The 72,089-nt window shown below is 46.2% G+C and overlaps 1 protein-coding gene across 1 annotated transcript; it reads left to right on the plus strand.

Moving 5' to 3' along the window:
* Positions 1-26,242: 26,242 nt before the first annotated feature.
* MEX3C (mex-3 RNA binding family member C) lies at positions 26,243-39,443 on the plus strand. The gene is made up of 2 exons (XM_077462999.1): positions 26,243-26,606; positions 36,498-39,443. Exons 1-2 carry the CDS (start codon positions 26,393-26,395, stop codon positions 37,682-37,684), a joined length of 1,401 nt encoding a protein of 466 aa, XP_077319125.1. The 5' UTR covers positions 26,243-26,392; the 3' UTR covers positions 37,685-39,443.
* Positions 39,444-72,089: the final 32,646 nt, after the last annotated feature.

Consider the following 72,089-nt stretch of genomic DNA (forward strand, 5'->3'; position numbering starts at 1 on the left):
AATTACATGCCATTGTTGAACAGTGGTAGAAAAATTGACCTTTGGTGGTTGTGGTGCTGGTGCCACAACACTATAAGTCCTCACCGTTACTCTGGGTGGGCACAGGAAGGGGCCCTCCTGTGAAATATTATATCAAGAATTGTAATTACATGTCCCTGTTAAACAGGGGCAGAAAAATTTGGCCTTAGGCACTGGTGCTGGTGCCACCACACTGCAACCTCTGCCATATACTCTAGTTTTATTGCAGGAATTAGCCCTGCTGCAAAGCATTGCATCAAAAATTGTAATTAAACGCCCCTGTTAAACAGGGGCAGAAAAATTGGGCCTTAGGCACTGGTGGCACCACACTGCAACCTCTCCCATATACTCTTGTTTGATTGCAGGAATTAGCCCTGCTGCAAAGCATTGCATCAAAAATTGTAATTAAACGCCCCTGTTAAACAGGGGCAGAAAAATTGGGCCTCAGGCACTGGTGCTGGTGCCACCACACTGCAACCTCTCCCATATACTCTTGTTGGATTGCAGGAATTAGCCCTGCTGCAAAGCATTGCATCAAAAATTGTAATTAAACGCCCCTGTTAAACAGGGGCAGAAAAATTGGGCCTTAGGCACTGGTGCTGGTGTCACCACACTGCAACCTCTCCCATATACTCTTGTTTGATTGCAGGAATTAGCCCTGCTGCAAAGCATTGCATCAAAAATTGTACTTAAACGCCCCTGTTAAACAGGGGCAGAAAAATTGGGCTGATGGCATCAACCTGAACCAGAAATGTTCTTCCAACATATCAGCGGAGGAGGAAGAGGATAGACAATCAACATAACAGGACAGTCACTCAGCATCAGCATAGGCAGTCTTGAAGGGATGTGATATTTCAAAAAAAATTATTCTGTTACATCAGCTTCAGGTGCTTGGTAGCTGTGGGTGATCCAAGACTGATTCATCTTGATGAAGGTCAGTCGATCAACTGATTCGGTGGACAGGCGCACCCTGTGATCGGTAACAAAGCCACCAGCAGCACTGAAGGTGCGTTCCGAAAGAACGCTGGATGCAGGACAGGCCAGTAGCTCAATTGCATACTGTGCAAGCTCTGGCCAGTGATCCATCCTCAAGACCCAGTAAGCCAGAGGATTTTCGTTGGTAAAGGTGTCCAAGTCTGACCTTGCCCCTAGGTATTCCTGCACCATGTAAATCAGACGCTGGCGATGGGTGCTGGAACCGATCATACCTTGGGGCTGCGGACTAAAAAATTGTCTGAAAGCATCAGTCAGACGGCCACCTTCTCCACCGCTCCTTCTGACCGATACCTCAGCAACACGTTGTCCAGGACCAGGAGTTTGTAACCTCCCAGTCTCTGGGAACGCGTTGCACAGACCTTTCTGCAAGGCCTCCCGGAGATGTCTCATCCTCTGCTCCCTCTGCGATGGCAAGATAAGGTCGGCAACCTTACCCTTGTACCGTGGATCAAGGAGAGTGGCCAGCCAGTAATGGTCCCTCTCCTTGATCCGAAGAATACGAGGATCCTTCCGCAGGCTTTGCAGGATCAGGGAGGCCATGCAGCGTAGGTTAGCTGAGGCATTCGGTCCGGAGTCCTCTGGGTCACTAAGGACAACATGATCCGCAGCTACCTCCTCCCAGCCACGTACAAGTCCACGTGTTTCTTGGGACTGTAAATCATCCCTACAAGACTGCTGCTGCTGCTGCTGCTGCTGCTGATGCTGATGCTGAGTGCCAGCCTCCACCTCCATGCTGACACAATCATCCTCCTCCTCCTCTTCCTCCTCCTCATCCTCTTCCTGTGTGATGGGTGGCACAGCAGGAACACTGTCTGGATAAAGGGGGCCTTGAGAGGCAAGGAAGTCCTCCTCTTCCTGCCTCTGTTCTGCCTCAAGTGCCCTGTCCATTATTCCACGCAGCGTATGCTCCAAGAGGTACAGTGTCACTGATGCATGCACTGTCACTGCTCACCATCCTTGTGGCCTCCTCAAACGGTGACAGGACAGTGCATGCATCCCTGATCATGCCCCACTGGCGTGGTGAGAAAAAACCAAGCTCCCCTGACCCTGTCCTGGTGCCGTAGTCGCACAGGTACTCATTGATGGCCCTCTGCTGCGTGTGCAGCTGCTGCAGCATGGCCAATGTTGAGTTCCATCTGGTGGGCATGTCACATATAAGGCGGTTCTTGGGCAGGTTCAACTCCTTTTGGAGCTCAGCCAGCCGAGCACAGGCATTAAATGATCGTCGGAAATGCACACAGACTTTCCTGGCCTGCTTCAGGACATCCTGTAAGCCGGGGTACCTGCCCAAGAACCGCTGCACCACCAGGTTAAGGACGTGAGCTACACAGGGCACATGGGTTAGTTGTCCCTGTCGGAGGGAGGAGAGGAGGTTGGTGCCATTGTCGCAAACCACCATTCCTGTCTTAAGTTGGCGTGGCGTCAACCACCTCTCGGCCTGCCCCTGCAGAGCTGACAAAACATCCGCCCCAGTGTGGCTCCTGTCCCCCAAACAAACCAGCGCAAGCACGGCATGGCATCATTTTGCCTGCGTACTTGCGTAGCCCCTGGAACGCCTACGGAGCACCGCTGGTTCTGAGGACAGAGCACTGGAAGAGGCCATGGAGGAAGAAGAAGAGGAGGGGGTGGAGGAGAGAGGTGTGTCACAACCAATAGTAGCATTTTGGAGGCGTGGTGGCGGAACAACCTCCAACACTACTGCACCTTGTCCTGCATCCTTCCCAGCTGCCAGAAGAGTGACCCAATGGGCCGTGAAAGACAGGTAACGTCCCTGTCCATGCCTGCTGGACCATGAGTCAGCGGTAATATGCACCTTACCGCTGACCGCCCTGTCCAGCGAGGCAAGGACATTGCCTTCCATATGCCGGTAGAGAGCCGGAATCGCCTTCCCTGAGAAAAAGTGGCGTTTGGGGACCTGCCACTGAGGAACCGCACATTGTACAAACTCACATAAGGGGGCCGAGTCTACCAACTGAAAAGGCAGCAGTTGAAGTGCTAGCAATTTAGCCAAGTTAGCATTCAACCGCTGGGCATGTGAATGGCTGGGAGTGAACTTCTTTCGCCGGTCCAGCAGCTGGGGCAGGGACATTTGCCTGCTATAATCGGACGTGGGTGTACCGCTAGCAGAGTTCCCGGAAGCACTTGGCTGTGACACACCTAATTCTACACCTTCATTCCTCTCAGAGCAGGTTTCAGAGAGGACTGAAGGTCTAGTGGGGTTGGAGATGCCAGCTGATGAGGAGCAAGGAGAGGTCCGCTTTGTTCTTTGGTGTGGGTCTTTGAGGTACGCTTGCCATCGAGCTGCATGGCAGGTCAACATATGTCTGGTCAAGCATGTGGTGCCCAAGCGGCTGATGTTTTGGCCACGTGAGATACGCTTGAGACATATGTTGCAAATAGCAGCGGTGCGATCTGATGCACTCGTCTCAAAAAAGGCCCACACCAAAGAACTTTTAGAATAACGCGCAGAGGCAGCGCTCTGCACAGGCGGAGCTCTGCGGTGTGATTCAGTCGGTGTGCTGCCCCTAAGCTGGCCCCCGGAGGGCATCCTGCCTCGTTGGACATGTGCCTCCTCCTCCTCTCTCCTTCCAGGCACCCACGTGGAGTCAGTGCCCTCATCATCCCCTCCCTCTTCATCGCTGTAGCAAACCTGGCAGTATGCTGCAGCTTGTGGAACATGACTGCCAGATTGTTGTCCTTCTTGAGCATCCCCTCTCTCTGCGCTCACGCTACTGCCTTCCTCTAGCTGAGTGTCATCATCAGAGCCCACAAAACACTGGGCATCCTCCTGGAGCATGTACCCAACACTGTGCTGAAAGAGTTCAGGAGACTCCTCAGGAGGACGTGGTGGGTCTAGGGAAGGAGTCACTGATGATGACATTGAGAGGAGGGAAGACGATGCGTTGGCAGCTGCTTTGCTAGTACCCTGAGACTGGGTGAGAGAGGATGAGGAGGATGAAGAGGGCTTGGTCATCCACTCTACCAAGTCGTTGGCATGTTGCGGTTCAACATGTCCAGCTGCCGAAAAGAAGGACAAGCGTGTCCCATGGCCACGTGCTGATGACAATTCACCGCGTCCACGACCAGCACTGTTGTCTCTAGACACAGAGCCTGCTTGCCCTCTTTTATCGGCTCGCGCCTGTCTGCCTCTCCTTGCTGGCCTTCCAGACATGGTAATGGCCTGAAGGGAGTTGGGTAAAAAAGCAGTTGGGTAGTGTATATTGTGCTAGAGGCACACAACACCCACTAACTCCTGCAGATGCCTTTATTATAGAACACCAGAGATAAAGGGGTATATACAGATGTATACTGTGCTGTGCTGGAGGCACACATAACTTCCAATAACTCCTGCAGATGGCAAGTGGGCTCAAATAGAGAACAGCTATGTAGGTGGATATAGCGGTATGTACTGGGTACAGAGCACGCAGACAGCACACACTATCTCCTAACACTACTGACTGCAAGCTCTATTATAAAAGATAGATCACTAGCTATATAGGTGAGGTGAATATAGCGGTGTATACTGCGGTCAGGGCACGCAGACAATAACCACTACACAACAGCAAGATTGAAAATCGGCCGAAAACGATCGGTGTGTACTGTGTTGAAGGTACACAGAACATCCACTGCTTCAGACGCCAACACACTACACAAGGCCGCTGCGCTGGCGGCCTTATATAGTGTGGGGCGTGCACTACACAGCCTGAGCTATGATTGGCCACAGGCATCCTGCCTGTGGCCAATCATGGCTCTCCTCGCTGCTGGCGATGCGATTGGCCAAGCATGCGGGGTCACAGTGCATGCTTGGCCAATCATGAGCCAGCAATGCACTGCGCCATCGCAGTGCATTGTGGGCCGTGAGCGCCACACGAATTTGGTGCGAACGGACCAAAATGTTCGGACTTCGCTGAACGGACGAACAGCCGATGTTCCAGTCGAACGTATGTTCGACTCGAACACGAAGCTCATCCCTAACAGGGAGCAATACAAGCCATTGTGAAAAACGTTTACAAATTTTTTTTTTTTTCTAAATTATTTATTTATAACAGGGACAGGGCCCAATCGACCCGGCAGGTTACATGGTATCACATGAGGCAGACAACGAGAGAAAGGATGAACATACAAGAGAAAGGATAAAACGATATAAAACAAGAACCAGATATGACAAAGTAGGACAAGGGAGCAATATGTGTAAAAGTCCAACAAATCGCCTTATGACAAAACATACATAATTGTAGTCGTAGCCTTCCATCTACTTGTCATGAGGCAGACTCAAATATTCCTTGCTCCGCGCAACTCTTATCCTAGGTCTGGTGTTTGCATGTTCTGCTCGTTCTTCTTCCAACGTGTGTCTATACCCACGGGCGCACTCCCCTCACGGAGAGGGCGTCTGTACTCAAGTGTGCTGCATGGCATATCGACGGGGGCGTGTGCCCGGTCCCAACTTTTCATTTTATCTGCCCTCCCTACTACGTTTACAAATTTAAGTAAACTATTTTATATTAGTACTCAAATGATGTTAATTATGCTGTTCACTATATATAAAACCTCTATGGAAGTGATTTGCAGCTATTATCGGATTAGCATGGTTGTCATAGTAACGGCGAACGAAATAGAGGCTTGGTTGCGAGAGATGCGCGAGATTTAGACAGGGAAGGAAAGGAAGGGCTGAAAGGACACAAGAACCAGCAATCAATAGCTAAAGTGATTGTAAAGGATCATTTTTTTTTTTTAAATAACAAACATATCATACTTACCTCCACTGTGCAGCTCGTTTTGCACAGAGTGGCCCTGAACCTGCTCTTCTGGGGTTCTCCCGGCAGCTCTTATGGCTCCTCCCCACATCAGATAACCCCCTAGGAGAAGCGCTCTCTGGAGGGGGTTACCCTGCAGGCACGCTACAGAGTCCAGCATTTGCGTCCACAGACATGAATGCTGGACTCAGCCCCGCCCCACGGTGCCCGCGTCATTGGATTTGATTGACAGCAGCGACATACAATGGCTGCACTGCTGTCAATCTAGCCAATCAGGGCATGAGACACTGGCTAGAGCGGGTGTGCTCATCCCCGGCGCAAGAAAAAAAAGGGTTCAGGTAAGTAAAACTGGAGCACTGGGGGGGCTGCTGCATTGTAAGAGGTTTTTCACCTCAATGCATAGAATCCATTGAGGTGAAAAACCACAAAGGTTTACAACCCCAGAAGCATTTCCTTTCTTGGAGGGGTATACGATCACACCACTCCTCCAGTCGCGAAGAACATGCCATGTTTGCCAGCACTCATTGAATTTTCTAACAAGGGTCGTCAATTTTGCGGAAGAGGAGGGGATGGGGTAAGTCAATTATTCAGCTGTGCGTGTAATTTGACTTCACCAATTTAGCTCCGTAAAAATGTGGGTTTTTGGCAAAGCATTTAAAGCTCAACTTTTTTTTTTTTTTTTTTTTTAGTTTTAAAATGCAAAAGAGTTAGAAGATCTGTCAGATTTTTATTGATGGCTATATTCCGACTGGGAAGATTTCCTCTTCTTCCGCTGTATTATAATTGTAGGGATTCAATGACACTAGCACATGCTCTGCTAGTTAAAATCTTTATACCATGCAATCGCTCCAGCTCACTGAAAACCTCATAATAAACCCCTTCATCTATAAAAGAAGACATTACAAGCTTTTCAGACATTTGCGTTTTATAACTGTAATCTTGGCCTGTTCTCTAATTACTTTGTACTTTATATGATAAACAATATACAAATATGTTTTTTACTATGTGGCATAGCCTTCCTAAATAAAGTGAAGCATCTTCAGCTAATTGTGTACAGTGCCTTGAAAAAGTATTCATACCCCTTGACATTTTTCACATTTTGTCATGTTACAACCAAAAACGTAAATGTAGTTTATTGGGATTTTATGTGATAGACCAACACAAAGTGGCACATAATTGTGAAGTGGAAGGAAAATGATCAATGGTTTTCAAATTGTTTTACAAATAAATATGTGAAAAGCGTGGCATTCATTTGTATGGCGACCTCCTGAGTCAATACTTTGTAGAACCTCCTTTCACTGCAATTACAGCTGCAAGTCTTTTTGGGAATGTCTCTACCAGCTTTGCACATCTATTGAGTGACATTTTTGTCCATTACTCTTTGCAAAATAGCTCAAGCTCTGTCAAATTGGATGGAGAGTGTCTGTGAACAGCAAGTCTTGCCACAGATTCTCAATTAGATTTAGGTCTGGACTTTGACTGGGTCATTCTACCACATGAATATGCTTTGATCTAAACCAGGGGTCTCAAACTGGCAGCCCTCCAGCTGCAAAACTACAAGACCCATCATGCCTCTGCCTGTAGGAGTTGTACTTGTAACTGTCAGCCAATCAATGCCTCATCGTACTTATAATTTCGCAACAGCTGGAGGGCTGCTAGTTTGAGACCCCTGATCTAAACCATTCCATTGTAGTTCTGGCTGTATGTTTAGGGTCGTTGTTCTGCTGAAAGGTGAACCTCCGCCCCAGTCTCAAGTCTTTTGCAGACTCTAATAGGTTTTCTTCTAAGATTGCCCTGTGTTTGGCCTCATCTATCTTCCCATCAGCTGTGACCAGCTTCCCTGTCCCTGCTGAAGAAAATCATCCCACAACATGATGCTGCCACCACCATGTTTCCCGGTGGGGACGGTGTGTTCAGGGTGATGTGCAGTTTCAGTTTTCTGCCACACATAGTGTTTTGCTTTTAGACCAAAAAGTAAATTTGGGTCTCATCTGACCAGAGCACCTTCTTCCACATATTTTCTGTGTCACCCACATGGCTTCTCGCAAATGGCATTTCATATGGCTTTCTTTCAACAAAGGCTTTCTTCTTGTCACTCTTCCATGAAGAACAGATTTGTAGAGTGCAAGACTTAGCCCTTGTACACACGGTCGGACATTCCGATGGAAAATGTCCAATCGGATCGTGTTGTCGGATAATCCAACCATGTGTGGGCTCCATCGGACTGTTTCCATCGGAATATCCGACGGACAAAGTTTTAGAGCTGGGCTATAAAACTTTCCGACAACATGATCCGATTGGACTGTCCAATTGTGAATGAATGAATGAAATACTTGTATAGCGCACAATGCGAACTGAATCGCCTCTAGGCGCTGTGGCGAGCTTTGATCATCTGCTTGTGTGTAGAGAATTCCGATCGGACAAAGTGCCACACATGCTCAGATCAAATTCCTAGACCAAAGCTATTGGCTACGTAGTCCCGTCATAACCAAATAACGTCATCACGTTACGTGCGATCAGTTTTTCCGACAACTTTGTTCGACCGTGTGTATGCAACACAAGTTTCGGACAAAATCCGTCGGACAAAAACCTGACGGATTTTGTTGTCGGAATGTCCGACCGTGTGTACAAGGGCTAATAGTTGTCCCGTGGACAGATTCTCCCACCTGAGCTGTGGATCTCTGCAGCTCCTTCAGAGTTACCATGGACCTCTTGGCTACTTCTCTGATTAGTGCTCTCCTTGGCCGGCCTATCAGTTTAGGTGGACCGCCATGTCTTGGTAGGCTTGCAGTTGTGCCATGCTCTTTCCATTTTCAGATGATGAATTTAACAGTGCTCCGTAAAATGGTCAAAGCTTGGGATTTTTTTTTATAACCTAACCCTGCTTTAAACTTCTTCACAACTTTATCCCTGACCTGTCTGGTGTGTTCCTTGGCTTTCGTGATGCTGTTTGTTCACTAAGGTTCTCTGACAAACCTCTGAGGGCTTCACAGAAAAGCTGTATTTATACTGAGATTAAATTACACACAGGTGGACTCTATTTACTAATTAGGTGACTTCTGAAGGCAATTGTTCCACTAGATTTTAGTTAGGGGTATCAGAGTAAAGGGGGTTGAATATAAATGCACGCCACACTTTTCACATATTTATTTGTAAAATAAAAATTGAAAACCATTTATCATTTTCCTTCCACTTCACAATTATGTGCCACTTTGTGTTGGTCTATCACATAAAATCCCAATAAAATACATTTACGTTTTTGGTTGTAACATGACAAAATGTGGAAAATGTCAAAGGGTATGAATACTTGTTCAAGGCATATGAAAATTCCCCATATGTTCTTTACCCCCTGCCAGGGCAAAAACTAGTACTAAAGAGAAAGTATACTGTGCTTGTATATATTTTCATTAATTAGATTTTTTACGTTCAAGAGTAAAAAATGCAATTTTTGAAATCTTTGCTAATTTTATTTTCATATAATTATATATTATTGCAAATAAATATTTCAATGTTGCCTATCTGCACCCAGCAAGTGCAAGCCCAGTACTCTAGTGTTGCTGAGAATACAGAAAAGAATATCAGTTAACAGGTCACACACCCTGAATGACACTTCTCCATCTTCTTTCTCTAGAAGAGGCAGTTAATCAAGATCTTGCTTCAACAATAATAGTTGTGACAGAACGCACTGTCAGTGTGTGTTTTGGAGGAGGTGTGGGTTCTGTCACAATAGTCAGGGCCGCTGATAGGCCAGTACAACTGGCCCTGCTGTACCGGGCCTGACCAGCAGGGGGGGCCCGGGCAACCTGAACTGCAAAGTCAATTTTTTATGAAAAAAAAAATATTGTCCTCCACCGATCACCGTCCGCACCCCCCGCCATCAACACAGTGCTGACTCTGCTCACCGCTACATGGAGAGATAGCGGGTTGTTTACTGATTGATCGGAGCTCACTGATAGCTCCGGATCACAGCCAGGGACAGCTGCTCAGAGCCAGCGCTGACACTTCCATCCTCCCCTCACAAGCAGGAAAGGAGAGAGAGCTGCTAATGCTGCTGCTCCTCCTCCTTCCGCCCACTTCTCCTGTCTGCCCCGCTGACCCATCAGGGGATGGAGCCAGTGTCGGACCAAGTCCCGAACTTCCGGCACTGCGCTCCACTCAAGGAGGATTCTTAGCTAGGCCAGTCTGTTCCTCCGCTCGGTGCCTCTCTCCCCGCTCCACCTCTCAGCTCCGCCCCCCCATCTTCAGCTCTCACGGTACCTTATTCATGCCAGTAAGGCAATACAAATGATGTGGATCTTAAAGAGGGCAAGGGGTGCTGCTATAAGGGGGGTCTCTAGGGGGGGTACTCTGATGTAATGGGTATCTTTCTTTCCTTCCACTCCCCCTGTACCACTTATCCTCCCTCTGTGCTGTGCCCTCCAGCTCCCTCCTTTAACTTACTCTTTTGTCCTGTGCCCACTTACCCTCCCATGTACTGTACCCTCCTGCTGCTCGGTCCTGTGCCCACTTACCCTCCCCCTGTGCTGTGCCCTCATCCCCCCTGTACTGTGACCACTTACCCTCCCTCCTGTGCTGTGCCCACTCCCCCTCCCCCTGTACTGTACCCTCCTGCCCCCTGTACTGTGCCCACTTACCCTCCTCCTGTGCTGTGCCCTCCTCCCCCCTGTACTGTGCCCACTTACCCTCCCCCTGTGCTGTGCCCTCCTGCCCCCTGTACTGTGCCCACTTACCCTCCCCCTGTGCTGTGCCCTCCTGACCTCTGTACTGTGCCCACTTATCCTCCCCATCTTCTGTGCCCTCCTGCTCCCCTGGTACTGTACCCTCCTGCCCCCTGTATTGTCCACTTACCCTCCCCCTGTACTGTACCCTCCTACCCCCTGTACTGTGCCCACTTACCCTCCCCCTATGCTGTGCCCTCCTGCCCCCTGTACTGTGCCCACTTACCCTCCCCTCTGTGCTGCGCCTTCCTGCTCCCCCTGTACTGCCCCATCCTGCCCCTGTACTGTGCCCACTTACCCTCCCCTTGTGCTGTGCCCTACTACCCCCTGTACTGTGCCCACTTACCCTCCCTCCTGTGCTGTATCTTCCTGCTCCCCCTGTTCTGTACCCTCCTGCCCCCTGTACTGTTCCCACTTACCTCCCCTGTTCTGTGCCTTCCTGCTCCCCCTGTACTGTACCCTCCTGCCCCCTGTACTATGTCCACTTACCTTCCACTGTACTGTGCCCACTTACTCTCCCCCTGTGCTGTGCCCTCCTGCTCCCTCCTTTACTATACCCTCCTGCCCCCTGTACTGTGCCCACTTACCCTCCCCCTGTGCCGTGCCCTCCTGCTCCCCCTGTACTGTTCCCTCCTGCCCCCGTACTCTGTCCACTCCCCCCCCCCCTGTTCTGTGCCTTCCTGCTACCCCTGTACTGTACCCTCCTTCCCCCTGTACTATGCCCACTTACCTTCCACTGTACTGTGCCCACTTACCCTCCCTTTACTATACCCTCTTGCCCCCTGTACTGTGCCCACTTGCCCTCCCTCCCTATGCTGTACACTCCTGCCCCCTGTACTGTGCCTGCTTACCCTTCCCCTGTGCTGTGTCCTGCTCCCCCCTTTACTGTGTCCAATTACCCTCCTTATACAGTTATTTATCACTTGAATTATTTTTCCCATTGTGGGTGTGAGTGGGGCCTCATGCCTAAGTTTTGCCTAAGGCCCCACAAAGCCTAGAGCCGCCTCTGCCCTGCCAATACACCTGAAAACTATCTACAGTAAACTATCTTTAACGAGACCTGGCTTGTTGTTTTTTTTAACCTTTGTCATTTGTTTAATATCCCTAATTCAATTTCAAAATACCATTTTATTTATTCATTAATGGTTTGTATTACATATAGATATTAACGAGGTCTGTTCTCATCTGAAAACAGTATTTCTTTTGGATAATCAAACCTATAACTGGCTGGAGAAAAACAAATATTACTTGTAGACAAACCTACACTTTGTTTCAAGGCGGGGTCTGGGGAGGGGCAATGGGTGGGGCCAGGGGTGGGGCTGAAGGAGGGACCAGGGGCGGGGCCAGGGTGGAGCTGAAGGGGGCCCCATCAAGTAGGCTGTACGGGGCCCCATGATTTCTATCAGCGGCCCTGACAATAGTCAACATGTGCAAGGCTAGTGCTGGGCTTTCATTTTAGGAGCGTCATTCATTCCTTCTTCCCCTTTACCTGGTGATCCTCCCAATTTTCCAGTACTATGGTGATAACACTAGGATGGACATTCCCTGTGGATTCCAAGCTGTAGAGATGTGATGACACAAAGCATTCCAGAACGTACAACTGAGTTTTCAGGTCACACACAACTGAATGACACTTCCCTGCCCTCCTCTAGAAGAGACAGTTTATAGATCTTGGTTCACCAAGAATAGTCAAAATGTGCAAGCATGGGTGTCCGCAGGTAGGGGCAAGGGGGTCAAGTCAAGTGCCCCCCCCCCCCCCCGGAATCAGGGATCGGATCTTAAATTCAGCACAGTTGCGCCACTATCGGGGTGGGGGCAGCCCGCATCTGGGTGTCACCCGCCAGTGGGGTGACACCATCAAGGTGCTGTTAAGCCCCCCCATCAGTGTAGTGTGACTTCAGGCTCTTTTCCCTGCTCAATCCAGGAGAGAACTCAGCGGCACTGTGACAGGAGAAAGGTGAGCTGTGGGCTATCAGAGGTTTCTCCCCCTGTCAGGGAGAAGAGACAGTGGCTCTCATCAGGTTCCCCACCCAGCTTCCTGCCTGCTCCATTGCTTCCCTATTAGCCATAAATGAGGACCAATCAAAGGAGACTAGGAGAGGAGAGCATCACGGGACATGTGGTCCCAAAGATTGGCGGCTCCATTTTCAACAAGGAGGAGGCTACAGATCAATCAAGAGAGAGATTGAGAGACTGCAGCCTGGAAAAAAGCTGAGGGAGAGGGTGCTACAGGACAAAGAATGAGAGGTGTACTGGGTGGAAGCCAGAGAGAAAGCCACACTGCCAAGCACCACCAGAGAGAGCCACGCTGCCCAGCGCCACCAGAGAGAGCCACACTGCCAAGCGCCACCAGAGAGAGCCACACTGCCCAGCACCACCAGCAAGAGAAAGACTGAGCCACTACCAGGGTACAGACATGCTATGCTACTGACCAGATTCGCCCCCGGGGGACCCAGAGTGAGAGATCTTCCAGCCAGAGGGATCACTTCCGTAGTTTCGCTGGGTCTGGTAAGGGGGCTTGTTGGCCATTATATATTACTTATCCTAGGGACTGTACTACGCCTGCAGTCTCTGACCATGATAATGTGATAATGACATTGTCGAAAAGGGGCGGTGCATGAGTGACCCTAAAATTATGCCCCCACCCGTGTGTGCAAGGCTACTTGTGCTGGGTTTTCTTAATAGAAATTGAATAAAACTGTATTTTCCCCTCCTTTCATTTTAGGAATACTATTCTTCCCTTCTTCCTTTTTACCTGGTGATCCTCCCAGGTCCTCCTACCCTAGAAGAGGCAGCTCAGCTAGATCATCGGTCTCTGTGATTAGTGAAAGGTTAGTGCTGGGCTTTCTTAATAGACAGCCCAGCATGCAGTACAAAAAAGTATAAAAGCATCCTGTATTAAATGTTGTGACATTATGAAAGGCAAGGTGATTAATGAATGTTATTTTTCACCTTGCATGCATTCATTTGCAGAAAACTAAGGTGGAATCCAGTCCGATTTAGGAACCTGCAATGTTCAGTTAGTGACTGGATGGCAAGGATTTATTTCCTGTTTTTGTTTGTGTTATTTTCATGCAACCTTTTAAAATAAAATTGGCAACAAGTCAGATTTTAAGAAAACTGGCCATTTGGACTACCTTTTTCCTGGGGAAGGTGAACCCCTTTGAGCTAACCCCTGACAATTTTTAATTGCAAAATGCAAATTTTTTTTGAAAGCTATTAACTAAAAAGGTTAGAAACTTAAAACAATATAGAATAAAAACAAAAACCAACATAGTTATCAGTGGCTTATTATATAATGCCATATCTAATGCCTACAAAATACTTCCAAGAGAAACACCACAGAGAACAAAATAATTAATAATTAAAAATATTAATAATAATAATAATAATAATAATAATATTGAATGCATATTTTTTATTCGTGTCAGTTCAAATATATTGTTTTCACATACAAAACATGGACAATTACCACATAGTTATACAGCTAATTATAAGGACACTACATATTTATGCAATGGAAATAAAAAGTGGTGATACTGATTATAATTGGACAGGTAAAACACATGTCTAGGTGATATTCAAATGTATAATACAATATATGGTATATTGAGATAAATCTCTAATATAGATGTGTAGCACTGACCCCCGAAGGAGCTGCTGGTTTTATTGGGCTTACCGTTACCTTCTTGACCTCGTCTCTGTCTAGGGTCTCCCGTGGTAGATGGCCCAAAGAAATGCAGAAACTGACACTGCATCTTCTTTTGGGTTATTTATTTGAAATGGAAACAAGATCTCTCAGGTTAGGGTAGAGGTTTAGGAGGAAGTTCAGGTACTTTGGACTGTCAAAAATGGAAAGTCATTATAGAAGGAATCCAGAGAGTAACCATTTCACAGCTGGATTTTCACAACCCCCGGATAGACCTCCCCTCACTAGGCCTAGCAGCCGGTAGGGTGTTAAGTAAAGTAAAGTCTCTGCCACAGACTTGAGCGTAACTGAGGGACATAGACAAATTTATAGAGCTATCATATGGTACCAGTATCTCTCAGCCGGTCTGGCGATACCATATGAGTGTGAATCCATGAAGTTTCCTTCAACTGAGCCTCCAGGCTCCTTCAGAGAAGCCAGCCTTGTACATAGCCTTCTCCCAAAGAGTCCTCCCCTGGATGCTTCTCCAGTTGCTGGGCCTCTCCTTAGATAAGACGGCACCGAACCACCCTTGAATCACCAGGCCTTGACAGCCATTCAGGCCTGTCCCTGCAGTTGCTTTGCCTCGGGCTATGCAGCCCCGAGACTTGGAAATGCATGGAACTGCACCCCAGGCCAGGAGGGCCATGGGAGCTGGTCAGGAGGACCAGAACCAAACAGACAAAAAATCCTCTGGCACGGAACTCCTGTAGCACGTGATGTCAGCACCTTAAATACCACCTCCCAGAATGCACAGCAGGAGGACACTCCCACTGGGCTGGTTTTGAGAAAACGTGGCACTCAATACACCCAGCTAAACTGCGTTCTACCACTTGCCAGTGGTGACAGCAACACCTGCAGCCAAGGAGAACCCAATGCAACCCAGCTGGACTGGTACTGAAATCATAATTTAGTAAAATTAGCCCTAAAACCCAACTGTGGTTTCAGGAATATACATTTTCAAAAACATATAGTGCATGCATGATAAGTAACATGGCTTTTCTCAAAGATTCAGATTGTCATGCACCTATCCCCTGGGGTTAGGTCATTAAGTGAACCATGTTCCAAGACCATTCATCACCAGAGGGGAGAAGAGCAGGAGAAGGGCCCATTGCCTGCCCAAGAAGACCTGACAAAAAGAAGAGAGCTAAAAAAAGTTGTATATCCAAAAAATAAAATTGGAGTTGGCCCAATGAAGGAAAGCCAAAAGGATTGTGCACCACTTAAAATTGGGCTTTGATTATTAGAAAAAAAATATATGAGCCCCCACCCCCCCCCCCCCCCCCCAAAAAGAAAAAAAAGATAATCACTCTGGAATACACTGAGCTGTCACAGAAGGGCAATATAGAAAGTTTCTTAATATTTTTTTGGCATGGGAGTATTCTTGGTAAGTTTTTTCAAATTCTAGAAATTTAGTGGAACTAGAACAATTCGGGATTCACAATGGATCCTTCCTGGCCCACAAGGGATGTGTTTGTGCCACTTTTCTTTTTGTAAAGGGCATGCTTGTTGTACATTACGATATGAAAAATAATAGACAAACTTTTAAGGCACCCACTACAACTTACATTGCAATCAAATACACGCACTTAATTATATCATTTAAACAAATAATAGTGAACCCTTTTGCTGCCAGAGCATTTTTTTTTGGGGGGGGGGTTTGCACACAAACCACTTGTCAACCATATAACTTACATATACGGCAGCAAAGTGGCACTGCTGCACGGGATCAAGTACCTAGTGATCCTGCAATTCAGAGTCTGGGGCACACATGTGTGCTGCCAGCGGCCCGCTCCAGCTGTGATTATACACAGTGGGAGCTGATCGGTGAGTACTGCAGATTCGATATCCGCCGGCACCCGCTGGTCCTTTGGTACTGAGGGAGAATGGCGGTCTGCCTATGTATACAAGGCAGATTGCCATTCTGCCAGTGGGGAAGGCATAGATCCTGTGTCTCTGCAAAGCAGGGACAAGGATCCATGTCTCCCCTAGTGAAAGCCCCTCCCATAGTACATAGAAACACAGTCTAGGCACCCAATTAACCCTTTAATCACCCCTGATGTTAACCCCTATCCCAGATAGTGTCAGTACAGTGACAATGCATATTTTTTTAGCACTGATCACTGTATGAGTGTCACTGGTCCCCAAAAAGTGTCAGTTAGTGGCTGACTGTCCACTGCAATATTGCAGTCCCGCTATAAGTTGCTGACCGCCGCCATTAATAGTAAAAATACAAATATCCGCTATAACGTTTGCACAAACAATCAATATATGCTTATTGGGATTTTTTACCAAAAATATGTAGCAGAATACTTATTGGCCTAAATTGATGAAGAAAGATCTCTTTCCTTTTTTTATTGGCTGTGTTTTTGAGCAGAAAATAAAAAATATTTTTTTTTTTCAAAATTGTCTGTCTTTTTTTGTTTATAGCTCAAAAAATAAAAAAAGCAGAAGTGATCAAATATCACCAAAAGAAAGCTCTATTTGTGGAAAAAAAATGACATACATTTTATTTGGGTACAGTGTCGCATTTTAAAGTAATGCAGTGCCGTATCGCAAAAAATGGCCTGTTCATGAAGGGGGGGGTAAATCTTCTGCAGGGTAAGTGGTTAAAAAATTATTTGAGGTCTGAAGATTATGAATAACCACAATTTTTTATGTCACATGATAGTAGCGCAGTTTATAAAACAGTTTATAAAAAGCAAATTTTCAGTAAAAAATAATACACGAAAGTTGATTTTAGGGCACACAAATACAATAAATTACCCAATTTTTGGGTAAAATATAAAAGATGAGGTTGTGACAAGTAAATAGATACCCAGCATGTCAAGGCTCAAAATTGTGTATGGCTGTGAAATGGCAAAAAACCTCAGTACCTTATGTTCACCATAGGCGATCCTACAGGTCATCAGTTTAGAGGTAACCACGAATAATGGCAAACACAACAAAAGGTCCTTGAGCGCTATAACTATCAGCCGTCTCTGTAGATATACATGTCCTGGAAAGTATAAATTGAGCTAAAGCCCAGTGCAGCCATCAACCACTGGAAGAGGTGGATAACAGAACACATAAAACTAAAAACCAGCGCTCTGTGGGTCCAGCATAAAAAATGTGCAAACCTTTAGCCAAGTAAAATTTATTTATTTGATGCACTCTGGAGAAAATGTAAAAACAACTGTCAATGATAAAAAGTTTGTAGAGATTTGCAAAGGCAATCATAAGAACAAATTGTCATTGTAGATATATTGTGAAAAAATAAGCACGGTACCACTAAGACATCCAGATGAAGAGGGGTTAACTCTCAGCCACTGGTCAGAAATGGATCTCTGGAGGGAACCACCAGAGTGGAAAATCCAAGGTTGCAGCTGTGAGCCCAGTAGCTAGTCGGGGGTATAAAACCTGATGTGCCACTAGGGGGGTGTATTGTAGTGTGCACCGCTGGAGACTAGAGCCAGAGAAGCCGATCAAGCTGGCCGAGGCCGGACGCCTGGGATGACGTGGATGTCAGGCCGGAAGCGGAAGTGACCAGGATGTTGATCTGTCAAGGTGGACCGCAAGTTCTAGGTTGCCGTGGCGACCATGGCTTAAAAGTTTTGCGTGCCTGCGCCTTATAAAAAAAAAGTCTTTTGATGCGGGTGATGGAGAACCAAGCAAAAGTTCAAGAACAAGGAACTCGCCAAGGGGAGCCAAGGTTTTCCCAAGGGTGAGAGAAGAGATGTTACGGATGTGGAGAGGTTGGGTACCTTTGGGCCCCCCAGTGTCCCAAATCCGGCATCAGCCCTCAATTACTTATGGATGTTCCGAAAGCCTTAAAGAAATTGCTCTTTTCAAAGCCGTAGGGAAATGTCAGGGGACCTTAGTGAAGGAGCTAGTTGAGAGTCCTGAGGGAAAACTGAGCTCCAAGGCCAAGGCAAGATCTAAGAAGAAAAAGGGAAGAAAGCCACCTGCTGCCCCTCCCCCTACTTCTCCAAAGGAAAGACCTAAGAAGAAAAGGGGACACAAGCCATCTGTTGCCCTCCTCTTTTCTTGCCAAGGAAAACAAAAGAAACAAAATCCTCAAGGAAGGAAAGCCCAAGGCAGGAAATAAATGCACACCTTACTGAGTGAATAGTTAGACCAACTCCGCTACTTCCAAAGAGACTGATTAGGGCCCAAAATATAGATTCACCCACTGGAAATCTGCCAAAGAACTTAGTGGAGCCCTCCCCTAGAGTCTCAATACAAGTAGAGGACATCTATACTCAAGCCCTCCTGGATATGGGAGCCCAGGTGACATTTCTGTAAGAGATTTTTTTTACATGTACTTGAAGCATATCCCTTTGTGCAAACTTGAGGAGTTGGAGATTTGGGGCATAGGGACCCAGAAATATCCATACGACAGATATATACCCAGCAAGATAACCTTTGATACTTCCCTTGCTGAAAAACCAGAGACTTTTGACATGTTGGCTGTTGTTTGCCCCTGACCTCCAGGGGCAGGCTTAAATACTTTGTTCATAGGCACCAACACCAGTGTTGTGAGGAGGCTATTCACTCCACTGACCCTGGAGGGAGCTCCAATAGGGAAGTTCCACCCTCAGCTGCAACTTGCCTTTCAGCGAGTGTTGCCGGAGAAGATGGACCTGTGGAAGGAGTAGGAAGACTGTAGCGAATGGATGCTCACAAAAAGGTATTACAGCTGGGTGAGAGGGCCTGCTTGCAGGTCACTGTTGAGTTATCATGTTACCAGCCGGGTCCTTATGTGGTGGTGGAAGCTGATTCGGTAGAAGAGGGTGTTGGGATAGAATTGGTCCCGGAGATCATAACCACAAATCCCTGTAAGTGTGAAGAACGTTACCAGCCACCCAATTAGCCTGAAGCCTTGGACGGTGATTGGGAAAGTGAGTGCTGCCACCCCAGTGACAGGAAATGGAAGAGAGACCACTGTCCATTGCCCAAATCTATACTCAGTATGGGAGGAGAAGATTAAAGCCCAATTAGCCTGATGGGAGAAGATGTTCTCCAAAAATTACTTTGATGTGGGCTGTGCCAGGAGTGCCCAACATCAAATTTGGCTAACTGAAGATGAGCCTTTTCGCAAAAGGGCCAGGCAAATCCCTTTGTGTGATCGGGAGGACCTTAGAGAACACCTGGCTGAGTTGTAGAAGTCAGGGGTCATTAAGGAATCCAAGAGCCCTTATGCTTCCCCGATTGTGGTAGTGAGAAAGAGGAATGGGTCTCTCAAGATGTGTATTGACTACCAAACCTTGAACCGAAGGACTATCCCAGACCGGTACAATACCCCCCGCATAGAATAGGCCATGCAATGTCTATCTGGGGCCAAGTGGTTCAGTTTTCTCAACCTAAAAAGTGGATACTACCAGATACTCATGCATCCAGACGACCAAGAAAAAAATGGCCTCACCAGCCCTCTAGGATTCTTCTAATTTGACCGAATGCCAAAAGGATTAGCTGGGGGGCCCGTCACGTTCCAGAGACTGATGGAGAACACAGTGAATGATATGAACTTGGTAAAAGTACTAGTGTACCTTGATGATATCATTGTGTTTGGCAGAATGCTGGAGGAGCATGAAGCTTGGTTGAAGAAAGTTTTCCAACGGTTGCACACAGAGGGGCTGAAGCTGTCGCTAAAAAAAATGCCAGTTCTACCAGACCTCAGTTGCGTATCTTGGGCATTTAGCCCCCCCCCCCCCCCAGCAGAACTATCCTGTACACAAAGTGACTGTACGGGGCCCCCTTTGTGGTGAAGACGGATAATAACCCTTTGACTTAACTATTAACCACTGCCAAGCTGGATGCCACTGGACATCGGTGGTTGACCGCTCTGTCTGAATTCTGTTTCAGTTTGAAATACCGGCCAGGAGTGGAATATCGGGATGCTGATGCCTTTTCCCTTTCCCGAAGACCCCACACCACAACTGCTGGTCAGAAGAGTTGGGTCCATTTACCTGTCAAGGAGTCGAGCATAAGCACAGAGGGGCAATAGGAGCTGAAGCTCTGGGAGTCACTCCTGCTGGAGTGCCCAAATATTACTGTGCTTTAACACAAGTGCGCAGTCAAGAATTGCCTTAATTCAAAAGAGAAAATATGAGGCAGGATCAACTGGAAGACCTGTTGGGAAATCTTATGAAGAAGTCTCTATCCGTTCGAGACTCTCAGATTCTGTTGAATAGTTCCATTGAGGGAGCAAAAATAGTCCATAGAGAGTGGGAACAAATGCAGTTAGAGGATGGAATCATATACCAGAGAGGTCCATATGAGGAGCCAGAGAGCGTTAATCAACGGTTTCCTTCATGAGAAACACATACTAAAAGTGTTGACCGCCCTCCGTGATGATTATGGTCACTTAGGCCCAGACAGAACCTACAAGTTAGTCAGGGATCAATTTTATTGGCCATCCATGAAAGCTGAGGTGGAAAGCTACTGTCCTTCTTGCATCAGGTGCATTGAGAGGAAGACTTTACTCAACAGGGCAGCCTCAATGGGCCATATCCACAGTCAGAGGCCAATGGATTTGGTGTACATTGATTTCTTGTGCCTGGAGCCTGACTTGAGTGGATGGTGTAATGTCCTGGTTGTGCACCCGCTATGCCCAAGCTTTCCCCACAAGGATCAGCAAGCCAGTACAGTAGCAAAAACCCTACTGGAGAAGTTCTTCATTCATTATGGGCTGCCACAACACTTACACTCAGACCAAGGTCGGGATTTTGAGAGCAAGTTAATCAGAAGATTATGTGAACTCTTAAGTATAAAGAAATCCAGGACCACTCCTTACCACCCTCAAGGGGATCTGCAACCTGATAGTTTTAACCGTACCCTGCTCAATATGTTGGGACCCTCCCCTCAGAGAAGAAACAGCATTGGGGAGACCATATATGCAGTAGTTCGTGCTTATAATAGCACCTCAAATGATTGTACTGGGTACTCCCCCTGCAGACTAATATTCAGAAGAGAAGCTTGTTTACTAGTGGACCTGGCTTTTGGAACCAGGGGCGGATCCAGGGGGGGGCAACAGGTCAATTGCCCCCCCCCCCCCCGAGATAGTAGCAGTGAGATTGAGTCGTTGCAGCTCTGTTCGTTTGTGTGCCCCTGCCTGTGTCTCTCTCTGTCACATAACCCGATCAGATCATCAGCGGGCAGCGGCGCAGAGAGAGAGAGACTTGTACTAGTTACGCCCAGCCAGCACTGCAGCCTCGCATCCTCATTGGCCAGCGCCAGTAACAGATTCAGATAGGAGGAGGAGGAACAGCGGTGGGTGGAGCCTCTCTCCTGCACTCGTTGCTAACGCCTGGGCCGCTTGGCGTCTAGCAACGAGTGACGTCACGGTCACGCCGGTCACCTGGGGGAGGGAGACAAACACAGCTGAGCAGAGCTGCCTGCTGGAGCCTGGAGAACAGATCAGGCATCCGCAGCAGCGCAGCCAGGGAGAGCTCAGCCTCAGAGCAAGAGCAGACTGACTGAGGCAATGTTATGCCAGTGACTGTGATAATCAATCACAGTCACTGCATTTGAGCTGTTTAACTTCAGCTAAAAAACGAAGTCTTCCTTTCTGCAGAGTGGCACTTGCAAGTTGCAGCAATCTTAGTTCTGGAGTCCGCCCCTGACGTTGTGGTCCCACCCCCCCAGCTCCCCCTCCATCTTGTCCACGCTACAGGCCTCCGCTCTGCCACCCCTGAGTTAGTTTTAGCTCCACCCACCTCCTCCATCTTCTCCACCGGTTTGTGCAGTGCAGTACAGAGTGAATTCTACAGAGGATATTGAGAAGATTACTGCTGGATCCATCCATCCCATCCATCTCCACTCCATTGCTCCTGCATGGGAACGGTACCCATCCCCTCACCAGACTACCAAAAGAATTGCCTAAACGTGAGTATAAATGAATGTTATGTGAAAAATCGCAAAATACATGTGTGCCATTATGTATGATTATTTCTTGTGATCCTGCGCTGCGTTACTTTGGCTGATAATTGCGCGGTTGTGCAGTGCAATCAATGCTGTACCGAAATTAAATTGATATCCTTTTTTTCCCACAAATAGAGCTTTCTTTGCTGGCATTTGATCATCTCTGCGTTTTTTTTTATTTTTTGCGATATAAACAGAAAAAGAGCAAGAATTTAAGTTATATGTGGTTAAACCTATCTTGTCTGTTTGTAATGTAATAATCTAATCTGGAATGATAAAAGTATCACTGTTTTAAACAAGTTTAGGACTGTACGATACGTTCGAGTTCTGTAAGCAACACCTTCGTTTCTGGCAGTGCCCCTCCCGAGACTTGACTCTGGATCCGCCCTTGTTTGGAACATCGTTAGATCATACCACTCAGGCCTCCTACTGGGGCCAACAAGCTTCGGAAGAATCTGAAGATGGCCTAAGAAAAAGCCAAGGAAGCATCCACCACCAGAGAACACAGGAACAAGAATAACTTTGATCTTAGAGTGAGGGTTCAGGACCTACAATCCAAAGATCGAATGTTGTTACGCAATATAGAGAGCCTGGGAAGCATAAACTGGCTGATCGATGGCAATCTTAAACTTACATTGTCTGTATATGATTATCTAGGCTTCCTGTATACCAGATTAGACCAGAGCAAAAGACTGGGCCCCTGAAGACCTGCCTATTTCCGAGGCTGTCCAAGTACTTGTGCCCATCATATGCAGCCACTTGTGCCCATGAAATGCAGCCACTCGTGCCCATCATATGCAGCCATTTGTGCCCACCAAATGCAGCCACTTGTGCCCATCATATGCAGACACTTGTGCCCATCAAATGCAGCCACTTACCCTGGCAATAAACACACAACCCCACCCATTCAGGGCTTGCAGCTGCTGGCACTTGCACACCCCCCTTGGGGCTCGCAGCTCTAGACCCCCCCACCCCCACGGGAGGTCCGGCACTTACCTAAAGACTCACATCCTCTGTGTCTCCATCCTCTCTCCTCCTCTTCTCCATACTCGGGCAGCAGCAACGGTGGAGATGCCCGTTCCTATCACGCTTCCTCCTCTTTTCCTCCGCTTGGCAAAGCGCCACTAGGCATCCAATAGGTTTGCCTGGAGCTTTGGCCAGTCGGGAAACAGGTTTCACTGACCTGCCTCCTGATTGGCGGGGAGGCACTGTAGTGTGAAGATAGTGAATCTGATCTAGTAAGGACAGTGATCAGTGATTTCTAGCGAGGCTGCAACATTGCGGCGGACAGATCAGACACTTTTTTGGGACCAGTGACATTTATACAGCGATCAGAGCTAAAAATAGCCACTGATTACTGTATAAATGTTACTGTCAGGGAAGGGGTTAATACTAAGGGGCAATCAAGGGATTAAATGTTCCCTAGGGAGGTGTTTCTAACAGTGGGGGAATCGGACTGCGTAGAGGAGGAGAGAGATCGCTGTTCCTGATCACTAGGAACAGACGATCTGTTTCCTCTCTCCTGACAGAACCTGTCAGGAGACTGTCTCTCTCTCTTGCGGCTGCCGACCACACGCAATCAGCGCCACGCCGCGGGCATGCACGCCCCATAGTGGCCTTAAAGCGGTCGCCGTACCATGATGGCAATTCACCCAGGAGAGCCAACCTGCCACAGTACAACTGCAGCGGCTGGTCTAAGTGGTTAAACCTGAGCACATATGAATTACAAAGGTTTGGAGCTGAATTTAATGCAGATAAGGCACCACTTCAGCCCCGGAAGATTTGGTTGCTCAATGACCAGGCCATTTTTTGCGATACGGCACTGCGTTGCTTTAACTGACAATTCTGCGGTCGTACGACACTGTACCCAAACAAAATTGACGTCCTTTTTTTCCCACAAATAGAGCTTTCTTTTGGTGGTATTTGATTACCTCTGCGGTTTTTATTTTTTGCGCTATAAACAAAAGAAGAGTGACAATTTTGAAAAAAAACTCAATGGGATTTATTTACTAAAGGCAACTCCACTTTGCACTGCAAGCACACTTGTAAGTGCAGTTGCTGTAGATCCGAGGGAGACATGCAAGGCAAATAAAAAACAGCCTTTTTACTTGCACATGATTGGATGATAAAATCAGCAGAGCTTCCCCTCATGTCAGATCTTCCCCTCAGATCTAAAGCGACTGCACTTCCAAGTGCACTTGTAGGGCAAAGTGGATTTGTCTTTAGTAAATAAACACCAATATATTTTACTTTTTGCTATAATAAATACCCCACATTTTTTCATCAGTTTAGGCCAATATGTATTTTTCTATATATTTTTGCTTAAAAAAAAATCGCAATAAGCGTATATTGATTGGTTTGAGCAAAGGTATAGCGTCTACAAAATAGGGGATAGATTTATGGCATTTGTATTATTATTCTTTTTTTTTTTTACTAGTAATGGCGGCGATCTGCGATTTTTATCGAGACTGTGATATGGCGGTGGACAGATCAGACACTTTTGACACATTTTTGGGACCATTGACAATTATACAGCGATTAGTGCTACATACCTCCCAACATTTTGAGATGGGAATGAGGGACACCTTCAAACAAATGTATGTAGGCATAGGACATGCACCCTGTCACACCCCCTTAAAGGAGAATTACCTTTTGTTACACCACCCCCTCCCTTTAGAATGTAAGTTCTACGAGCAGGGCCCACCTGTACCTTTTGTATTGTGCTGTAATTGTGTTGTCCCCCCTTATACATTATAAAGCGCTGCGTAAACTGTTGGCGCTATATAAATCATGTAAAATAATAATAATAACCAAAAAAAAAGGTTAATTAAATCCGCAAGGACTTTTTTTTTACCATTATTATTCTTTTATACTGGCTTTTAAAATGTACAAATGCAGCAATTTCGAAAATTTAATGAAAGGTTTAGCACTGGGAAACACTTTTTGAAAGATAAAAAGTGCATTTTATATACAACCAAATGGATCAGACCAAAATGAGGCATGAATGAGGGGGAAAGAGGGACATTGCTCCAAATCAGGGACAGTCCCTCAAAATCAGGGACAGTTGGGAGCTACAAAAATGCACTGATTACAGTGTAAATGTCACTGGCAGGGAAGGGGTTAACACTAGGGGGTGATCAAGGGGTGAAATATGTTCAAACTGTACGGGGGAGGGAACTGACTAGGGGAGGAGAGAGATCTGTGTTCCTACATAGTAGGAACACACGATCTCTCTCCTCTACCCTGAGAGAAACGGGATCTGTGTGTTTACACACACAGATCCCGTTCTCACTCTGTCACAAGCGATTGCAGGTGCCTGGCGGTGATCGCGCCTGCCGACCACTCGCATTGGCTTCGGGAGCACGCCGCAGACGCGCGCCTCCTACAGGACCGACGTACAGCTATGACGGTTCGCCCAGGGGAGCCATTCTGGTGCAGTATAACTGTGACAGCCAGTTAGGAACTGGTTAATTACCGCCTTAATCAGCCACAGAACTTATGTAATTATTATGTGTTTGGTTTTAAAGGGATGAGGTAACGACACTATGTCGCACTGCACTGCGGACGAATTGTCATTTTTGTGAGGTTTCAATAAAGTTCAAATAGTTCAAGCAAAGTGCGAGGTGTTGTAACAACAAAATGCATGGCTTTTCTATAGTGTGCGCCAGTATATGGTATATAATGCATCCACAGGCTGGTGTGTGAATGAGCTCTGTGGTTTGTGGTATTTCCCTCCATTGGTATGCTCTGCCTGTCATTGGTGAAGGAATGTTATGGCAGACCAGGATTTTTTTATCGAATGAATCTTTATTCTTTGTATTTTCACAAGGCCATGTTGGTTCTTATTTTACACAATAGGAGGCCGCCATGATGGGTCGCCGTGTCTGGTCACGTGACCCTCTAAGACGCCCTGCAGCACCAGCTCAGCCGGTGACCTGGCTCAACTCCGCAGCCGTGACGTCAGCCCGTCCCAGCCCCGCCCCTTCAATCACACGCTTCCTTTTTCTTTCACCTCCCTGCTTTTCACAGACGGCCACGCCCCTCGTGTGATTGACACCCTGGAGCGGCCAATCACAGCTTGGAAACGATTTTTTTTCTCCCCTCTGCGCGCGACGCGGCCAATAGGCCGCCGGCTCGGTCCGTAAGTGGGCGGGGACTAGGGGCGTGTCCTGCCGGGTCGGGAAACAAAGAAGAAAAATAGAGGGAGTGTGAAGGAAGAGAAAAGTGGAGCGGGCGGCCTGTGCTGTGCCTGGGGAGAGGCCGGTGCGGGCGGGCACATCGATGAGGTGATCTGGAGGAGCCGCTCTGACATCGCCATGCCGAGCGGAGGGGTGAGCGCGGCCTCCTGGAGCCCCGAGCTGGAGGAGATCCGGGTGAGGCTGGCGGCACTCGGCTCTGAGGAGGAGGACGACGACGACAGGCCGGGAGAGGACGGGGTACCGCCAGCCGTGCGCCGGAAGAGCGTCAACACCAACGAGCTGGTCCCGGTACCGAGCTCCGAGCATGTGGCCGAGATCGTGGGCCGGCAGGGTGAGTGTACGGGGGAGGAATGAGCCCTACCGGGAGGGGGCGCCATAGAGGAGCCGGGGGGAGATAATCACCCTCTCCATCTTCACCTCTAGGGGGCAGTGAGGGGCGGAGGGGCATCTGGAGAGGATTTGGGGAGCAGATGAATGAAGAGATCAGCTGTGTCCCTCCGATCCCCTTCTACCCAATATCCCTGTATGGGAGCTGCCAGTCATCTCTGATCACCGCCATAGTATAATGTCACCAGACAAGTGTCCGCCCCCCCCCATCATCTCCGCCACGAGCCCCAGTGTCCCACGTGATCGCCACAACCGTGGCCCCCAATAGCCGACGCCGCGAGCAACAGTGGTCCCCTGATCACCAACCCTGCGAGCCACAGTGTCCTCCGATCGCCTCCGCCACTGTTCCACTTGAGCACCACAACAGTGTCCACCGATCGCCAACGCCACAAGCCCCAGTGTCCCACATGATCGCCACAACAGTGGCCCCTGATGGCCGACACTGCAAGCCACTGTGTCCCACTTGATCGCCACAACCATGGCCCCCAATTGTCAATGCCATGAGCCACAGTGTCCCCCTTGATCACCGCCACAGTGTCCCCCTTGATCGCCAATGCTGTGAGCCACAGTGTCCTCCGATCGCCTCCGCTAGTGTCCTCATTGATCACCACAACAGTGGCCCTCTGGTCGCCAACGCTGCGAGCCACAGTGTCCCCCTGGTCACCAACGCCAGTGTCCCCCTGATCACCACAACAGTGTCCCCCGATCGCCAACTCCACGAGCCACAGTGTCCCCCTTGGTCACCACAACAGCGTCCCCTGATCGCCAAAGCCGCGAGCCACAGCGTTCTCTATTCGCTTCTGCCAGTGCCCCCCCCCCCTTGATCACCACAATGGTGTCTCCTGATCGCCAGTACCTCTGCAACAGTGTCCCCCTTGACTGCCACAACAGTGTCCTCCTGATAGCTGTCGCAGCTGCCACAATGGCCCCTGACTGCTGATTCAAGCAGCTATAGTGTCCCCCAATGCTGCGAGCCACCATGTATCCTGATCGCCTCTGCCACGAGCCACGGTGGCCCCCAATCGCCGATGCCACAACAGTGTCTCCCGATCTCCACCGCAAAGAGCCAGAGTGTGCTCCAAATGTGCAATGTGGCCATCGAAGTGTTTGCTTTTCCAAAATGGGGTAATTTTATGGGGTGTTTTCTATTGTCCTGGTGCTCCCAGGGCCTCCAGAAATTATATATATATATATATATATATATATATATATAACATGTGAAAAAAATTATATAACGTACACCCAAAAGTATATGGGTGTAACAATACACATATAATATCAACAGTCCACCAAAAAAACATATAAAAATGATACAAACAATACCCCACAGTGACAACATGAAAAGTTTGTTTTAAAATCTTTACAAATGTATTAAAAATAAAAAATCCCCTGTATATAAGTATTCACAGCCTTCACCGTGACCTCAAAATTTGAGCTCAGGTGTATCCTATTTCCACTGATCATCCTTGAGATATTTCTACAACTTCATTGGCCTCCACCAGTGGTACATTTGGGTGGTTGGACATGATTTGGAAAGGCACCCACCTGTCTATATTAAGTCTAACAGTGCGTGTCAGAGCACAAACCAAGCCATGAAGTCCAAGGAATTGTCTGTAGTCCTCTGAGACAGCGTTGTGTGGAGGCACAGATCTGGGGAAGGGTACAGAAAAATGTCTGCAGCATTGAAGGTCCCAATGAGCACAGTGGCCTCCATCGTTATTATTAATTGTTTACGTAGCGCTTTACAACTTGAGTGTAGACAGTCCAAATACAATACAGTAGGAATCGGAGGGCCCTGCTCCTTCGAGCTTACAATCTAAGAGGGAAGGTCAAGAGATATAAGAGGTAATAACTGGGTGATGTGCTGATTTGAGAAGATAATTGTACAGTTGTTAGGTGGGGGCCAGATGGGCTTCTTTGAAGAGATGAGTTTTCAGGGATCGTCTGAAAGTGGATGGAGTAGGAGAAAATCTGACAGATTGGGGTAGAGCATTCCAGAGGATGGGAGAGTCCCCATCATCTGTAATTGGATGAAGTTTGGAATCACCAGGACTCTTCCTAGAGCGGCTGCCCAGCCAAACTGAATGTTTGGAGGAGAAGGACCTTAGTCAGGGAGGTGACCAAAAACCTGGTGGTCACAGTGACAGAGCTCCAGTGTTTCTCTGTGGAGAGAGGAGAACCCTCCAGAAGAACAACCATCTCTGCAGCTCTCCACCAATCAGGCCTGTATGGTAGCGTTGCCAGGCAGAAGCCACTCCTCCGTAAAAAGCACATGACGGCCTGCCTGGTATTTGCCAAAATACACCTGAAGGACTCTCAGACCATGGGAAACTAAATTCTCTGGTCTGATGAAATAAAGATTGAACTCTTTGGCCTGAATGGCAAGCGTCGTGTCTGGAGGAAACCAGGTACCGCTCATCACCCGGCCAACACCATCCCTACAGTGAAGCCCGGTGGTGGCAGCATCATCCTGTGGGGATGTTTTTAAGTGACAGGAACTGGGAGACTAGTCAGGATCAGGGGGGAAAGATGAATGCAGCAATGTACAGTCCTTGATGAAAACCTGCTCTGGGGCAGAGGATTCATCTTCAGGACAACTAACCACACAGCCAAGATAACAAAGGAGTAGCTACGGGATAACTCTGAATGTCCTTAAGTGACCCAGACTTCAACATCTCCCTGAGAGATTTAACAATTGCTGTGCACCGACGCTCCCCATCCAACCTGATGGCGCTTGAGAGGTTCTGCAGAGAAGAATGGGAGAAACTGCCCAAAAATAGGTGTGCCGAGCTTGTAGCATCATACTCAAAAAGACTTGAGGCTGTAATTGGTGCCAAAGATGCTTCAACAAAGTATTGAGCAAAGGCTGTGAATACTTCTGTACTTTCCTACAGACTAAATAATATACACTGATTTGGGTTATTTTCATCAAAGAAATGTAGCCGAATACACTTTGGTCTAAATGTGTAAAAGATTATTTCTTTGCAAGATTTAATAAAAGAAATGATATGCAAAAAAATTCTATCAAAAATGTTGTACAAAACACCCCAATGGTGATTAAATACCACCAAAAGAAAGCTCTAGCTGTCTCCATATGTTAAAATTTCTGATGTGTCCAGTGTTGCATGACCACACAATTGTCGTCATTCGAAGTGTGATAGTGCTGAGAATTGGCCTGGGCAGGAAGGGAGTGAAAGTGTCTGGTACTGAGGTGGTTGAATGGAACCCTGCTACAACTGCGCGGTGGTTCACCTTTTTAGGGTTAAAACAGGCAGGGAGGAAGGGAAGAGTCACATGCCAGCTGCCTGTCAACCACCCTTTGAAAAGCAATTTAATGCAAGGTCTGTCATGTGTGAGAAGGTTTGGAGGGTGGCGCTGGTGAATAGGTGGGTTGGGTTGGAGGGTGGCGCTAGTGAAGTGGCAGGTTGGGTTGGAGGGTGGCGCTAGTGAAGTGGCAGGTTGGGTTGGATGGCGGCGCTGGTGAATAGGCAGGTTGGGTTGGATGGTGGCGCTGGTGAATAGGCAGGTTGGAGGGTGGCGCTGGTGAATAGGCAGGTTGGAGGGTGGCGCTGGTGAATAGGCAGGTTGGGTTGGAGGGTGGCGCTGGTGAATAGGCAGGTTGGGTTGGAGGGTGGCGCTGGTGAATAGGCAGGTTGGGTTGGAGGGTGGCGCTGGTGAATAGGCAGGTTGGGTTGGAGGGTGGCGCTGGTGAATAGGCAGGTTGGGTTGGAGGGTGGCGCTGGTTCTGGTGCAGTTTGGACCTTTTGATGTTAAAGGGCAGCTTTTCAGCATAAGACCAAGTAATGGGCTGCTCCAAAACCCACAGGTATCCACTAGGTGAAAATAAGACAAATGGGGGGGAGCTGCAGGATTTTCTATGGTAAGTGCAGCTTTCAAAAATGTATTTATTTTTCTAAGCGTTTTCGTTAGCTGTTGCCCACTAATGGTGCAAAATGCAGATTTTTGTGCAGCTATTGAATTTTAATCGGACATGTTGGAAATTTTTGGAAAAACCTAGCAATTTTCTAATCAATGATGGGAGAATCAAGTGGGAATTGTAATTGAAAAATAAACGTGCATGATCACAATAAGATTCCTGGCCATATTCTTTTTCTGTAGCAAGCTAAGGTGAAATGAAAAGCTTGGTTGGTCAAATTTTGAAATCGGGTTACAAAATGCACGCAACTTCACAGCAAGTATATACGGGTTTTATTTTTATTTATTTATTTTTGGCAATACAGCACTGTTACTTTAGCTGACAATTGCGCGGTCGTGCAACATTGTACCCAAATAAAATTGTCCTTTTTCCCACAAATAGAGATTTCTTTTGGTGGCACTTGATCACCTCTGTGGTTTTTAATTATTGCATCGCTGCTCTGCATGACACATGAGGAGGAGGACTCTGACTGGGGTGCACCAGGATGACACCCCCTGCAATGTGCTTGACACCCAGGGCGGACCACCCCTTTTCAGTGCCATTATCGGCACCTTCTTTTTCTTTTGGCTGAATGCAAAAAACTATTTTCAGCCAATAGGTTTCGGCGGCTGAAAATGTTGGTGCACCTCCTAAATACTGATACATTTCTTTGGTGTATAATTGGTCTGTGTGTGAGTCCACAAACTGGGGTGTGTGTGTGTGTGTGTGTTAAAAGTAGACAGTCTGAGGATTTTTTTTTTTATATATATATACGGTCACCAGTACAGCACATCATATACCTGGTGTGGTGGTGAGCATGGATACTGATGATGGTATGTAAAGTGAAAAAAATATTCAAATTGTTTTTTAAATTTAAAAAAAAAAGTGATTTTAGTGTGTGTGTGTGTGTGTGTGTGTTTTTTATTTTTTTACGTTCTCCTGAGCTAATTTCCCCCCGGGGGGGGGGGGGGGGTGATATTTGCATGGAATTTGTACATGCCGTCATTATTTTGGTGGGATTCCCCCGGGTGGCGTAAAATTATACCTCACCGAGACATCATAACACTGAGGCAGCATTTACTGTTCTCAGGAACTGGAGGGTGTGCCGGTGCTGTGAGATTGTCAGTGATGGGGCTGTTTTGTTATATTAGAAGTAGGAAAAATACAGAAGTGTCACGTCTCAAACCACCCAAAAATCAACCACAAAATCTGGCTGTCACATAATACCCTTTTTATTGTTTGAGAAGGTTAAAGTACACTTTATTTTTTTTTTTTAAAGATTGGCTTTTCTGTCTGCACCCTTTACAGGGGTAGATGAAGAATGGAAAGGATTGGTCCACTGTGTACAAAAAGTAATAAGTGCCACAGCATTGATTTATGATTGTGCGTTTTTAATAATTTTTGCAGCAAAGCCATCAGGTATTCGGACGGTTTGGTTTTTGGGGATGGTGTATCAGGCCGTGCTTTGTTACACCCTAAATATGGGTGTAACGCATAACGTGGTCTAAAATGCAGACTCGGTCTTTAACCCTTTTGTTGGCACCAGTGTATGTTGTATGTCATCAGCAGGGGGGCTCTCCTCCCCTCCTCCGACAAGCTGACTGTCAGCTATCTGCTTGAATTGATCAGTTGGCTGTTCAGACACGCATCAGAAACATTCAGATCTCTCCCCCCCCCCCCCCCCCCCAAAATTCCTAGATGCAGCAAACCACTGAACGCTAGCGGGAGTGCTTACAATGATCAGCTGTTCGTCAGGGCTCAAGAAATCCCAGGGGGCCGGGTCGCCATGGTGATTAGAAATTGCATCCTGGGCCTGTCACCCAAATGCTTCCTCACACCCTGCATGCCTTTTTGTATTTGGCCCACTTCAATACTGGGCATTTTCACCCCCCCCCCCCCTTTCCTGCCCAGGCCAATTTTCAGCTTTCAGCGCTGTCACACTTTGACATTTGCACAAATAGATATTTCTTTTGGTGGTATTTGATCACCTCTGCGGTTTTTATTTTTTGCGCTATTAACAAAAAAAGAGCAACAATTTTGAAAAAAACACTATTTTTGCTATAATATCCCAATAAAAAAAAAAAAAATCCCCAGTTTAGGCCGATATGTATTCTACATATTTTTGGTTAAAAAAAATTTGCAATAAGTGTTCTGGTTTGTTATAGCGCCTACAATATAGGGGGTAGATTTGTCATTTTTATTATTTACTACTAATGGTGGCAAGGGTGGGGTTTTTTTTTTTTTTTTTTTTTTTCGTGACTAACATTGCGGTGGGCAGATCGGACACTTGACACACTTTTGGGACCATTGACACTTATAAAGCGATCAGTGCTATAAAAATGGACTGATTTACTGTATAAATGTAACTGGTAGGGAAGGGGTTAAATGTGTCCTAGGGAGTGATTCTAACTGGGGGGAGGGGGGGAGACTGATCGGTGTTCCTATATACAAGGAATATACGATCAGTTCACCTCTCCCCTGACAGCACGTGGGTCTGTGTGTTTATATATATATATATATATATATACACACACACACACACACACACTTCCTGCTCTGATGAGCAATCGTGACAGCTGGGCACGCTCATCGGGTCCCCAGTAATGCGGCGAGCAGGCGCTCTCCACAATGTTGGGAAGCCGAGGATGTCATATGACGTCCACCAGGAGCCGTCGTTTTTACTATGGTCCGGTATGGAAGTGGCTAAATGGCTGTTTTTTCTTTTTGTGTAAATGTTTATAAACGTCTATGATGACAATTTCAACGGGGGGGATTTTTGAATTGATGTCAATGCAAGAGCAATGGGTCCAGCACCGTTTAACATTGTGCACTTAGCATTTGTATGTGTGAATGGATGTGATGCGTCATTAAACGCGTACCTTTTTTAGCATATAGTTCCTGATTTAGTAGCAGCAGAGTACTTCCAAACCATGACCATACCTAGGCATCCTTTGTTCTTCTAGCCCAGGGCTCGACAAATCCCAGGCACCAGGTTGCCATGGTGAACAGAAACTACACTCTGGCGCCTGGGCTTTTGTCAGCCCATTCGCTGTTGGCACCAGAGACAGGGATGCACAATTCCTGGGACTTGTAGTGCCAGGCAGCTTACCACCCAAATATGCGGAACTGCGATGCGGGAACCTGCACTGGGATCGTGCTGCTTCCCACATCGCATATCTGTCAACCCAGGATCAAGCTCCACTACATTCAGGTGTGGACAGACCCCGCTAGGAACTATGGGGGGGGGGGGGGGGATTTGATCCTGTCCTAAGCAGAACAGAGACCTTCCTTCCTAGGCGATTCTAGCAATCCAGATCACTAATCTATTGAACTTTTCACTTCTGTGTGATGTCACTGTGTTTGCCTTGTCATAAATATTAGCAGGTTTAATGACTAATCATGAATATGTCCTCTTATCTCCGGAGTTGGAGGCATGTGACACAATTGTCGCTCATTTCTGTGACCATAAAGCTGACCGTACGTGTATAGATTTATACTGTGCGGGTGGAAGAAGATACAGTGCCTTTAAAATTTTCCACATTTTGTCGTGTTACAACCAAAAAACGTGAATGTATTTTATTGGGATTTTATGTGATAGACCAACACAAAGTGGCACATAATTGTGAAGTGGAAGGAAAACGACAAATGGTTTTCAACATTTTTTTTACAAACAAATATCTGAAAAGTGTGGGGTGCATTTGTATTCAGCCCCATTTACTCTGCTGATAACCTTAACTAAAATCTAGTGGAACCAATTGCCTTCAGAAGTCACCTAATTATTAAATGGAGTCCATCTGTATGTAATTTAATCTCTGTATCAATACAGCTGTTCTGTGAAGCCCTTAGAGGTTTGTTAGAAAACCTTGGTGAACAAACTGCAAGCCCAAGGAACACACCAGACAGGTCAGGAGGGATAAAGTTGTGGATAAGTTTAAAACATTTCTTAGCCCCCAAATTTTTTTTGTAGATTCTGGTCCCTTAAAGCAGATTACACAGCACTTGTGCTTTATCTGCCCCCTCTAAACTGTTTAAAAAAAAAAAAAAACTAAGCCTACCACTTCCTGTATGCCCACGATAAACAGACCACAATAACGAGGGCTGCTCCGCCCTGCTTACTGTGGTCAAAGTGCCTCCCTCTGTGACAGGCTGCCCTGCTCCTCTCTTCTCCCCCCCTCGTGCCTGTCATTCTCCGTAAAATAAACTAGCAAAATTGTCACTGCCAGTCTCTCATTTTTTGTTTTAAAAAACGAGTTCTGTAAATACCTAATTTCCGCTGTCTTCAGGCCGGTCACGTGACTTGCAGGTGCTTTACAGCTACGAGACAGAGCTTCTACGGAGGAGATGAGCCTCCATGTGATCTCCCCAGCTGACATCAGAGGGAGATCACAGCCTGCCTCAAAAGCAATGTATCGGATCTGGAAAGCGGGCGCGAGCCATGTGACCTGGCTGAAGGCAGCTGATATTTGATATTTACCGTGCTTGGGTTTTTATTTTTATTTTTTTTAACGAATGACAGTGTGCTATGCTGACCTCCAAAAGAGGGTCTGGTATAGATGGGTTAAACCCTTTTAAAACGGGGTTGGGTTAAAAAAAAAATCCCAAGCTTTGAACATCTCACAGAGCACGGTTCAATCCATAATCTGAAAATGGAAAGAGTATGGCACAACTGCAAACCTACCAAGATGTAGCTGTCCACCTAAACTGACTGGCCGGGCAAGGAGAGCAATAATGAGAGAAGCAGCCAAGAGGCCCATGGGAACTCTGGAGGAGCTGCAGAGATCCACAGCTCAGGTGGAGAAACAGGACAACTATTAGTCGTGCTCTCCACAAATCTGGGCTTTATGAAAGAATGGCAAGAAGAAAGCCATTGTTGAATGAAAGCCGTAATTCTCTCGTTTGCAGGAGGACATGTGGTGGACACGGCAAACGTGTAGAAGAAGGTGCTTTGGTCAGATGAGACCAAAGTAACTTTGTCCTAAAAAAACAGGCCCTCTGTAATGAGACATGCAGGGTCTAAAAGATCCCAGGACCAGCATAGCGGGCACCATCAGATAGAGGGGAGGAAGGCACATGAACAGGCATCCGCTCTCCTTCCCATCTTCTTCCTGCCCACATGCAATGTATGAAATCGCTTTTGGGTCCTTGTTTACCGTTTCCCCAGAGAAGAATGTAATTCATTGGCAACGAGGACTCGAAAGTGATGTCGTACACATCGCTTATGGATCAGCAACAAGATAGGAAGCAGAGTTGATGTGTGTCCGCTTTCCCCCTCCCCTCTACCCTGTGACACCCGCTATGCTGGTGCTGGGTCCAAAGGTGGACAGACAGAGCCTGGGATATGTAGCGGGGGGGGGGGGGTTATTTTACCCATGTGTGTGGAAGCAATCGGGCAACAGCAGAGCTGCCCGAATGCTTCCACCTGACAGGTGAGCCCTGCTGCTTGCCCACAGCAGGGCTAATTGTACAAAAAAAAAAAATACCTGCCTGGAGCTGCATGTCCCGGGCATCCGACGATACAAATTGTGCATCCCTGCAATGGTGAATGGGCTGACAAAAGCCCACGTGCCAGGACGCAATTTCTAGTTGACCTGGCACCTGCAATCTGTAAAGCCCTGGCCTAGCTATCATGCCATTCCAACAGCTTCAATACTTTGTTTCACTAAGCAGGATCATGTATGCCAGCCAGAAATTGTCTGTTCTTGCTGTAGGTGAGTGAATGGTTATAATGAAGTCGGACTGCTAGATACTAGCGTTTGTCCAAGGTCAGCAGTGGTGGCCTGCGTTCTCTACTTGCATGTTGTATGAATGTTTTTGTTTGGTTTTTCTCCTCCTTGTAGTGTATCTGTATTCATATTTCATTTTTTTTTTTTTTTGTTAACCTTTTTTTCTTTTTTTTTTTTTTTTTTTGTATTCATCTAGGTTGTAAGATCAAGGCGCTGAGGGCGAAGACTAACACCTACATAAAGACCCCAGTCCGTGGCGAAGAACCAGTGTTTGTTGTTACTGGAAGGAAAGAAGATGTAGCGATGGCAAAAAGGGAAATCTTGTCGGCCGCGGAACACTTCTCCATGATTCGAGCATCTCGCAACAAAAACGGCCCTACAGCTGCTAGCGTTCAGTGCACTCCCAACCTTCCAGGTCAAACCACGGTACAAGTCAGAGTACCTTACCGAGTGGTTGGCCTTGTTGTCGGGCCGAAGGGAGCTACCATAAAACGTATACAGCAGCAAACCCACACCTACATCGTCACTCCGAGTCGTGACAAAGAACCAGTGTTTGAAGTCACAGGGATGCCAGAAAATGTCGACCGAGCCCGGGAGGAGATTGAAATGCACATAGCCATGCGCACTGGCAACTACATCGAGGTCAACGAAGAGAACGATTTTCACTATAACGGTACAGATGTCAGCTTTGAAGGAAACTGCTTAACTGCAACCTGGTTACATGCGCATCCATCCGCCTCAGGCCGTAACAAAATGATTTCCAACTACCGAAATGATAGCTCAAGTTCCTTGGGAAGCGGCTCAACTGATTCCTTTTTGGGAAGCAACCGGCTGGCTGACTTTAGCCCAACCAGTCCCTTTGGCGCAAGCAATTTTTGGTTCGGTGAAGCCATGCCCCCCGTTGGCTCAGAAGAACTAGCCGACGCCTCTGCCTTTGATCCGATACCATCTCCATCTGAGCCAATATGGGCGACTTTTGAGCAGGGAAATACACTCTCCGGGTACGGAAATGAAGTCACGGCAACATCTCAGCGCAGGGGCAGCATGTCCCCTACCTTCCTCGAAGGTCTGGAGTACCCAGTGGGCAGAAGCGTTAGAAGTGACCTTTCAAGCACAAATGAGGCAGGGCTTCCCATATACATCCCTGCGTTCTCCAACAGCTACTCCTCTTCCAGCGGCGGCTCCACCTCCAGTTCCCCTCCGGAGACAAGGCGCAAACACGACTGCGTCATCTGCTTCGACAACGAGGTCATAGCCGCCCTCGTTCCTTGCGGCCACAACTTCTTCTGCATGGGGTGCGCCAACAAGATCTGCCAGAAAGAGATGCCACTCTGCCCGGTTTGCCAGACGCCAGTCAACCAGGCCATACAAATACATTCTTAAACTATTTTTGTTGTGTTTTTTTTTTTTTTCTTTGTTTTTCCAACAAGCACTCTACAGTAGTCTTCCTCTTAATGTATCTTAGCATATATAAAGGCCAGTCTGGCTATATTAAAAAAATAAATAAACTTTGCTGCTACCAACTAATGTTAAAAGATTCTGCATGCCCTTTCTGACTTTAGCTGATTTTCAGTCAGTTGGCAAAGATTCTTCCTGATGTTGGTATATACAATGTATGATGAATTTTAATTTTTACAGGTAGTTAACATGAAAACGAAAAATTATGTTTACATAGGTTGAAATTCAATCACCTTTTTTCCGTTTTCTAGAATCCTTTTCACTACCTTTTTTTTTTTTTTTTTTTTTTTAAGCCCAAAACAAGAAAAATAGAAATTTCAGTTTATATATAAACCCGTTTTTGGGAGGGGGGGTCATTAAAAAAAAAAAAACAACCCTGCAGTATTGGCAGACGGGGGTGGATTTTGTTGTACATCACTGTTCAGAATATGAAACACTACCACAAAATCTATTCTATTTTCAGGTTGGAACTGTCCATATGTCAGTCTGCGCTTTTTTTTTTTTTTTTTAGAAAACTCTGAATTTCATTTATTTAAAGAAAAACAAAGCTTTACAATGCACAAACAGGCTAATTGGGAATATTTATATTCCTATTAGTCTAATCAAGTTATTAATATATTATTTTAGGAAAATTATATTGTAAATGTGAATACTTTTTTAATTGAGCCAGCCATGACTTGAACATTTTAGTTAACCAAGGGAAAGGCTGGTCTACATTTTACCAAAATTTGAGAAGGGTGTACGATGACACTCGTAATTTAAAGTATCGTCATGTACTTTAGATCTCGTGCAGGTAGGGGAGGGGCGGGGGGGTATAGTTTTAATTATATATATATTTTTTTTTTTTCTTATTTTTGCATTTCAAATCTTCAACCTGTGGATTTATTTAGTTAAATCTTCCAGTCTGGTTTTTAAAAACACATAAAATATGCAGGAAAAAAAAACCTAAGGAATTTTTCTAATATTTTTGAAACCTTTTCTCAGAGTTCCAAAAAAACTTTATTATTTTTTTTTTCTTTTCTTTTCCACAAGAACACAAAACTGAAAACTGCAAGTCTGTGTACTGACTGAGAGATAAATCTTTATTTTTTATTTCCACTTGAAGTTACATTTCGTAAATATATATTAAAAGTTTACAAACTTAGTTTTTTTTTTATTTTTCGTTATAAAAAAAATTGCCTTGATGGCATATTATATTATATATTAAAGAAAAAAAAAATTAAAAACAGATGCTCATTGCTTGTAGAATAGTTTACGTCAGTATTGAAAACTTTTAGCTGCCGTCTTAGCAAAGTTCGCACGAACATAACGCCAAGCATGTATTTTTATATATTAATATTGCATTGTACACCTCGACTAACAAGCCAAGGAGTTATAATCTATACCTTAGATGCGTGTACCATTTATATTAACTACAAATGTTAGTATCAAAAACTATTAATATAGTTTTAGTATTGCTAATTTTACTACACTTTTGTTATGTATATGTAGGGAAGTCATAGGGATTATAAATTCAGTTTGAGTAAAGGTTAAACAAAAAAAAAAAAAAAACATATATTTTATGATACAGGGCCTTTAACTTATTATGGCCAAAGCACTGATATATATTTGCTGTAAAGAGAATTATAAGAGTTTTATTTTTTTGGATATTAAACGTTAATAAAGACATGTTTCCATTAACTTATACTTGAGACAATTTATTGTGTTTTTGCATGATGGAGTTCTAGAATGTTTGAATAACTTGTTGAAGACTAAAGCCTCATACACATGATGGGATTGTCTGAAAGACTGCTGTCCTAAAATCTTACCGTTAGTGTGCTCCTTTTTGACAATTGTTGTCTAACTTTTGGCCGACCAAATGTTGGATGACAAGCTAGTAAATTTTCAGTTGACAACGGTCTGTTGTCAGATTTTCGTATGGTCAGTACAGAAGTCCATCACCCACAAGTCGAAAGTACAAACGTGCATTCTTGGAATCGATGCTCACCAAACACGAAAGTAGCAGAAGGGGCCCAAAGGGTGCCGTTCAAAAGCTGAAATTCCTCGTAGTACCTCACTACGTTCGTCTTTGTTGCACGACAATTTTGCACTGCTCGTATGCAAGACAAGATCCTGGCACACACCCTTTTGACAAAAATCAGACACTCTGTTGGATGACAATCGCATCGTGTGTACGAGGCTTTGGGGTTTACTATAACTGGTCTCTCCGATTCCTCTTATGTTGACTTGTATTGTAACCAATGTCTACCTTCATTTTGTAAAGTGATAAGCTATATAAATCCTGTAAGATAAGTGCACACAGAATCTTGTGCATAGTAACAATCCGCTTGTAGGTTTTATTTAACCACCTCCCACCCGCCCTATAGCCGAATGACGGCCGTAGAGCAGGCGGGTTCCTTCGAGCGGTCGTCCCTGGACGTCCTTGTTTTTACTTCCGCATCGCGGAAGTTTTGTATTCGCCGTGTCTCCCGGAGACAGGCAAACATAGATCGCTGTGAACGGCCAATCAAAGCGGCCGTTCACAGCGCGATCGCAGCTGCCAATGGGAGATGATCTTAAATGTAAACATATGAGTTCTCCCATTGCCGTGTCTCTCCCTCCTCACACAGAGACAGCGTGAGGAGGGAGAGGATCTGTGAGTGACATATTTTTACCTTGACTAAAATCTGTCAGCGTCAGTGCCATCCGTCAGTGCCACCTGCCAGTGCCATCTGCCAGCCCCATTTGCCAGAGCAAATAGCCAGCACCATCTGCCAGTGCGCCTCTGTATGTGGCCAGGCTGTGTAAAAGTCTCACACATTTGGTATCGTTATACTCAGGAGGAGTAGTAGAACATATTTTGGGGTGTCATTTTTGCTATGTACATGCTATGTGTTGGAAATATTTTATAAATGGACAACTTTGCGTAAAAAAAAAAAAAGTGTTTTCATTTTTTTCTCCACATTTTCCCAAAACTTCTGGGGAAAAAAATGAACCATTCAAACGACTCAATATGCCTCATAGATTATACGTTGGGGTGTTAGCTTTCCAAAATGGGGTCACTTTGTGGGCATTTCCATTGCCCTGGTGCTCCAGGGCCTTCAAAAATGTAATAGGTGGTTGAGAAATGAAATGTGTAATTTATGCTCCTAGAACGCCTGATGGTGCTATTTCAATATTGGGCCTCTGTATGTGGCCAGGCTTTGTAAAAGTCTCACACATTTGGTATCGTAATACTCAGAAGGAGTAGCAGAACGTATTTTGGGGTGTCATTTGTGGTATACACATGCCATGTGAGAGAAATAACCTATTACATTGAAAATTTTGTGAGGGGAAAAAAAAAATCTTCATTTTGCAAAGAATTGTGGGAAAAAGATGACAACATCAAAAACCTCACCATGCATCTTAGTAAATACCTTGGAATGTCTACTTTCAAAAAAGGGGTCATTTGGGCGGTATTTGTACTTTCCTGGCTTGTTCTGGTCGCAAGAAATGAGATAGGCCACCAGTACATCAGATGTGATCAATTTTTTATGATTCGCGCCACGGCTTGTAGACTCTCTAACTTTCACAAAGACCAAATAATATCCACTAATTTGGGTTATTTTTACCAAAGATATGTAGCAGTATAAATTGTGGCCAAAATTTATGAAAAAAAAATTATAATTTGCAAAATTTTATCACAGAAACAAAGAAATATGCGGTTTTTTTTTTCAAAATTTTCGGTCTTTTTTTTTTTTTTTCATTTATAGCGCAAAAAATAAAAACCCCAGAGGTGATCAAATACCACCAAAAGAAAGCTCTATTTGTGGGAAAAAAAGGACACAAAATTCATTTGGGTACAGTGTTGCATGACTGAGTAATTGTCATTCAAAGTGTGAGAGCACCAAAAGCTGAAAATTGGTCTGGGCAGGAAGGGTGTTTAAGTGCCCAGTAAGCAAGTGGTTAAGCTCAAGTTGGTTACTTTGCATGTGGAAGCAAAGTAATTGTAGAGTAGTTGGGCAATAGAGAACCTGTTGCATTGCACTGAATTGGACACGGGGGCAGGCTTGGTTTAAGGGCTTGTTTGCACCACGTCCAGTGACCTGCCCCCTCCCCCCCTTCTATACCCATGCTGCTTTTTTTTTTTATTTTATTTTTATTTTTTTTATGTTTACCCACTAACGAAATGATCAGTCTAGAAGTTTAAGGTAGGTGTTTTATTTTAACAGCGAGAGACAGAATACCAACAAAGATATCCAAAAAAAAGCATTTCAAAAAGTTCAAAATCGATTCGCATTATAATAAGTGAGATCATTATTTGATCCCCCCCCCCCCCCCCCCCCAATCCGGTAGATTTATGGCTCCCATGTGTCTTCTATACAGGTAACAAGCTGAGATTAGGAGCACTCTCAAAGGGACTGCTCCTAATCTCAGCTTGTTACCTGTATGAAAGACACCTGTCCTCAGAATTAATCGATCAGATTCCAATCTTTCCATCACGGCCAAGACCAAAGAGCTTTCCAAGGATGTCAGGGACCAGATTGTAGACCTACACAAGGCTGGAATGGGCTACAAGGCCATCGCCAAGCAGCTTGTTGAGAGGATGAGAACAGTTGGTGTGATTATTCGCAAATGGAAGAAACGCAAAATAACTGCATCTCTCCCTCGGTCTGGGGCTCCATCCAAGATCTCACCTCTGTGGAGTTTCAATGATCGTGAGGACGGTGAGAAATCAGCCCAGAACTATATGGGAGAATCTTGTCCATGATATCAAGGCACCTGGGACCATAGTCGCCAAGAAAACGATTTGTAACACGTACCATGAAGGACTGAATTCCTGCAGTGCCGCAAGGTCCCTCTGCTCAAGAAAGCACATGTACAGGCCCATCTGAAGTTTGCTAATGAACATCTGAATGATTCAGAGGAGAACTGGGTCAAAGTGTTGTAGTTGGCTGAGACCAAAATCAAGCTCTTTGGCATCAACTCAACATGTTTTGAGGAGAAGGAATGCCTATGACCCCAAGAAGACCATTCCCACCACCAAACATGAAGGTGGAAACAATATGCTTTCTCTTATATTCATGGACCAACACAGCTCCTCTCTTAGCCATTGGGTTGTTATGCCCATCACTCGGAAAATACTAGGCATTGGTTGTTATACAACACTCAGAACTCTTTAGTCGCGCCCCGGGGGCGGTCCCTTAGGCAACAACCCTGCAGCCTGCCATGCAGTCATCAGTTTTATTTTGCCTAGTGAAGAAGGACAGGAACCCTGCGGCCCATCGGTCCGTGGTTTTTCTGCAGAAGCTTTGCTTTTTGCGCAAGATGAGTGATCCTGTGATCTGCTATCAACAGCTGGCTGGGTGACAGGCTGGATACTCTTATCCTTGTAGTCTCCCCAGTCTGGCCATCGAGCATGTGCAGACCGCAGCTACGCGCTAGGCAGGCCATGACGAAACCTCCGCTCCAGAGGTGGTTGGTGAGCTTTTATGCTCCGGGGCATACATATGACTGGGCTAATGATGTCTGATTATGCCGAGCCAGCAGCCACCCTGTACTGATCAGTGAGTGGGTCTGTGATGGAATGTCTCCCAGCTTCAAGACTGGTAAGTACAGCTCTCCCTGCCTCAGTGTGGCTGAGCAGCTGGGCATTCCCTGGGAGGTCGATTCTGGGGTCCCTTACCTCTCTGTCCCCCTCTTCCACCTGGGGATGCTGCTAAGCGGTGTGTGTCTATGCAGGGGCTCTCGGGAGGGGGGGGGGTTGCGCTGGCTAGCTGTGTCCTGGGCCCTGTTCTTCATGCCCCTGGAAGGTGTCTGAGGCCATGCTGATGTCCTGCGCAGCGCTGTGCTCACTGCCATTTTTTTCTCCCTGTACCTCATGGAGATACCTTTGGCAGCCATTTTAGGTGTGGGTAAGGGCAGCATGCGCTGCCATTTTCCTGGTGCTTCCTATACAGGACACTGGCGGCCATTTTCTTGAAACCTGAACACACTACGTCAGAGTGGTTTTAGTGCCATTTGCAGCTGCTTCCACCGACACAGCACTGTTTTTCCTTTGCACCTGGGAGCCAACAGGGACTACAGGCACTACTTTCTGGATAGCGCAGAACTCAGGGTGGATAGTCTGCTGGTAAAGAGACCCTCAGCCAGCTGCAGTAAGGAGGGTGGGACTGTCACTTTCCTAAGTCCCCTTCGGGTGGCAGACAGGGTAGGGTTAGCATGGCTTCAGAAACTGGTGTTTCTTCCCCTAAAATCCAGGCAATTACAACCCAGGTGACCTGTGGACTGCGCAGTACCCATGGACACCCTGACAGCAGTCCTCCATTCGTTGCCAAGATGGAGGCGGCACGTGGGCAAAAGGGTGTAAAAAAAGCGGCCCCTGCCCCCCGTCCTCTGAGGAGAGCTCTGATGCAGACTCGGATCCTGCTGAGGCTGGTGACCCCTGCTCTGTCTTGTCAGCTGACCAGGACAGTGAGGAGGAGTCCCTGTCAATGCATGACAAGGTGCTTGTTGGAGCACTTATCACAGCTGTGCATGAAACCCTGAAGAGGAGCAGATCCCTCTGCTGGTGTAGCTGCCCCTTTGGGTCCCGCAAGCCAGCACGTTCACCTAAGGTGTTCCCGTATTTGACTTATTTTGACAAGTTCATTTACAAGAAATGGGGTCGCCCGCAACGGACCTTTTCGGTCCCCTAAATCCATGGTGGTGCGTTACCCTTTTAAAGAAAGCCTTCTCAAGAAGTGGTCGGCTCCTCCGGTCGTGGACCCCCCCAGTATCCAGGTTAAATAAAGTAACTACGATCCCGGTAGAGGGGACTCCTGCATTTTAAGGATCCCACGGACAGGAAGGCCAAGACAGTGGCTCGTACCTTGTTTACGGTGGTGGGGCCCGCCGTGTGACCAGTACTGGCATCCGCACTTGTGTTGCAGACACTAACTGAGTGGGCAAAATTGTTGCACCGAGAATTGGGAGAGCAACAGGCTTCTCCTGTCTGCATGGAACTAGCAGACCAACTAGTGCAAGGCCTTAAGTACATCTGTGACGCGGCCCGGGATACTCTTCCTCTGTTATCCAGGACTTCAGAGGCAGCAGTGGTGCTGAAGCGCCTGATTTGGTTAAAATGCAAGTCTGCTGACCAGGCATCTAAGAAAGCCTTGACGGATCTTCCCTTCCTTGGCGACCGGCCCTTCGGAGCCTCGTTGGATGACATTATTCCAAATGCCACTGGTGGCAAGAGTACCCTACTCCCACAGGCCAGGAAGACTAAGGAGCCATGCCGTAGGCAAGGGCCCTCTTTTTCTGCTTACAATTGGCTTTTTCGTCCGCCCGGAGCTTCGGCTAAATGTCCCCAGCCCAACAGGATGACCACGCAAGGACAAAAAACGTCCCTGGAACCGCAAGCCTGCGAACAAAAGTGCTACAGCATAAAGGTTTGCCACCACCCATGTCTTGGGTGGGGGGGGTGCCTTCGGGAGTTTGCAGCCCGGTGGTCCTCTCGACTATCTGACCAATGGGTCTGCGATCTGATTTCCTCAGGCTACAAGATGGAGTTTCTCTCTTGGCCGCCAAATAGATTCTTCCCCTCCAGCATACCCTTATCCCGGGTTCGCTGGGAGGCCCTCTTGGGGGCTGTAAGGGATCTGCTGAGTCACGGGGTGGTTGTACCGGTTCCGGAATTGGAACGTTTCCAGGGATTCTACTCAAATCTGTTTGTAGTTCCTAAGAATGAAGGGGTACGTCCAATCCTGGACCTAAAAAGCCCTCAATCACTTTGTAATAGTGCAGAGGTTCAGAATGGAATCGGTTTGCTCAGTAGTCGCTGCACTCCAAGGGGACTCCCTGACATCCTGAGACATCCAGGATGCGTACCTGCACATACTCATATGCCTTCGGCATCCGAAAGTTTCTGCGATTTGCAGTCGGGAAAGCCCACTACCAGTTTGTGGCTCTTCCTTTTGGTCTGGCATCAGCCCCCCCCCCCCCCCCGAGTCTTTACCAAGGTATTGGCTCCAGTTTTGGTGTTGCTGCCAACATGGGATCGCGAATGTGGGATACCTAGACGATCTCCTCCTGAGGGCATCTTCCGCCTCAGAATTAGAGGAGGATGTGCCGATCATGCAGACCCTGTACCTAAACCTAAAGAAGTTGGTGTACTTGGACTTGCTGCTGGACTCCAGGGAAGCAAGAGTTTTTCTCCCTTTAGACAAACTGTAGACTCTCAGATCCGCGGTAAAACTGTTGATGAACCGGAAGTGGTCATCGCTCGTGGACAGTGATCACAACGGACGCCAGCCTATCAGGCTGGGGTGGAGTGATGGGGGTTCAGTCGGCTCGGGGCCTCTGGTCGGCAGAAGAATCCAAGTTGCCGATCAATCTGCTTGAGCTAAGAGCAATCGGGCTGTGCCTCTCCTCATGGTCGATGAGACTTCAGGGGTGTCCGTTTAGGATCCAGTCAGACAATGCCACAGCTGTGGCATACGTCAATCACCAAGGGGGAACAAGAAGCTCAGTCGCCGCCCGGGAGGTCGCTCACATACTTCGGTGGGCAGAGTGACACGTACCAGCCCTGTTGGCGATTTACATCCCGGGAGTGAAGAACTGGCAGGCGGACTATCTGCGTCGGCAGATGCTGGACCCAGGAGAATGGGCGTGGCATCTGGCGATATTCAGGCTACTGTGCCTGAGGTGGAGCACGCCAGACGTGGATCTTCTGGCCTCCCGTCTCAATCGGAAGGTGCCAAGATTCGTGTCCAGGACAAGAGATCCTTGGGCAGACGCGCTGGTGGCTCCATGGGATCAGTACCAGCTGATCTACGCCTTTCCTCCACTGAAACTGTTATCACGTCTGCTCCGCAGAGTGGAAGTCGAGGGGATCCCAGTGATTCTGGTCACCCCAGATTGGCCTCAGCGTCCTTGGTATGTAGACCTAATGCACCTGGTGGCGGACGCCCCATGGCGACTGCCATTACAAGAGGACCTTCTGTCTCAAGGTCCGATTCTCCATCCTGCTTTACCATCGTTGGCTTTAACGGCATGGCTATTGAGAGCCAGGAGTTGAGGAACCTGGGTCTGTTGGACTCGGTGATCCCAACTATGTTGAGGGCACGGAAATCTTCTCGGAAGATATACCATCGTACCTGGAAGGCTTACATCTCCATGTGTGAGGAGAAAGGATGGCATCCGCGCTCCTTTTCTATATCCAGGATCCTGCTGTTTCTTCAGCAAGGAGTAGACCGGAAATCGGCGTTAAGCACCATTATGGGGAAAATATCAACCTTGGCTGGGTTTTTTCAGTGACCCCTGGCATCTCACTCATTAGTGAGTACCTTTGTTCCGGGGGTGCGACATGTAGTCCCTCCGATGCGTCCACCGTTACCCCTGTGTGATTTGAACCTGGTGTTATCGGCGCTTCAAAAAACGATTTTCTGGAAATATCAGGGAGATTCCCCTGTTGACTCTTTCCCAGAAAGTGGTCTTTTCTAGTGGCCATCACATCGGCCAGGAGGGTTTTGAAACTGTTGGCTTTGTCCTGTAAGTTGCTTGATCTGGTTATCCACAAGGATAAGATGGTGTTGCGTCCGCAACCACCTTTTCTGTCGACAGTGGTCTCTGCTTTTCATATGAATGAGGACATTGTGTTACCATCTCTGTGTCCTCAGCTGAAACACCCTAGGGAAGTGGCCCTTCACGGTCTGGATGTGGTTTGGGCTCTTAAGGTGTATTTGTCTGCCACTGCTCCTTTTCGGAAGTCAGACTCACTGTTTGTTTCGGTGGCTGGTCCAAAGAAAGGCATGGCGGTCTCGTCGGCCACCATTTACAGGTGGATCAGACAGATTGTAGTGCAAGCCTACGCCTTGAAGGGGCAGGGGCCCCCATTACCAGTCACAGCCCTCTCCACAAGGGCAATCGGAACGTCTTGGGCCTTCCCACACCAATCGTCTGTCGCTTAGGTGTGTCAGCGGCGACCTGGTCTTCTGTCCACACATTTACCAAGTTCTACAAGGTAGACGTCATGGCATTGGCTGATGCCTGTTTTGGCAGCAAAGTTTCACAGGCAGCCGTATAGTTGCAATTGAATATGCAATATATCTTATTTTTTCCAGTTTTTTTTATAAAAACGCAGTACCGTTAAGTTAATGCGCTGTTGCATTACATACCGCAGTTTTTGGTGCGGTTGTGAGTAGTCACTCCTGTTGAAGGTACCCTAGTTTTGTGGTGGATTTCTCCACGCACTGATGGTTTTTTGTAGGTAAAGTTTCACTAGTTCCCAATTGCCATGGTGGATGAAGTTTCTATGCTGTTTTCCCACCCCTCGTTTGGCATTGCTTAGGGACATCCCAATGGCTAAGAGAGGAGCTGTGTTGGTTGGCGAATATAAGAGAAAATAAGATTTTTTTTTTTTATATACTCACCGTAAAATCCTTTTCTCTGTAAGTCACCGACCGACACAGCACCCGCCCCTCCTTTTTCTCTTTACGCTATACTGCTTGTTGACGTACTGATGACTGCATGGCAGGCTGGAGGGTTGTTGCCCAAGGGACTGCCCTCTGGGCGGAACTAAAGAGTTCTGAGTGTTGTTTAACATCTAATGCCTAGTATTCTCCTAGTGGTGGGCATAACAACCCAATGGCTAAGAGAGGAGCTGTGTCAATCTGTGAATTACAGAGAAAAGGATTTTACGGTGAGTATAAAAAAAAAATCCTATTTTTGAGTGTTTTTCTACTAAGGGGACAGGACAACTTCACTGCATCAAAGGGATGATGGACAGGGCCATGTACCGTCAAATCTTGGGTGAGAACCTCCTTCCCTCAGCCAAGGTATTGAAAATGGGTTGTGGATGGGTATTCCAGCATGACAATGACCCAAAACGCATGGCTTAGGCAACAAAGGAGTGACTCAAGAAGAAGAAAATATATGAAGGGAGCTGAAGGTTTGATTTGCCAAATGTCCACCTCAAAACCTTAATGACTTGGAAGAGGAGTGGGACATAATCCCTCCTGAGATGTGTACAAACCTGGTGGCCAACTACAAGAAACGTCTGCCCTCTGTGATTGCCAACAAGGCATTTTGCCACCAAGTACTAAGTCATGTTTTGCGAAGGGGTCAAATACTTATTTCACTCATTAAAATGCAAATCAATTCATAGCTTTTTTTTAAATGCTTTCTGGATTTTTTTTGATTTTTTTGTTCTGTCTCACTGTTAAAATAAACCTACCAATAAAATTATAGACTGATCGTTTATCAGTGGGCAAATGTATAAAATCAGTAGGAGATCAAATACTTTTTTTCCCCTCGCTATAGATGCAGATTATTGCGAGGACTCATAGAAAATAGTGGTTTTCTCTGTGTTGTTCACAACACCTACAGCAGGGAAAATAATTTAACCCCCTCAGATTTTGTAAGTTTTCCCACTTACAAATAAATGAAGGGTTTATAATTTTTATCATCTGTGTATTTTAAATGATAGACAGAATAGCAACCAAAAAATCTAGAAAAAAAACCACAAGATATAAATGTTATAAATCGAGTTGCAGTTCAATGAGTAAAATAAGTATTTGATCCCTTACCAACCAACAATAATTCTGGCTCCCACTGACTGGCTATAGTATGTGCTCATGTGGTACCCAGATTAGTCCTGTCCGTTAACAAGTTGTCATTAGGAGCACCTTCTTTATGTGTATAAAAGGCACCTGTCCACAGAATCTTTCTTCCATTCAAACTTCACCATCATGGGCAAGACCAAAGAGCTGTCAAAAGATATCAGGGACAAGATTGTAGACCTGCAAAAGTCTGGAATGGGCTACAAGACCATCAGCAAGAAGTTTGGTGAGAAGGAGAAAACTGTTGGAGTCATTATTGGCTAATGGAAGAAATACAAAATCACCATCAATCGCCCTCGGTTTGGAGCTCCGTGCAAGGTTTTGTCTCATGGGGTAAGGATGATCATGAGAAAAGTGAGGGGCCAGCCCATAACTACACGGGAGAAGCTTGTTGGGACCGTAGTTGCCAAACAAATCATTGGTAACACTATAGGCCGCCATGGATTGAGATCCTGCAGTGCCCGCAAGGTCCCCCCTCCTCAAGAAGGCACATGTACAGGCCCGTCTCAAGTTTGCCAATGAACATTTAAAGTGGAAGTAAACCCAGGGATTTAAACAGTTAAAAAAAAAAAGGCATGCCGGGAATGCTAACTGCACATTGACTAACTATCAAACCATCCAATGGCTGGTGTCATAAAGAATCACATGTGCAGCACCATAGCAGTTGAAGATTAAACAGAGTCAAAGATGGCAGCTTCCTTGGCTGAAAACGATAGGGGAGTTTACTTCCACTTTAAATGATTCAGAGAAGGATTGGGAGAAAGTCCTCTGGTCAGATGAGATCAAGATTTAGCTCTTTGGCCTTAACTCGATTTGTCGTGTTTGGAGGAAGAAAAATGCTGACTATGACCCTAAGAACATCATCCCTACAGTCAAGCACGGAGGTGGAAACATTATGCTTTGGGGCTAAAGGTACATGCCGACTTACTTTGCCGCACCAAGGGCCCAATGGATGGGGCCATTTATTGTAAAACCTTGGACTGAGAACCTTCTATCTTTGTTTTGTTTTTTCTTTGTTTTTTATTTATTTAATGGGCCCTCGGGCAGTTGGCCAATAACGTGCTAGTATGCACTGCATATTTGCACGTTATGACAGACTTTCCCCTCAAATGAAAACTTTCAGTGCTGCACTGTCGGTGGTTTGGTCTGATCAGCTGTGATGAAGTTACTCCTTTGCACAGGAGTCATATCATCACAGCAAACAAGTGCTGTAAATGTACGCTGAGCTGTGTGTGCTGCTCAGTGTATATTAAAGCGGAGGTCCACCCTAAAGTGGACCTTCCGCTCATTGGAATCCTCCCCCCCTCCGGCGCCACAATTGGCACCTTTCAGGGGGGAGGGGGGTGCAGGTACCTGTACAGTACAGGTATCTGCACCCACTTCCGGCATAGCTATCTGCGGAAAGGGGCGTAGATTACACCCCTTTCCGAAAGTCCCCCGCTGCCTGCTGGAAAACACACGGATCCCAGAGGCAGCGGGACCATCCTTATTGCGCAGCGCGACTCGCGCATGCGCAGTAGGGAACCGGGAAATGAAGCCGAAAGGCTCCACTTCCTGATTCCCATACCCAAGATGGCGGCGGCAGGACCCGAGAGACGATCGAGAGATCGGCTTTGGGTGCCGATATCGCGGGCGCGCTGGGCGGGTAAGTGTCCTTATTTTAAAAGTCAGCAGCTGCAGTATTTGTAGCTGCTGGCTTTTAAAAAAAAAAAAACGGCGGAACTCCCGGTGGACTCCCGCTTTAATGCTGAAGGGCAGGGAAAGTATTTATGACCAGAGAGACCAAAAGGGTCTCTGATCAGAAAACCCCTGCCTGTCAATTTTTTTTTTTTTTATGGTTTTACTTCAATTTTGCTATTTTTTTCCAGCACTGAGCAAAGGCACTGCAACATGCATGCAAATGCCTGCAAATGCATGTTGCCGTAAGGTACTGATGGTATTCAAATATGCGGCCTCTCTGTGCCAAGGCCCAGCTGCAGAGAGGCCACATATTTGCATACGAATTTGCAGACACAGCTGTGCGCTCCCGACACAGTTACCGGTGGCTAACTAAAGGCTCCCGTTCATGTGACAGGCAATCACATGGTCGAATACCCCTTAAAGGGCTGGGAGGTGCCAGTGCAAAGGGGTTAACCTATATTTTCAGTGCAATTTTAGGTGCAGCATGCTGTGAAAGAACCTGGAGGGGGGGGGCAGTCCACCCAAAAGATTAATAGATGGAGCCATGTTGCCTGAGGCAGGCCCTAGTTTCTCATATATGTTTCCTGGTGCATCATATCAGCATACAATGGGTTGTGACTCCACCCCCACAACCTGATAAGACTGGTTAACCATAAATCAAAGACAGACCTGGCTCACAGCATTCTCCTTTTCTTTTCTTTTTTTTTCTCCCTCTCCTGATCAGGACTGGAATCGTGAGTTATCCCTTAGGCCCCTTTCACACTGGGGCGGTATTCAGGCGTTACAGCGCTAAAAATAGCGCCTGTGTAGCGCCTGAAAAAAACCGGCCCCTTTAACTCCAGTGTGAAAGCCGGAGGGCTTTCACACTGGAGCGATGCGCTGGCAGGACGGTGAAAAAAGTCCTGCTAGCCGCATCTTTGGAGCGGTGAAGGAGCGGTGTATTCACCGCTCCTATACCGCTCCTACCCATTGAAATCAATGGGACACCGCGGCAATACCGCCGGCAAAGCGCCGCTGCAGCGGCGCTTTGCGGGCGGGTTTAACCCTTTCTTGGCCGCTAGCGGGGGTTAAAACCACCCCGCTAGCGCCCGCAGACCGCCGCTAAAATGACGGTAAAGCGCCGCTAAAAATAGCGGAGCTTTACCGCCGACGCCGCTCCCGCCCCAGTGTGAAAGCAGCCTTACCGTTTGTCTCCCCAGCCAGGCTAAGCCTCTACTGGTGTATAAAAAGGAGAGGGAAAACACTGAACTACCATACAACCGTACAAAATAATGTGCTCTGTGAATGACACAGCCAAGCAGCTGACACACAAACAAACCAAGTCATAGGCCCCTTTCACACTGATGATCCGTTCTGATCTGCCTGTCAGTTTTTCAGGCGGACCTGAACGGATGCTCCATAGAGGTTTTTCAGGTGGACCTGAACGGATGCTCCATAGAGGTCTATGGAGCGTCGGATGTCAGCGGTCCGCTGACATCCGACCTGGTCCGATCCGAAAAAGTGTGACGGAGGAAAAAGAAATTTTTCCATCCGTCATCAGATCGGATCGGGGGACGACGGACCCCATAGGGGAGAGCGCCGCTGTGACAGGTCCGTCCCTCACAGTGTGCAGAGACGGACCTGTCATCTTCCTGTCGATATTCACGGGGCGGATCACCACTGATCCGCCCTGTGTGAAAGGACCCTAAAAAATGATATAACAAAAAGTGCAGCGCGAGGTAAACCTATACAAGGATAAAATTGTGAAAAATGACTTCAAGAAATATTATGAATCCATAGTATTAACACGAGTGGTGGAGTGGATAAAATTAGACAATGAAAAGAGGTGGGTGGCAATAGAGCACAGTTCAGCAGAGACACGATTAGGAAGGGAAATCTGGATACCCCCAAAATACAGATCACTAGGACCAACAACACTTACACTTACAAAAAATGTTTTTCGAATATGGGACGGAATCCACAAACATAATAAATGGAAATATAACTCCCCGTTAATGGGGTTAAAAGAAAATAATTTATTTCCACCGGGGAAGAGCACTATGGGAGGGCATTGGATTAAAAGAAAAGATATTCAATTGAGACACATAATAAAAGAGGGTAAAATAACTTCTTTAGAAATATTACAAAGAGGGAAGGAATATATGGATATAGATGGATGGCGGTACCTCCAGCTCAGACATTTCGTCTCAGCGTTGCCGCAACCGTTGAGAAGTGGAGAAGATCTTAACGCCCTAGAACGGTTGTGTGAAGGGAAAGCAACAAGGGTAAACATCTCACAGATATATAAGACGCTGGGAGGAATTGATGAGATGGAGGTGCCTACATATATAAAAGAATGGGAAGAAAAAATAGGACCACAAGGGGAGAAACAGAACATAGAAAAAATTTTGCACTTAATACACGGGACATCTAAAAACATTAGCACAATAGAAATGAATTTTAAAAGCCTTGCTAGGTGGTATAGGACACCAGACAGGATGAGGAGATATCAAGAAGACCAATCCGGGAACTGTTGGAGGGGGTGTGGACAGCAAGGAAGTGCGGCACATATATGGTGGGAATGCCCAAAAATTATAAAGTTCTGGAGAGAAATATTAGATTTGATAAAAATAATAACAGGAGTTCAGATACCAGAAAACCCTTGGACATGCCTCTTCCACGGTACCGACGTATAATGACAGTGGGCAGTCCGGAAGTGGTTAATGTTGCTGGAAAGACATGTCACCTTGCTGTCACATTCAAGGAGACTCTAGTCCAATAATTAGATCTAGATCTGAAGTGGCATCTGCAGGTGCTGGCAGACCAGCAATGACCAGCCCATGTGCTGAGTGAGTCTGATGGGAATGGTTCAAAATTATCAACCAGTTGCTGCACCTGCAGGTCTTTGAGGAAAGTGGCAGGGGTCTGCATCCCTTTAGACGTGATTTCCTATTGGGAGTATCTTATCAAAAATTACATTTTTGTTGCAGTGGATGCCAAAAATCTAACTTGACTTATGGGGAAAATCAGTGAGCCAGTCATACAAGCAGGAAATTATGTTTGGGGGGGGGGGGGGGTGTTCTGTGCACATTCTGTGGACAGAGCACCTCCAGATAGTCATGTTGCATTGCATTTTACAGAAAATTGCAGCCCTGCAGAAAAAAAACTGGTGCAAGATACCAAACAACAGATACAGTCTATTTGGGACTAGACAGGATACAGCTATCTCAAGGGTGACCACTAGCAGGTCAGGGCGAATATCATCTTACAAAAAACAGAAAATTCAAAAAGGTCCAACATTCAGGTGGCAACTCCCAAGTAGATACAAGGAGGCAACATCCTACGGACAGGGAAAAAGATTAGTAAAGGAACTGGAGAAGTACCCAATCTTCATTATTGAAGCTTTAAAGATCTAAGGCATCTATCTTGGGAGAACAGCGGAAGTCCTTTCAAGAGTGCACTCATCCAGGGGGTGCCTGTGTGAAGCTTTGCGCACACACATGGATAGAAAATATTCAGGATCTGTGGTCTATATTGGTGTGACATTGGTGGAAGTTTAAGGGAGATCCACCTTTCTAGTACAATCATTTTTATTGAAAAAGTATAACATCATGACAAACATTCACCCATGCAGAAGCATAAGGAGCATAACAATCATATAACATTGATAGGTGGGAAGTCCATCTTTCAATCCCTTCCAGTCAGTCAGGCTACCAGAATTGATGGAAAAGTAAAAAATTCTGGTCCAGTTTGTAGCTGGATTAAAAAAAAACACACACACAAGCAATCGTGAAGGTTCCAGTTGCCCATAGGAGATGAGGATTCGGTTCACCTCGGTTCCTAGCAAAAGAAAAAATCGAAATCAGGTGATCTGTGCCCAGTGCTAAAGTTAAAGAAAAAAAACAAAACTCAACAAGGAGTTGGAGTCGTGCATGATGGAAAACCTGCAATCAATTCTATTATTCATAAATCTGGGAGACTGGATGCTCTGTAGGTTTATCAGACACCTACTTGCCCAATTCATCCTCAATTCCTCTACCAGTTTCAATGCCTCCTGTTCGGTCTGTACAATCTCCCCCAAGGCATTCACAAAGGTCTTACTATCTGCAATAGCGACTGGAAAAATTCAGTAGAACTTCCACAAGGGAATATCCGTCCTGATAGAGCAAGCCAAAGGTGCTTTGGGAGTGAAGTCCTCTTCCAGCAGAACAGGCCCGGAGTATCCTTGGTTCTTCGTAACTGATCATTTGTTTTTGGATGGAACATTATCATATCAAACCCCATCTAGAAAGGTTAGGGGAGGTTAAGCTTATGAGGCATAGTATTGAATGCTCTTGAAATGAGTACTGTTCAAAGCACTTTTGTCATTCACTCCTTTTTAGAAAGAGGAGCAAGATTTGTACTGTGCCTAGACAGCAGTGGAAGGGTAGAATTCCTAGGCTATCAGTGGAACTTCCTGTATCAATAATTGCAAATATAAAATTTTGGCTTGGGATGCTCTAGTGTCTGTCTCTCCTACACTTAAAGCGGGATTCCACCCTAAAGTGGAACCTCCGCTGATCGGATCCCTCCCCTCCTCCGGTGTCACAATTGACACCTTTCAGGGGGGTGGAGATACCTGTCAAAGACAGGTATTTTCACCCACTTCCAGGCATAGACTCCCGTGGGAGTCTACGCCATTTCCTGCCCTGCCGCGCTGTCTGCTGGGACACACACGGGTCCCAGTGACAGCGCGGAGATTTCCTATTGCGCGGCTCGCGCATGAGCAGTAGGGAAGTGAAGCCGATTCGCTTCACTTCCTGATTCCCTCACCTAGAATGGTGGTGGCAGCAGCCGAGAGCCGAGCGATCGATCGGCCTCGGCTGCCGGCATCGCTGGAACCCGGGACAGGTGAGTGTCCATTTATTAAAAGTCAGCAGCTGCAGTATTTATAGCTGCTGGCTTTTAATTTTTTTTTTTTGGTGGAATCCCTCTTTAAGCATTGAGTGAGTCACCACTGCCTCTTCCAGTGATGGCGGATTAGCTCTCTCATGGACAGTTTTGCTATCCATCTCCAAGAGACTACTTTTGATGGCATGGAAATTTAAAGGCGGAGTCAAGTCAAGGGTGCTCAGTGCAGGTGGTGTCTACCTTGTGTCAAACAAAAGAGGTTTTCATGAATAAGACTTGCCAAATATGCAGATCTCACACAGCAAAAGCCTGGAGTCCTTTATCACCTAAACCAGCCAAGGTTCTACATTTCTTATAACTGGGGCTGAACAGGGGCCTAGGTTCAAATATGTTTTAAAGTTCAAAGTTCAGCCTTATCTGCACTTAAGAGTTTAAGGAGTCATTAACCCTTTAGTGATGCAATTCTTAAAAGGCTTGCATGAAGTTTTTTTTAATTTTTATTTTTTATACTTTTTACAAAAACATATACCACCAGTCAAGAGGCACGTAAAACCGTATGCATGTTACTATAGCATATATATTTACAATGTGATGCATGTTTTCAAGCTTAAATAACCTTCAATACATTATTATACACCATTCATGTTTGTTTTCTTTACCAGGATAGAAAAAAAATGCAAATGTGCTACCAATACCTCCATTCCAACCCCTCTATCAATTCTCTAGCCTTTTGTGACACTTCCCCTCCCCTTAACCTTCCTTGTGATAAAATGTATACAATCCTATCTGTGCACCGTGTCTATTTGTGCAATACACACAAATATTATGTGTTCTTAATTCTCTTTATTCTCTCTCTTGATTTCCACTTCCCCCTGTCCTTTCGTCTCCCTCCTCATTTTCCTGGTCATATCCACCTACTCTTTAAGTACAATCTCTACTACCTGGTTACTCCCTTCATGGAGGGCACCCCATTTTATCTACCCAACGTTTCCACATCTTTAAGAATTTGCCCAGGTTCCTCCGTCTAATAAATACCACTTTTTCCCTCCATATTGTAGCCTCCATCACTTTGGTCCATTCTTCTGATGTTGGGGGGCCTCGCTGATTGCCAATTCTGAGCTATTATCTTTCGTACTTGGAATAGACATCTTATTACTGCAGGTTTGCTGCATACAGACACACTGTTTCCCTCTATTTTCCCCAGCAAACATATAGCATCGTCCAAGTCCAACTTAAGCCCAAAGGTACAGTTAATGTCCTCCAGTATCTCTGTCCAGTACCTGAATAGCTTTGGGCACCTCCACACCATGTGAATCAGATCACCTATTCCTTGAAACCTTGGGCATTTATCATCAACTCTTTATCCATACCGGAAAAGCTTCTTTGGAGTGTAATAAACTCTAAGTAACAAAAACAGTTGTGACATTCTCTGTAAGGGGGAGACTGATACCTGGGGGCTCCATTCCAGTATCCTTCTCCACTGTTCTGCTGTTATTTCCCCCCCAAATCCTCTTCCCATCTATTTTTATTTTTGACCAGTCTTTCCCCAGTAATAATTTTACTACTTATCTGTTCATATATCTCTGATATCAAACCCTTGGAAGACCCTGTCTTAACTATTTTTTTGTATAAGGGGTACATTACACCATTCCACTATTTGTGTTTTAAAATGGGCCTTCAAGGCATGTCTGACTTGAAGGTACCGGTAGAATGAGTGGTTTGGGATACCATACTCGCTCCTCAACTCCGCAAATGACTTCAGCATACTCCCTTCATGTAGTTGACCGAGTTTTCCGATACCACAAGCCTCCCATTCCTTTATTTTACCCATAGGGATCAAGTCTGGAAGAGATTTGTTATCCCAGATTGGGATATATTCTGTTAACCCCCTATATCCCATTACTGTTTGGCTGCCTGCCATACTTTTGTAATTCATTTTAATGTGGGGCACCCAGGAAGAAGAGAATCCGCTTCCAGGGCATCAACCCAGCTACTATGCAGGGCTCCCTGCAGCATCATCCATACATTTTTATTATTGTCCCCTTATATATTACTTCCCCTCAGATGCTGTAGCTGGGCAGCCAAAAAGTAACTATGAGGGTGTGGAACTGCCGCTCCTCCCTCTTTTGTTGGTAACTGCAATATCTTAAAGCCAATACGAACCTGACCCTTCTTCCAAATGAATTCCCTAAACAATGTTTCAATTTTCTTGAACCATTCCACTCTGATCCAAACTGGGGAGTTATGTAACTGGTACAGAAGTTTGGCCATCCAGACCCTTTTGTTCAAATGAATTCTTCCAGCTACTGAGAGGGGAAGCCGGCTCTATATATCACACTTACGTTTGAATCTAAGTAGAAGGGGAGCAAGGTTATCCTCAATGTTCTGATTTGGGTCCCTTGTTAACCATACTCCATTATATCCACCACCCTTAATGGCCCAACTAAAGATGAAAAAGAGTTTTTTGAGTCTACAGGCATCAGGGCCAATTTCTCCCAGTTTCCCAAAGTCCGCCACAATCTTTATAGCTGCCTCCAAGGATGAGTCTGTGTTTCCCAGGAAGAAAAGGATATCGTCTGCATATAATGCGATCCTTTCTTCCCCAAACTCTCTTTTAAATCCTTGTATCCCCCTGCAGATCTAATCGCAATTGCTAATGGCTCTATTGCCAAGGCAAATAAAAGGGGTGACAGGGGACATCCCTGTCGTGTTCCCCTCTCAAGCTGGATTGGCTTGGAGTGTGTATAATCGATCTTTATCCTGGCGCTTGGCGTATTATAAAGTGCTTTTACCAAGCCTATAAAAATAGGTCCGAGCCCAAATACCTCCAGAGCCCGAAACAAATAATCCCATGGCTTGCATGAAGTTATAGACCTCCCAGGAAACCATTGTTCCCTATGTGGAACTTGCTTATGGTTCTTATTTCTATCAAGGCCTCATTTCTATTCTACAGAATTGGCTACATTCTGCAATCTAACCATGAAGACCGTATTTCTAGTTGCTACAAGCTCTGTGAAAAAGGGTGTACTCTGTACTGTACTGTGTACTGTGTTTTGTGTACTTTGTACTCAAGGAGCCCAACTTAACGTTTTACCTGGACAGAATAGTCCTAAAACTCCAGACTGCTTTTATCCATGGGGTGTCTTTATCCTTACAGTTTAACCAGGAAGTCAATTGGGTGAGAGAATCATATCCCATGGATGTTGAGCTAACTCTGGTGACCTGCTTGTAGCTACCTTTTTATTCAGAAAAGCTGAAATCTGTACTTGGCTCCAGCATGGCTTAAGGCAGGGTCAGTCAGCATCAACACATTGTCACCTCCTAGATTGTTAAGGCAATTAAAAGAGCCTACTCTTCACAAGACCTTCCTGTTTTATAGCTCTTAAGAGCACATTCATCTAGGGCAGTGCCAGCTCTGTGGACAGCTCAGTGCTGAGTATCCTGAGGCTATTAGTATTAGTATTAGCTATTAAGTCAGCAATATGGTCCTCCCAGGACACCTTCATTACACTTTAATAGGCGAATCCAAGTCACAACAGTAAATTTTTTTGGAAATTCATGGTGCATATTTACGCTACTGATTACAACATTTTTCTTGCACCCTCCCGTATGGCAAGTTAGTTCCCATTGTATGCTGCCATGATGCGCCAGAAAACAGAAAATTGTATACTCACCTTTCCGTCATTTTTCTTCCCTGGTGCATCTTCATAGCAGCATACAGATGCCCACCCAAATGGTGAGCCTTACAGAGAATGCTGTGAGCCGGGCCTGTCTTTAAATTATAGTTAACCAGTCCTATCAGGTGGTGCGGGCAGAGTCACAACCCATTGTATGCTAACATTAAAGGGGTTGTATGCATTAAGGTGAAAAAAAATCTGACAGTCCCGGCGCCCCCAGTCCCCCCGTTTTACTTACCTCACCCCTCGAAAGTCCCGCGCTCGTCCTCGACTTCCTCTTCACCACTCAGCCTGGCCGCTGATTGGCTGGAGTGGATGGATGGAAAGCAGCGCAGCCATTGGCTCGCGCTGCTGTCAATCACATCCACTGACGCGGAGCGCCGGGGGGCGGGGCCGTGCGATACAGCGAGCGGCTATAGCCGCCAGCTGTATCACGGGTGCGTGCCCGCAGATGCTTCTCACCATGCGAGGGAGCGCGCATGAACGTGAGAAGCTTCTGAGGGAGGAAGCAGAGACAGCCGCCGAGGGACCCCAGAAGAGCAGGTTCGGGGCCACTCTGTGCCAAACAAGCTGCACAGTTGAGGTAAGTATAACATGTTTGTTATTTAAAAAAAAAAAAAATTTTTATCTTTACAATCCCTTTAAGATGCACCAGGAAAGGAAAATTATGGAAAGGTGAGCATACAATTTTCAGTTTTTGAACAATCCAGTCTTAATGCAATAATGCTTGTTTCTGTTCCTGTCCACCTGAAATTATAGGGTGCTTCTGTCTAATTTTGCCTCCTTCAGCTAGTCTTGATATATTTTCTATTTTTTTTATATAAAGCGCATCAAAAGCACAAGTATCTTGCTAATCGAGTCCCTGACTGATGCAGGAACTTTCAATTTGCTGCTTCCTGGCATCTAGCTAATTAAAGGTATGGGGCTACATTTTCTTAAGTGGTAAATTAAACTTTAAAACAACTTGTGGCCTCTGTAGCTGCAGTCGCTATGGAGAAATGAATTCTAGAAGATCTTCAGTCTGGAGAAGAAAAAAAAAATAAGTCAGCAGCTACAACTACTGTAGCTGCTGACTTTTAATAAACAGACTCATACCAACCCAGAGATCCAGTGTTGTCCTTACCGGGCTGGGTTCTTTGTTGTTCTTTGGGTCTCCGTCGCTGCCATGTGGGCACCGACACCCTTTGGCTTCACAGCTTCACTTACCAGAAATAGGTACCTGCTTCCAAAAAAAAAATACAAGTATGTTAGAGGAGGAGGAGAAAAAGCAGAGCTTCCCTTTTTTCAGGTGAAGTTTTGAGGTAATATTCACAATAGAAGCAATGAACTCCTCCAAGTTGACTTCAGCACCTTATCTTCCTCCACCCAGCAGTAAGGCCCATCCCAAAATAAAGATTTGATTGTTGAGGACAACTTGTCAGCAACAGGATCAAAAATGGCAATGAAAGTGTGTGTGTGTGTTATCCGTTCCGTCCTATCCGGCTCTCTGGGTATCATGTCTGATATGCATTCACCAGCCACTTTATTAAGTACACCTTACTAGTACCGGGTTGGACCCCCTTTTGCATTCAGAATTGCCTTCATGTTGAATCCATTCCTCAGAGTTCATGTTGGGTGTTCAGAGATGGCATTCTGCATACCTTGGTTGTAACAAGTGGTTATTTGAGTTATTGTTGCCTTTCTATCATCTGGAACCAGTCTGCCCATTCTCCTCTGACATCAACAAGGCATTTTCCTCCACACAACTGCCACTCACTGGATATTTTCTCTTTTTCAGACCATTCTATGTAAACCCTAGAGATGGTTGTGTGATAAAATCCCAGTAGATTAGCAGTTTTTGAAATACTCAGACCTGCCCGTCTGGCACCAACAACCATGCCACGTTCAAAGTCACTCAAATCTCCATTCTGATGCTCGGTTTGAACTTCAGGAAGTCGTTTTCACCACGTCTAAATGCATTGAGTTGCTGCCAAGTGATTGGCTAATTATCAATTTGTGTTGCCAAGCAATTGAATAGGTGTACCTAGTAAAGCAGCCTTTTCCATTCCACCAGGTCTTTCCACAAGCCTTGAATGCCCATATATTTGCCATACAGAAGGATATGAAAAACCTAGGGGCTCATTTACATGGACGCAAAGCTCCATTACAGCATTTTTTCTTTTTGTAATGTATTTAAGTGACTAGATATACATTTGTTGTGTTGAACCTGCAAAGCTGAGTTTCGCAGGTAGATGTGCACTTCACCCAGGCTCTGCCGTAGGAGTGGTGAGTCCATACAGCCGATGCAAAGCCATTCATTTATATAGGGCTGCCTGCACACAGCTACATGCTTGTACAAGAATATAAGCAAATGGCTGTTCACACTGTATATTGTGTATTGGGCTCTGTTCACATTCGTGTGACTTGTCATGTGACTTTGGACACAGAGTCACATCCCACTGTTTTCAACAGCACCCATTCAGATCTATGCAACTTAGAAAAGATTCTTGGACTACTTTGATGTGAACTGAGTGCCTGAGAGTGTGAAGTCACACTGCAAATCGTGTGACTTTGTTGTCATACAAGTGTGAATGGAGCCTATATTTTATATATATATATATATATATATATATATATATATACATATATATATATATATATATATATAATATCTCTGTGATTATATGTTAGCATTACATTGTATATTCCTGTATGTTGTGATCGTTCGGGTGCTTATCTAATAGTTTCTTGAAACTATCAATGCCCCTCGCTGAGTCCACCACCTGTGGAAGAGAACTCCATATCCTTGCCACTCTTACAGTAAAGAACCCTCTATGTAGTTTAACCACTTCAGCCCCGGACCAATTGCCAGCCTAAGGACCAGAGGTCTTTTTACAATTTCGCACTGCACTGCTTTAACTGGTAATTGCGCTGTCATGCAATGTTGTACCCAAACAAAATTTGCGTCCTTTTCTTCCCACAAATAGAGCTTTCTTTTGATGGTATTTGATTGCCTCTGCGATATTTATTTTTTACGATATAAAAAAAAGATATTTTTGTTATAAGAAAAATCGAATGAACTAAATTTTAGTCATACATTTAGGCCAAAATGTATTCAGCCACATGTCTTTAGTAAAAAAAAATGTCAATAAGCGTATATTTATTGGTTTGCGCAAAAGTTATAGCGTCTACAAACTAGAGTACATTTTCTGGAATTTACACAGCTTTTAATTTATGACTGCCTATCTAATTTCTTGAGGTGCTAAAATGGCAGGGCAGTACAACCCCCCCCCCCCTCAAATGACCCCATTTTGGAAAGTAGACACCCCAAGGAAATTGCTGAGGGGCATGTTGAGCCCATTGAATATTTTTTTTTTGGCGCAAGTGATTGAATAATGACACAAAAAAAAAAAAAAGTTTACAAAAAGTTGTCACTAAATGATATATTGCTCACACATGCCATGGTTATATGTGGAATTGCACCCCAAAATATATTCTGCTGCTTCTCCTGAGTACGGGGATACCACATATGTGGGACTTTTTGGGAGTTTAGTCGTGTACGGGACCCCGAAAACCAATCACTGCCTTCAGGATTTCTAAGGGTGCAAATTTTTGATTTCACTCCTCACTACCTATCACAGTTTCGAAGGCCATAAAATGCCAAAATAGCACAAAACCCCCCAAATGACCCCATTTTGGAAAGTAGACACCCCAAGCTATTTACTGAGAGCCATGAAATATTTTATATTTTGCCACAAGTTGCAGGAATATTAAAATTTTTTTTTTTGCACAAAGTTGTCACTAAATGATATATTGCTCACACATGCTATGAGCATAAGGGAAATTACACCCCAAAATAAATTCTGCTGCTTCTCCCGAGTACGGGGATACCACATGTGGGGGACTTTTTGGGAGCCTAGCCGCGTACGGGTCCCCGAAAACCAAGCACCGCCTTCAGGATTTAAATATAAACGCTACCAAAAATAACTGTTAGCGATCGCAGGGATCAGGCCTGACTCTGCGATCGCTGTAGTTATGTGTTTAGTGTTTTGTAAGTGACAGTGATCGATCGATACTGCACTTGGGTGGGCTGGGCGGAGGGGCAAAACACAGGTGCTAGCAGGTATCTGGGCTGATCCCGCTAAAAATGCGTTTTTTTGGAACCCTAAACTGCTGGGGACGCTAGTATAGATCTGATCACATCAGATATTGATCTGTTCAGATACTATACCACTACGGGAGGGTTATGCTTTGCGTGTGGGTGTTAGCGGTACTGGCACTAACCTAGCGCTGCCTGGGGCGACGCAGACCCTGACCCTAAAACCTAATTGATATCACCCGCCGGGTGATCAGGGGGTTAAACCTTTATTGGGTAATAAATGGTGGGTGCCCTGATGCTATAAAAAGCAAACTAACTAACCAGAGTCCCCCGTAACACTTATACGGTAATCACTGGTGAAAGGGTTAACTAGGGGCAATCAGGGGGTTCAAATCTTTATTAGGTAGTATATGGGGGTACCTAACGCTATAAAAACCTGGCAGTGAACCTAAAAAAATAGCTAGCTACCTAGCGGCACCAGTGACACTAAGGCCGCGTACACACGCGGGGACTGTTCGCTCAACTTTGTCCGCTGAACAGTGTTTCGGCGGACAGTCCGCTCGTGTGTGGGCTTTCAGCGGACAGTTTCAGCGGACAGTCTGCTGAACAAAGTTTTTCGGAAATTCCGAAAAACTGTCCGCTGAAACTCTGTTTCAGCGAACAGTCCCCTCGTGTGTAGGCTTGTTCGTCAAACTAAGTTCCGCGCATGCTCAGAAAGGATTTACACGCCGAAGTTTGCATTGCAGTGTATAGGACGTCGTATTTTTCGTCCCGTCGTACGTGCCGTTCACGTCATCGCGCACGGTTTCAGCGGACTGTTCGTTCGTCATGTGTGGGCAAGTCCGTCCATGCTAATTTTGAGCGGACTGTCCGCTGAAACTGTTTGACGGACAAAGTTGAGCGAACAGTCCCCGCGTGTGTACGAGGCCTAATGCAGTGATCAGAAAAACGATCGCTTAGTGACACTGGCAAAAGGGGGTGAAAGGGTTAACTCTAGGGGCAATCAGGGGGTTTAACCTTTATTGGGGGGGGTAGGGGGCTACCCTGGACCTAACACTAACTGCCCTGACAGTTTTTACTGTCACAACTGACACTAAATGCAGTGATCAGTAAATAAATGATCACTGCAATCAGTGACACTGTGACTGGGAGGGGGGGGGATCGAGGGGTGATTTGTGTGCCTATGTGTACCTACATGTCAGTGTAGTGTTGGTGCACTTACTTTCTCTGTTCTCCTCGCAGTCCGGTCAAAAAGACCGCCCCGAGGAGAATTACATCACTTCCTCCCTGCCTGTGTTTACACTACACAGGCAGGGGAAGCTTCTCATTCGCCAGGAGCGATCAAGAGGGGATGGCCAGAAACCAACGGCCATCCCCTCATCCCGGATCGCTCCTGAAGCGAAACGGACCGCCGCAGCCAGCGGGAGGGGGTCCGATCGGACCCCCCACTCGCTGGAAGGCAAGCACGTACATGTACGTGCTTGTGCCTGTCGGTGCTATTGTGCCGACGTACATTGCCATGCGGCGGTCCTTAAGTGGTTAAGGTTAAACCTTGTTTCTTCTAATTTTAATGAGTGGCCACGAGTCTTGTTAAACTCCCTTCTGCGAAAAGTTGTATCCCTATTGTGGGGTCACCAGTACGGTATTTGTAAATTGAAATCATATACCCTCTCAAGTGTCTCTTCTCCAGAGAGAATAAGTTCAGTGCTCACAACCTTTCCTCATAACTAATATCCTCCAGACCCTTTATTAGCTTTGTTACTTCTGTCCGGTCACCTGAGACCAGGTGACAGATGCACTCCGTAGGAGTCAGAAGTGCACCGCTAGGTAGTGGACCTTAGGACTGACTGCTGTGGATTGTACCCAGGGAGATTCAGGACACAGGTCTACAGGATCACTAACACAGATCCCAGTAGGAGCTAGAGCATAGATTCCCCATGGCGCGGAGACTAAGAGCCAGCAGGTGTTCACCAGAGACTCCAGTGGTGAGGATGGACTTCGCTGCAGTCTGTTTCCAGGTCGCGGCCCCTAGGGTCTCACGGTTCACGCTCACAGTAGACTACAGGAGAATGAAGCAGCAGGCTGGAACAACAAGGATAGTAAGGGGATAAGGCAGAGGTCAGGGCAACTAGCAGACAGGAACAACAGAGTACACGCCAAAGGTTCAGGGTCACAGGCAGACAGAGATGGTTGGGGACATGCCAAAAGGTCAAGGTCACAAGCAGACAGGAATCGTTGAGAGCACGCCAAGGTCGGTAACAGAGCCAAACATAGAGCACACGGCAAGTAGGAAACAGGAAGCCAAACACACAGTGAATACACAATGGTTGATCAGCACCGCTGGCTTGCAATGCACAGGTTAATATAGGGTTCCCTGATAGGGCCTGGGGTGGAGCCACGCTTAGAGAAGAGGTTATAAAATCCACCAGGTGGAAGTGGCTGGCCTCTTAGTCTGAACACATGAGGAGAGGTAAGCAAACAGAGGAAGATTACTGCATAACCATGACACCTTCTTTGTACATCGCTCCATTTCCAGTACATCCTTCCTGGGGACTGGTGCCCAGAACTGGACTGCATACTCCAGGTGCGGCCGGACCAGAGTCTTGTAGAGCGGGAGAATTCTCATTTTATCTCTATAGCTGATCCCCTTTTTAATGCATGCCAATGTTCTGTTTACTTTGTCAGCAGCTTGGCATTGTATGCTATTACTGAGCCTATCATCTACTAGGACCCCCTGGTCCTTTTCCATTCTAGATTCCCCCAGAGGTTCTCCCCCCAGTGTATAGATTGCATTCATATTTTTGCCACCCAAATGCATTATTTTACATTTTTCTACATTGAACCTCATTTGCCATGTAGTTGCCCACCCCATTCATTTGTTCAGATCTTTTTGCAAGGTTTCCACATCCTGTGTAGAAGTTATTTCTACGCCCTGCTTAGCTTAGTATTGTCTGCAAATACAGAGATTGAACTGTTTATCCCATCCTCCAGGTCGTTTATGAACAAATTAAATAGGATTGGTCCCAGCACAGAACCCTGGGGAACCCCTCTACCCACCCCTGACCATTCCCAGTACTCCCCATTTATCACCACCCTCTGAATTCGCCCTTGTAGCCAGTTTTCAATCCATGTACTCACCCTATGGTCCATGCCACTGGACCTTATTTTGTACAGAAAACATTTATGGGGAACTGTGTCAAATGCTTTTGCAAAATCCAGATACACCACGTCTACGGGCCTTCCTTTATCTAGATGGCAGCTCACCTCCTCATAGAAGGTTAATAGATTGGTTTGGCAACAACGATTCTTCATAGTTTCATAGTTAGTAAGGTTGAATAAAGACACCAGTCCATCTAGTTCAACCTGAGTGTCTACAATTGTCCCTATCCCTGTACATTGCACACTCACATCAGTCCCTACCCCCAAGGAGCCCATAATCCAAGGTCCCCATTCATATACTAGGGCCAATTTTGGACAGAAGCCAATTAACCTACCTGCATGTCTTTGGACTGTGGTATGTCGTGGTTGGGATTCGAACCAGTGACCCTTCTTACTGCTAGGTGAGAGTGCTACCCACTACACCACTGTGCCGCCCTGAATCATGAATCCATGCTGATTACTGCTAATGATACCGTTCTCATTACTAAAATCTTGTATATAGTCCGAGCTTTTAGACCCCAAATCCCTCCATAAAGAGTACCTGTCACCACCTATTACTGTCACAAGGGATGTTTACATTCCTTGTGACAGCAATAAAAGTGATGAAAATTTTTAATTTTTTTTAAAAAACTATTTATTAATTTTAAAATGAATAAAATAAATCGGAAAAAAATGTTTTTTTAAAGCCCCCCCCCCTCCCCTCCGTCGCCGCAAGCTCGCGCAGCAAAGAAAACGCATATGTAAACGGTGTTCAAATCACACATGTGAGGTATTGCCACGATCGTCAGAGCGAGAGCAATAATTCTAGCACTAGACCTCCTCTGTAACTCTAACATGGTAACCGTAATAAAAATTTAAAGCGTCGCCTATTGAGATTTTTCCACGACTGCGTGCAATTATATAGCTTGACATGTTTGGTATTTATTTACTCGGCGTAACATTATCTTTCACATTATGCAAAAAAATTGGGCTAATTTTACTGTTTTGTTTTTTAAAATTCATGAAAGTGTCCCTTTTCCCAAAAAGTTGGGTTTAAAACACCGCTGCACAAATACCGTGTGACATAAAATATTGCAACAATCGCCGTTTTATTTTCTAGAGTCTCTGCTAAAAAAATATATATAATGTTTGGGGGTTCCAAGTAATTTTCTAGCAAAAAATATGGATTTTAACTTGTAAACACCAAATGTCAAAAATAGGCTTAGTCATGAAAGGGTTAATATTTGCATAACTCCTTCTAAGGACTCTTGAGAAGAGTACTGAGTCATATTAGACATATTAAAGCCTTGTTTTAAAAAAATAAATAAATAAATAAACATGTTATACTTACCTGCTCTGTGCAGTGTTTTTTCACAGAGCAGCCTGGACCTCCTCTTCTCGTGTCCCGCGCTAGCGCTCCCGGCCCCTCCTTCCTGCCGGGTGCCCCCTCAGCAAGCATCTTGCTCTGAGGGCACCCAAGCACGCACGCTCCCGAGTCGCGGCTGTGTGTGTCGATTCACACACACAGCCACTGCTTGGCCCCGCCCCTCCGTCTCCAGGTTTGGCTCAGTGGCTGTGATTGACAGCAGCGGGACCCATTGGCCAATCAGGAGTGCGAGTCCCTAAGGCAATCATGGACAACGCTGGATAGAGATGGGGCTCAGGTAAGTATTAGCCCAAATTCCTAGACCAAAGCTATTGGCTACTAGCCTGAACGTAGTCCCGTCCTAACGAAATAACGTCATCACGTTACGTACGATCTGATTTTCCGACAACTGTGTCCAACCGTGTGTATGCAACACAAGTTTCGGCCAAAATCCGTTGGACAAAATCTGACGGATTTTATTGTTGGAATGTCCGACCGTGTGTACAAGGGTTTAGAGGGGCTGCTGCACACAGAAGGTTTTTTACCTTCATGCATAGAATGCATGAAGGTAAAAAAAAAAAAAACCTTGTGCCTTTAAAACCAATTGAAACTTCAACTTAAAAAAATGGAAATTAAAGAATATGCAAAGTTTTGTAGGCTTTGACACTGGTGAGGCATCGTATGTGATCCAGACTCCTGACTTGATGCAACTTCTAATGCAGATTGTGAGAAGCTCACAGTGTGCAGTGAAATCAGAGGAAGCAATTCTAGTACAGGAGAGGATTCGGTACAACTGTGCAAGACTGAAAGCAAATCTAAAGTTCAGATTTAGGTTGCCTGCCTTAGGAAATATGTGAACTTTCAGTAAGCCGATCCTTGTTACAACTAGCTTCGGCAGTCGCTGGGATTGGAATGTATTTTCTGGCATAATGATCATACTCAATATGGATGCACATAGTTCCGGAACATTATATTTCCAGTACATTGAAGCATCATTTCAGTATTATCTGACCCTTTTTTTTTATTATTATTGCAAATTATGTTTTCTCAGTAGGAAAGGTTGTTTGTGAAAATCTACATACTCATTGCAGAATGACCAAAGAACTGTCCATGAGTCTGCAAAGCACTAAGTCCTGCCTAGCTGTAGGTTCACACCTGTGTGTTTTTTAGTGCGTTTTGCAGTTTGCAGAAATGCACTACAATCCATTTAAAGTGGTTGTAAACCCTTACAGACCACTTTGACCTACAGGTAAGCCTAGATTAAGGTTTACCTGTAGGTCCAAGAAATATTTGCACATGACAGGCACCGCTGTCTACGGCGCATGTGCATCCCCCTTTACTTTCCTGACTTGCTGTTCTGCATGCTCGGATAAGGGTCCAAGCATGCAGCCCAGCCAGACTCGAAGGGCCTGATATGGATTGGGGGGGGGGGGGCGTTTTTTTTGCTGCTTTTTTTTTATCTTGCCGCCAATTCTAGTTATTACATTCAGCTGACAGCGGGGAAGCCCGCTGACAGCTGATGACTCATCGGTTGTTAAGGAGGCGGCTTCCCAGCCTGCTCTTTAACAACCAGCTATACACCGTGTGTTAAAGAAAAAATCTAAAAAAGCTTGTTCAAAAATGCAAAACACTCCTGAAAACTGCATCAACTGCATAGATGTGAACCTAGGGTAAGTGCTCAATCTACCTGATATTTCATACCAAGACTTTTTTGTGTGCTGGCTTCCAAGAGCCGGTTCACACTGCGGGCGATGCGAGGCGACACGACTCGCCTCGCCGCGCTCTCGCAAGTCGCCCCCGTTCTGTACAATGGAACCGTTCTGAGAGGAGCGACTCGAGTCGCTCCGACTCAGAAAAAAGGTTCCTGTACTACTTCTGGGCGACCTCGGGGCGACTTGCATTGACTTCTATACAGAAGTCATCTGCAAGTTGCCGCTGAGGTCGCGGCGAGGCAAGTCGGTGTCGCCTCGCATCGCCTGCAGTGTGAACCGGCCCTTACTCGTCTAAAGCTATCCAAATGGTCATTTTTGTTTCAGATTGATCTGTCAGATAAAACAAAATTAATAAACTACTGTGGAATGTTTGTGACAACCTGATCTTATAAAGTTTAAAGCATGTCTATTATTATGATTTATTATTCAAAATTTACGTAGAGCCAACAGTTTGCACAGCGCTTTATGAAGACAGTAGGGTTGTGCATCTTCAGTGGTCTCATGATTCGATTACGATTATCCTGTCCACAATTCGATTTGATTCCGTGTTGCATCACGATTACTGCGCAAGGTTTTTATCCAAAAATTCAAGTGGTCAGAAGAACTCCATTTTTTTTTCATTTGCTCTTAGCGCAACATCCTATTTGAGGGAGGGTAATTCTCATAACCATCCCAAAAGAGAGCTACAGGTTATTCACTTTCATTCATTACAGAGAACAAAGAATAGACTGACTCTCTCACAAACTAGTTCTGGGCTGCTCAGTAGATTGTTTTAACAAAGACCTGAAATGCATTCCTGTCCTAAATGCATAAAATATAAGTGATAGTGGCAGAGGAATGGTGGTGGGGGATTGGATTAGGCAGAGGGAGTGATAGTGGCATGGTGGGTCCAGTAGCAGAGGGATGGTGGGATGGAAGGGATCTGTGGCAGAGGGATGGTGGGACCAGTAGCAGATGGATGGATGGGATCAGTGGCAGAGGGATGATGGGATGAATGGGATCAGAGGGATGGAAGGGATGGAAAAGATCAGTGGCAGAGGGATGGTGGGATGGAAGGGATCAGTGGCGGAGGGTTGGTGGGATGGAAGGGATCAGTGGCGGAGGAATGGTTGGATGGAAGGGACCAGTGGCGGAGGGATGGTGGGATGGAAGGGATCAGTGGCAGAGGGAGGATGGGATGAATGGGATCAGAGGCAGAGGGATAGATGGAATGGAAGAGATCAGTGGCAGAGGGATGGTGGGACCAGTAGCAGAGGGAGCAGAGGGATGGTGGGATGGAAGGGATCAGTGGCAGAGGGATGGTGGGATGAATGGGATCAGTGGCAGAGGGATGGATGGGATGGAAGCGATCAATAGCAGAGGGATGGTGGGACCAGTAGCAGAGGGATGGTGGGATGGAAGGGATCAATGGCAGAGGGATGGTGGGATGAATGGGATCAGTGGCAGAGGGATGGATGGGATGGAAGGGATCAATAGCAGAGGGATGGTGGGACCAGTAGCAAAGGGATGGTGGAATGGAAGGGATCAGTGGCAGAGGGGTGGATGGGATGGAAGGGTTCAGTGGCAGAGGGATGGTGGGATGAATGGAATCAGAGGCAAAGGGATGGATGAGATAAGGGGAAGTGGGATGGAAGGGATCAGTGGCAGAGGGATAGTGGGATGGATGAGATCAGTGGCAAAGCTATTTTCTATACTTGGTGAAATTGGATGGGATCAGGGGAAGAAGGACGATGGAATGGATGAGATGAGGGGAAAAGGGATGGTGGGATGGATGGGATCAGTAGCAGAGGGATGATGGGATGGATAGGATCAGGCAGAGAGATGTTGGTGGAGGGATGTAAGCAGTAACACTGGCACTCACCAGCTCTCAGTGTCAGTCGATTCCCCCTCCTCCATGCTGCTCAGTGTGTCTTCTCCCTTCCGGTGCCTCCAGTGATGCCTCTCCTGATGTTGGGTCTCCTCAAGCTCCTCCTCCTTCACTCTACTGGCTGTTAGCTCATCAGCTTTGCTTCAGTGTCCATCTCTGTGGGCAGGAAAGGGGAAGGGGCTTTATTCACCATACAGGCTCTGCCTCCGTGTTTCTCCAGGAGAGGCAGAGCTCTGCACGGAGCGACAGATGACGTCATCGGAGATCGATTCGGCCGACTGGCGGCATCGATGCAGAATCGCGAACGTCTCAATGGATGCTGCAATTATATTCAACACCACTAGAAGACAGTAGAGTTACAATACAATCAATTACAAGAGGG

Source organism: Lithobates pipiens, unplaced genomic scaffold, assembly GCF_037356315.1.
Source record: "Lithobates pipiens isolate NorthernLeopardFrog02 unplaced genomic scaffold, aLitPip1_a1.2 Scaffold_3, whole genome shotgun sequence".
Taxonomy (NCBI): domain Eukaryota; kingdom Metazoa; phylum Chordata; class Amphibia; order Anura; family Ranidae; genus Lithobates; species Lithobates pipiens.

Bases quoted from the DNA above. Each gene is read 5' to 3' on its own strand.
- MEX3C (XM_077462999.1), top strand. From the start codon at position 26,393: ATGCCGAGCGGAGGGGTGAGCGCGGCCTCCTGGAGCCCCGAGCTGGAG. The intron at 26,607-36,497 runs GTGAGTGTACGG...GTATTCATCTAG, and splicing joins CGAGATCGTGGGCCGGCAGG to GTTGTAAGATCAAGGCGCTG.